Source organism: Lontra canadensis, unplaced genomic scaffold (genome assembly GCF_010015895.1).
Source record: "Lontra canadensis isolate GAN:19392208 unplaced genomic scaffold, GSC_riverotter_1.0 scaffold10, whole genome shotgun sequence".
Lineage (NCBI taxonomy): Eukaryota > Metazoa > Chordata > Mammalia > Carnivora > Mustelidae > Lontra > Lontra canadensis.
In genome coordinates this window covers 25,334,223-25,406,311 of record NW_022631004.1, presented here as the reverse complement: position 1 = coordinate 25,406,311, position 72,089 = coordinate 25,334,223, and positions in this window count along the sequence as shown.

Here is a 72,089-nt window from a genome sequence, read left to right as displayed (position 1 = left end):
GTATATGCTCAACCCAATAGATCTGAGTTTTCTTCCAAGAATTTCAACCGATGTGCTGCAGAGCTAAGTTCCTGCCTGCTTGCAATCAGTCCTATATCTCTCTGATCTAAATCAAGAATCTAGTTAAAGGAGATCCACTCCTTATTTCTTTCCTGACAGTTTCATGTGGTTTCCTTATTTACTTATTTGTGTTCCTTCATTTGTCTGTGTTTGAGAGAAAATAAGATAGGATGTCATTTATTCATTTATTATTTTTATATGGGTTAGCACCTCCTATAGGCAAGGTATTAACAAGAACTTAAAGAAAAATAAAATTGCAATCCTTTACTCAAGGAGTTTTTAGAAAGCTAGGGAATGGACAATTAGGCTGTGACCTGTAACTCTAATATTGTGTGTCTATTGAATATTGTATGTTGAAAGTAACCCTGGGAATGTATCATGTTGAAGTGATAAACTGTATGTTGTGAAGGATTTGAATGCCAAGTGTAAGGTACTTGAAATTGACCTGAGCACTGGGGAGTCATTTTAGAGTTTTTAGTATCCCTTAAATCTGTGTCCTTTCCAAATACAATTGTGAGATTATCAAAAATTCTAATATATATGTAGAATAAACACATTGAATTTAGAACTGGAATATATTTTGAAAATCACCTTGTTCCATTCTGTCATTTGTCAGGGAGGATGTTCAAGTTCAGGGAGGTGAAAATTACTTACTTGAGTCTGAGAGAGTCTGTGTAGGATGTAGGACTTCTTTCTAAATTTAAATATCTTAGTAGATATTGAATAGAAGGTCCACTTATTTAACTCACAAATCTGTATTTCACAGGATCTTTTGATCACTGATTCATTATCATATAGGCTGAGTAAATAGCTGAGTGCCCATGCTATGTTCCATGCATAATGAGAAAAGCAATAGCAGGGCCGGCCCCTGAAGAAACTCCATGAACGTGGAGGCAGCTGAAATGGGAAGGAAGGCATTTGCTGATACATTTGGATTCACAGGGCATTGGGAGAGCACAGAAATGTATTGCAGTATCTTAGTACCCAACCAGCTTTTCAAAATGCATAAAAACATTCCATGTGAAATGCCTATTAAATACAGGTGACTTTTTTGTAAAATCCTCAAGGTCTAGAATAACTCTATTAATGAAAGGGCCAGGCAACACGCCCAACTGGAAGAAGGTCATGGGTGCTTTACTCCTCAGGGACGGAGTCCCCTGCTCTGCTAACAGCCAGCGCTGCAGGGACTGCTGAAACTAAACTCACATTCAGGAAATGACTGAGATGGTTTCTTGCCTGCTCTGAAAGCTCAGAGCTCTTCCTTAGCAGCTGGCTTATTTGCTAACCTGCAGAAAATCCATCTTTAATGAAGGAATTTCATTTCCCAAATATAAAGACTGGCACAAGGCTATCAAGGTCATTGGGCCATTTCCCTCATGTTTTCAGGGGAAGAAAGTGACAGCCCCAAAGCCTCAGTGATCTGCTAGCTAGCAAGCAGATGCTACCAGATCCCTGGGCACTTGGGGCTTGTCCAGCATTGTGTCCACTGCACCATGTTTCTTTGATACCTTCTCCAATGTAATTGTCCCATTATGAATGAACTTATAATGACCCAATATGGAACAGGCTCAAGAAGCGTTCCATCTACTCACTCAACACGATTCTGGGGCCATGTAGATTTTTATTTCAAGAGAAACAGCTATGATGAGAAAGAATGACCTTCATAGGGTTTCCTCTTCCTTTGTGACAACTTTGCTGGGATGTTTCTCTTGTTAGCCTGTGCCTTCTACCGAGCACTGCCCATTCTAATGATTTAGCCTTTAAAACTTAAGGAAAACTAAGATGGAAATGCTGCTAGACACTTTGTCTATGTCATCTTACTCGGCTCTCTCCAATCTCTGAGGGGTGTGAGTGTGTGTCTATGTGTGTGTGTGTGTGTGTGTGTGTGTGATCATCTTTATTATGTAGATTAGAAAACTGAGCTCTGAAAGGTAATCTGTCCAGGCCCTATACTTAGTAAATAGAAAAACTGAAAATAAATTCTGATCCTTCTGAACCCAAATCCATGCTCTTTACACTGCACCAATGTACTCTCAAATGCATCAGCTCTGCTCCTAAATTAAACAGTAACAATTCCTTGCTTTCATGCCAGGTAATCATATGTGTATAGTTCTGGGTTTGGAATGAACAGATCTGTGCTTAAATTTATATAGCATTATGCATTTCCCAAATGTTTCACCTCCTATTTTATTGCTTGGTGGGTGAAGAAAAGCTTCATAAGCAATTTTTGCAAGTCATACTGGTTTAAAAAAAAAAGGCGGGGCAAGGCGCAGGGGCCCTGAGAGGTGATAGCTCTGGCATTGTATGGTCTCAGAAGCAGGGAAGGATTACAGTGTTTAAAGGTTCCTGGGTTTTATCAATATCCTAGGTTCATCAGCCTATCAGTCTCAAGTATAAAATTGACATAGAATTGCCAAGGCATTGAGAACTAGTCTCTAAAATACCAGGTCTCTCTGCTATTTGCAAAAGGAAAAATGTTACAAATATAGACCTGGGAGTCACGGGACCTAATATTTGTGATGTGGGGAATTCTCATTACCGCCACTGAAATCTCAGTGATTCTATACAACCTAATAGCCATCAGCCTTAAGCCACCTAACATTGTATAATGTACTAAAAAATCCACTGGGGTGGGAGAGCAGGAGACGGTGTCGTTGTGTTACAACCTTTCTATGCAATAGCCAACGCATGGACTGCTTTCACATCCTTTACCTTTGGCTGTCATGATTATGCTGGTGTGAATTTACTCACACACAGCATAGACACTACTAGTCTGGTTTATACAGCGGGGGCACCAGGTTGGCAACACCAATTCTCGGGATACTCTACTCTCTTCGTTCCCAGAACTGAATACTTGCAAAGGATATATTTAAGCAACACGGAGGTGCTGCAAGGTTGAACTAAGATGTGGGAGTTTTTCTTCTCAGCTCCCTCCAGCTATAGAAATAGACTGCAAAAGTCTACTTAGATCAGGAGCAGAAAACAAAATAAGAAATGGAATAGCAATGAAGGACTTCCACCAGCAGGCTGGAAAAAGTTGCAGGAACAAATTCTTCTATGAAACGCTGTGGCTGAAATCCACTGGATTACAACTAAATATAAGCCAGGGGCTTAGAAAAATCTGAATTAGCCCCTAGTTGAGCACTGACTTTTTTGAGCAGTCTTAGAATCAAAATCTGAACTTGGGTCCATTTCTGTAACTGTAACTTGGGAGGTATGTCTCTATATCCTACTAACAACTTGTCTTGCTTTTATTTATCACATCTAGAGCACAGTTCAGTGGCACAGAAGATAGTAAAGTTAGGTTTATTGAATAGATTAGAATTTGATCTACTCATTGTCTGTGGCATTCATACATCATTATGAGACAAAATATGTGGTGGTTAAATGTATAGATTGGGCTAGAAAGCCTATATCTGAACTTTAACTACACCACTTACACATGTTAACCAATATGATAATAGTACCCACCCCATAAGGTTATTGTAATACTTAATTGAGTTAATATTTATAAAGCAACCAGCAGCACCTGCACATAGAAAATATGAGTACATGTCAGCAAACACTGCGATGTTAAAAATAACTTAATGAACTCTATGATTCCAGATTTTTATTCTCTTCCACAATATTCTGTTAAATATTTTTATGAATACTGAAATACCCAGTGAAGGGCAGGGAGAACTGAAGGCAAAGATTAATAATCAAAGAGCAGGAATAAATATTTGACACATCCCCAGCTCCCCCAGGTTGCTCTCATGTCCCAGAGTACAAACAAATCAAAACATTTTAAGGAAGCTCTTTCATAAGATACAAGACATTATTTATTAACTCAGGAATTTGAAAATGAAAGACATCGTCTCATAACTGTGAAAGAGAACCAGAGGGCAGGTGTGCTACCTAATTCCCTTGTTTGAATCCATGTTGCAGTTTGCATTCTTTTTTGGCTAGAATACCCTCATCATTAGATGTTTATTATAAGCTCTGTTTTTGAGGCCATTAATTTGCTGGTACTTCCCCCCATGCATACCCACTGCAATTAATTTGCTTGCACTTTCTCCTCACGTACACTCATTAGAGTCCCATTGGGGAAGCGCTATTTCTGATTCCATATCTTACATATAACTTAGAGGTTTACCTGTCTTAATTTCACATTCCACTGAGAAAAGAAAATTGTTTCCAAAAGAATAAGGCAATACAATTCCTAATTTTGTCTCTAAAATGGGTAATCTCCTTAGAATTAGACCTTCCTGAACACATAGGCTTGGAACACTTTCTGATATCATAATTATGAGCCCATTCCTGCCTTAGCCATCAGGCTTTGCTATAGCTCCTGGCCTATCAAGTCAAGACTCAGCTCTGGACCGAATTAGATAAAACCAAAGAAGTCTAGAGGAAATGACTGCCTCCTTTAGATAGGATCAGGAATTGATCTTACTTGGACCCCTGGGTGGCTCAGTTGGTTGAGCCGCTGCCTTCAGCTCGGGTCATGATCCTAGGGTCCTGGGATCGAGTCCCGCATCGGGCTCCTTGCTCAGTGGGGAGCCTGCTTCTCTCTCTGCCTTTGCCTCTGCCTGCAGCCCTGCCTGCTTGTGTTCTCCCGCTGGAGCTCTCTCTTTCTCTCTCTCTCTGACAAATAAATAAATAAATAAAATCTTAAAAAAAAAAAAAAAAAAGAATTGGTCTTACTTCCCCAAGCCCATGAACTCTTCTATCTGTAATTATTCACATTCAATCATCAACTGAGCAGTCCTTTTGCACCAACCTCAACCATCAGTTTCCAGACATTGGTGTGGGCTTCTCTCTCTATTTGCTGATTGGCATTCCAGCTCCCGACAGCATTGGAAATTGCAGGTGAAGCCCATCCATGAGAGCAGACTCCCTTGTGTATAAATGGTGGCTCAGATCAAGAAATAATTAATGTTGCTTGTGGATAATCTCATTAAGGCTTATTTGTGTTCTCAGAGATTAGGGCTACATTTGGTTTTGTTAGTTCTGACCTAACCTATGTGTACTTACTCTGCAACTCCCTCACTGAGAAGCTAAAGATGCTTTATCATGCCCCATAGCAGGCCCTCTTATAGCCATGCTTCATTAAAAATTAGAATTTACACACACACACACACACACAACACAAACACATTAGAATCACACATGTACACATATATATGTAAATACAGGTATAGATATATGTATACACATATACAATCTAGGTTATTAGGAGATATTTTCTCATGTATTCATATACTCAATCCACTTATAAGTCATTTGTTCATTTACCCGTTCAGTAAAAATTACTTGAGCAACTACAATATGCCAAACATTGGAAAACAGGGGAAGAATCAAAGATTAAGGAGACATGGTCCAATACAAGAAGAAAAGGAAATTTTGAATAATTTTATGTCTTAAAATACCAAAGCTACAGTTTATAAAAATTTAGAAGTTCCCACCAAATAAGCCCTAGGGCCAACTGCCAAACCAATGAAGTCTCCCAAATGTTTAAGTGACTGTTTCAATTCTACACTAATTCTTCCAGTGAGTAGCAAGATGAAGACTTTCTCCCATTATGTTTTATGAAATGAGAATGACCCTGATGCCAAAACCAGAAAAAGAACATTTCCAAATGGAAAATTACAGGTCAATCAAGAATATGGTTGAAAAAGTCAAAAGCAAAATAGGTTCAAAGAAAATGAATTCAGGTATAAAGAGGATAATACATCACAATCAAATTGGGTTTATTCCAGAAAGAAAAGGTTGGTTTTACATTAAAATTTAATCAATACAAATCACAACACTAACAGACTAAAGAAGAAAAATTATACAACCATTTTGATATATTCAGAATGTCATTGGATAAAAGGTAACATCCATCTTTGACAAAAATTCTTAGTAATGTAGTAACATAAGGATGCTTACTTAACCTGGTTTAAAGCAGCTAAAACACCTATAGAAAAATTTATACTTAATGGTTGAGAATATGAAGTTTGCCTCTGCAATGAGAAATGAGACAAGGACCCATCCAACCGCTATTTCTATTCAACATTGTATCAGAAGTCTTAGCTGGTACATTAAGGCTTGTAAAAGGAAAAGAAACACGAAGAATTATACTGAATGTATACTGAATTTCTGAATGTATACTATATTTTATATATATGCATATGTATTATATATGTATACTATATATTTAGTTAGGCATTATTAAAAGATAAAAACATGGTCTCTGCAATTATGGTCCCTGCTACTTAATGTGGAGACTACAAAGTTATAAATACGACATGATCTTTCCCTGACCCACTTACCCACCTTCATCCTAGTAATACTTTTCCATGGGCAGATGAGGCCAGAATCTATCGTTGTAGCCCCAACATTACTACTCTTCTGTCAACCAGACTTCATATAATGTGATCACTTTAACACTTTCTCAGCGCATCCCACAATATGATTTTCTGTGCCTCTACAATCACTTGAGTCCATTCTCTCCTCTTGCCCTGACCATTCGCATTCTGCTTGACACCCTCATGCCTTTCCCTGGACAGTTGCAGCAGTCACCTTATTGGTCTTTACAAAGGCATTTTATACCATTGTAAATCTTCTTCAAGACCATACAAATAATGGTGCCACTCTTTTGCTTTAAGGAACTCTCTCTTAATTCCCTACTAAATGAAATCAAAGTTCCTGAGCTGTATGGTCTCACTATGCATATTTTGCTTTCTTTGCTTATAATATTCCCTCTGCCAAAAATGTCTTTCCTACCACTTTCAGAGACCTAAGTCTGTGCGTCCTACAGTGTCCAATCAAACACCACTTCTTCATGATTTTTTTTTGTATTTCCTTCCTGTTGCAACTCTTCACTCCTTTCAAAGACTATCACTTTACTTTTATATCTCTTGCATGCATCTATCAATTTTTACCTTACACCAAGGGCCTAACTTACGTCAAAATGTTAAATGTGTAATCAAATAATGAGTTTATTTTTAAAAGATTTTATTTATCTGACAGAGAGAGAGAAAGAGCACAAGCAGGGTGAGCGGCAGGTGGAGGGAGAGGGAGAAGCAGGCTCCTTGATGAGCAGGGAGTCTGACTGCTCAATCCAAAAACCCTGGGATCATGACCTGAGCGGAAGGCAGATGCTTAACTAAATGAGCCACCCCAGCACCCCCAAAGAATGAGTTTAAATTCCACCTTTGCCACTTACCAGCTCAGTGATTTGGGGCAAGTCCTTTAATTTGAGCCTCAATTTTCTCTTTTGTCAAAATATGGGAGAGGCATAAGACTTTCTAGGACTCATAGCAATATAAACCTCATCATAAAATAAAAAGCCTTCCAGGTCTCGAGGGAGCTTTGGAGCCAAACAAAAGTCTCTGTGAGGTGACCTCTAATATCACTTCAAGTTTCATGAACATCTCCATGTTTTAAAGATATTTATAGACAATTTGTCCACCCTCTGCAGGACAGCAACCTCGTGGAATATAGAGCTTGTGATTTACTGGTGTTAATTCCTTTAGCATAAGGACAGCGCCTTACATTGATATGCTTGCTCAGGAAATATTTGTTCTGTAAGCAAATCACACAAAAGAACTATATTGACAGAATGGTGTCTTAACATAGTGGCCGGTGAGTAAGGAATTTGATTGAGAATAACCAAAGATGCTCTAATCAATGATAAAATCAGGATCTAAACCCAAGTGGCATGTCTTAGAGGCTAAGACAATAATACCTTGATGGCTCATCCAATCACAGATAAAATGGCAAATAGAATTCCGCTTATCATCTAGTTCAAGCACATCATTTTATGGGGGAGCTCTCCCCAGTGCTGAAATGCTTTTCCCACTTAATATAGTGAGAAAGCTACAGCTAGAAGGAAGGTTTCCTCTCTTCTCTAGAGACCTCTTCAGTGTGTCACACTGTGTACTCCAGGGAGCTCTGTTGCTAGGCAACCATGAGCCCTTTCAACCACTTAAGTTTAAAAGCATCTTATAAAATTTCTCTGCTTGACATACTTGAATGATAGTGGGGTTTACCAGCGGGAAAGAACAAGCCTGAAAATGGCCAGTGGCGAGCTTGGGGCAGCTAACCCAATCCATTTCTCCAACTGGAAAATGGCACTGTCCCGCCTGCTGGGAATAATGAGCAGGATAATGGCGTTAGGACATCAAAGAAGCAGAGCCCACACAAGCCCCGGAAATGATGATTGAAACACTCACATGTCTTTTAAGGGCAGTGGATATTAATCTCCGTATGTCCTTTTACAGTACCGATTTTACACAAAATTACATTTTTGAATTGTTTGCTTTAGCAGGTTTTTCACTTGGGAACTTCTGCACTTAATCTGATTTTTATAGTAACTTGAAGTAGCATAGAGGCCTTTCTCTCTCACCTGATCTGTCACTTCTCCCTGGAAAAAAATGGTCCTGGGGGTTCTTTCTGGCCAACTGCTGAACTCTGCTTCTTTTGGTTTCTTCAGCTGCTTGACAGAAGTTGCAAATGGGAACCAAAGCTGACTTCTATAAATGGATCCAGCATTGCTGCTCATATTTCTCTGCAATGCACCACAAACCTTTTCCAAGCAGAGCTAGCCCTAATCCTGGTAATGCTTTCATGCCTGTATTTCTGAAGGTATGATATATTTCATTTGGAATATGTAGCATGTATTTAAGAGGGTGCAGTCTGTTCACTTCAAAGGCCTGATATCAGCAGATTGTATCCAATTGCTCTCCTGACAACTCTTTTGTCTCATAAGCAAATTTCAGATACAGTTTACCTCACTTCAAGTTTTTTAAAAAAAAACTGAAGTTTTTTTAAGATCTTAATCCAATCTTATGCATTATTCACCTGTTACATTATAGGCAATACATGAGCTATGAGTGTTGTTGTGCTTAAAAATATCTGAATGTTGCCAAGTGCCATACACATTTTACTGAGAGTAATTATTAAATCATTTGTAATAAAACATGTTAGAATTACAACTTACAATCATTCGTTTTAATGTAGTACTTTCAGAATCTAAAATGCTTGACTTTGATGTTTATAATGCCCCTGTGAGGTGGCCATCACTGTGTGATGTCAGCATTTCTCCAGTTTTTATGCAGATGAGGAACTGAGACTCAGAGAAGTAACCTGACTTCTCAAAAACATTCCACAGAGAAGCCAGCATCTGAACCCAAGACTTATAACATCAACTCCACTACTCCTTCACCAATAACTCTCTTTGTCAAGTGTCCAGAACTCATGCTTATTGAGCTATTTATCCCATCCTGTACTTGGTAGAAAAAAATAATAATTCTAATTATTTGATACTAATAACAGAAGTAGCTAATGCTTTTGGAAGCAATGCTCTATCCCGTGGGCACTATAATCATCCCCTTTTTACTGATGAGAAAACTCGGGCACAGACAAGTTAAGGAACTTGCCAGATATCACACTTGAGAGGGGAAGTGAAGATACAAACCTGGGCTGCTTGGTGATTCCTGAACACCCCTGCATTTGAGGTAATGGGTATAAGGCAGCTATCTCTAGGTATGGTGGTAACTCTGCAAACTCAAATGTTCATTTGGGGACCCATCCTGTGATTCCCAAATTCATCACCACAGGATTAACTCACTGCAAATTTCCAACAAAGCACTTCTGGGCCTATGCAAGAAGCAGCATTGGAAGCTATCAAGACCATGAAGCTAAATAATGAGACCCAAGACTAGAGGTCTGAGAACCGAGCTGCAAACAGTGGGAGAGCAGAGAGAGGGCTCTTCACCAAACTGTTGATTGGGACATTGTCTTCCATCCAGCTCTAACTTAATCCTCCATCCTTTTCTTTTCTAGTGACTATTTAAATAAAACATGGCAAGGGTGATCTAGGTTTGCCCAAGTCATTGATGTATTATGTCTGCGGTTTCAGCGTAATTATTGACAGTACTGCTTTCACTCTCAAACCCTCCCCATCTGGGTAGCAGATTATGTGGTAAGGAACTCCTAGTTTGTGAACTACCAAGATCTGTGACTTAGTGGAAAAATACTATATATGTTATAAAATTGACTTGAGTGTGGTTTGTGATCAGCTGTTTTAGTTTGCTTAAATGATGGAAGTTATCTCAGGGCCATACCTTTCATTTGCAAAACAGGGATACCAAAATAAATCTTGCACATTTATTAAGAGGATTAAGTGATACAAAAACATTGACTCTCAATAAAAATTTGTTCCCGTTCTGTGCTTCTAGTATCACTTATTTATTTCTTTTTTAAATTTGAGCACAGTGGACACGCAATTTTACATTAGTTTTATGTGTACAGCTTAGTGATTTGACAAGTTTATACCTTATGTTGTGCTCACCACAAGGGTAGCTTCCATCTGTCCATTACATCGTTATTACAATGTTGTTAACTATATTCTTTATGCTTGACGTTTAGTTCCGTGACTTAATTGTTCCCTAATGGGATGCCTATATCTTTGTCTCTAGTATTACTTGCATAATATTGAATTGTGTGCTGACAGTTATACCTTTTCATATATGCTACTTCTCTTCCAAATCAGAAAAGTACCTCAGGGGTCTAGATCAGATGTGAAATCACTGGTTGTCCCAAGCACTCAATGTGCTTCCTTGTATTTGCTCTTTGTGTAATAAATATTTATTGATAGTAGATTTGTCTATTATTTGATCTTACTGAAATACATAAGCACCCACAAAACACAATAGTATCATCCATGTTAATGCTCAAAAGGCATCCAGCTCAATCCCTTCACTTCATGGAAGAAAACATCAACAGTTAAGGAAGAACGGATTTTACTCTCTTGAACATAAGCATGCCCATCTTGATGGTCATATTTCTTTAATCTCAATAGGGCATCTCTTAGAAAGCAACTGTAAAAATATTTGACACATGTGCATGATGCATTGCAGTCAGAAGCATTTTCCCATTCATTATCTCTCACCAACACGTACCTCAAATCAACACTATTTTCATTTCGGTCATGAGAAAATAGTTCATACCCCATTCAGGAAGGTTGTCATAGAGCAGGGAGCTTCAGGCGAATCAGGTTTTTTAAAGAAACATTGCATTGTATCTTAGGAAGGCATCCACATGGTTTAGCCACAGAGAAAATCAGTTCCAAGTCAAAGTTTGCATGAAAATATATTTGCAGAGATCTTTGTAGCCTAATAAGCTGTTATGTGCAGGATCCTGGGGCTTTTGCCACATGGACTGAGGGAGACTAAAACACAGTGATAGCGTGAGGCACACAAGCCAGAGCCCTGCTCGAAGAACTGACTTTGCTACAGAGGTCAGCAAATGACATGGCCAGGCAGCTCCAAGCACAGCAAAATAGGGAAATGGGCCTCAATGATGAGTTTCAGAATGGTCAGTGCTGAGGAACAGATTCAGGAAGGGAGGACAAAGTGTGGGGAAATCAAAGAGGAAGGAAATCCTGGTTACACAGTTCTTGGCCATCAGGTAAACTATTGTTACTAATTCTAGGAAATTTCCTCTTTGGGGCAAATTCAAGATGGAGCCCCTAGAGGTGACAGGAGTTATCCTTCTAGTAATATTCATTACACTTGTAGTAATGTCGTATTAAAGATCTATCACCTCAATCAACTGTAAACTCCATGAAGGAAAGGGGATCTCACCCTGTTCCTTTTCTGATCCAGCACCTAGGGGCACATTGCAGTTGTTGAATAAATATTTGTTGCAAAAATAAATGAATGGACAACCTATACAGAACAATAGGATCTTAATCATGGAGATTTGGTAGGATATAAGAAAAAAGAAGTAAACGCTCCTGGGGGAGCTAATGAAGCAGGCAGAGAAATCTCTAAAATGGAAATTAAGTTGGGATCCTATGGGCCAGACTGAAATCTTGGCTGGGTGGGGACTCACTTCCACTTACAAGATCCAAGGTCAACCTAGTAGAAAAGGAGACTCCATGGGACCACTGAAATGTGGACTGGAGCATATGACTCAATCTCAAGTCAGACCAGAGGGGAGCAACTGCCATTTATGGCCCCAGTTCTTGTTAGAGCTGGCTGAAGGAACACAAGCTGGCAGCCAGTGGGTCTAGCACTGGAGAGTCACCAAGACTTTAGGGTAATTGTCCTTGCCTTAGGTCATTTTAAATAGACACCCCTGATAGTCTCAGGAAAGTCTACATATTGGCTTCATGCTATATTGTAATTTGATGGAAAGTGGGATATTGATTTTTAAAATAAAAACAAGAAGTACTTAGAAAGATTTTGATCACTTCCATTAACTTTATTAAGACTATAACAAATTAGCCATCTATTAAAGCTAGAACAATTGTGTAGAGAAGATAGAGTCCTACATTAACTTTGTTTTGGTCCCTGGTCTTCCTCTCACTAGGCAAGTGCAATATACTACTTGACTATACTTCTAAAAATTTCTCTGTTCTAGCTTAATATGTTTTTTAACTCTTTGGTTATAATGTAAGTGGATCTACTTAGAAAAGACCATTGGCCATGGCTTTGAGGTGAATTAGATTTCAGGAAATTTCCAAATTATTCAATATGCATTTGGATATGTTAACGACATTTTCTTCATTTCCCATTTGAATATCTTTTCCTATAAACAGAATAAGGTAGCATTTAAGGATAATTCAGACTTGGCTATGAGTCATGTTGGGGTAAGTGCAGCATGCAGTAAAGTTGAGACGTGGTCAGATCAAAACCAGTGGAACTAACACTAGTACATTAACTCTGCATCCTAGCACTTAGGCAAGGGTGAAATAGAGTTAATGTTCTCAGGAAATGGATCGAAGAATGGATGGAAGAATGAAAAGTGAATGAATTAACTGATCTTGAAGGATGTATTTGCTACTGGTTGTCCAGAAATCAAATGTAATGCCCAAGGAGATCATGACAAATAGTTCTAACTAGTGATAACACAGAATCTAGGTCAAGTGTGGGACTTATGACATAGTTCTCATAGTCTGAGAAGATAGCACAGCTCAGTCTGAAGGAAAGGCAGGTGTCAACAACAATGTCTAGATCCTTATAAAGTGACCTACACCTGAGGTCAAGACCCTCACCTCATCATGAAGCCGAGGAGTTGAGCAGGAAGACAAGACACAGCCATATGGAACAGAGAGGTCTACATTTCAGAGGTAAAGCTGAAGGCTCTACCCCTCATGACATTCAGATGCTCAAGGGTCATCAGAGTTGAAGCAAATCAGTGAAAACAAATGTCATTCAAAATGCATTACTTCTCAAGTCAGATGACACCAATGTACTTCTTTATGTCTTAATAAGGATTGGCTAGAGACTTAGAAGGAAATTAAGCCACAAGTTAAGACCTTCAATATCTCATAGCTAAGCAGGAATAAGTAAAGTAGGAAGTGATCCCAGAAAGCTCCTGTTAAGTACAAAATTTACTTTCTCACCATCCAGAAAGAATAAATCTCACCCAAAGTAAAGGAGAGATGGTAAAGAAGATGGCAAAGTGGGTGGCTCTATGTACCTTCCTTTAATCCCTACAACTATTTTGTGAACTAGGCTCCATTTCTCCCAGTTTTACAGATAAGGAAGCTGAAGCTCATGGCATTTAAACAGCTTATCCAAAATTACAATACAGAAAGTGACGGAGCTGGGTGTCAAATCTGGATCTTTTCTAAGCTCATTACACCTTTGGCAACCTTAAGACTGAGCAAATAGGTCTGTGAACAGAAGAAGAAGTAGGAGGAGGAGGAAGGGGAGACAGAGGAGGAGGGGGAGAGGGAGGAGGGGGAGAGGGAGGAAAATGGAAGGGGAAGGAGAAGAAGAAGATCCAGGTCTTCTTTTCTAGAGTGAAATGTCCTCATTCTGTTAACTATTAAGATGTGTAGTCCTTTTTGGATTCTTACTCTCGAGATCTAACTCAAATCACCACCATATTAACCAATCTTCAGATATATATTGTGCCAGGATCTGAGGGATTGACAAAACACAATAACTCCTAAATCTTGACTTCATAGAATTTACAATATAATAGACAACATAAATAAATATTAGATAACAATATATTAGGTCCTAGTACAGAACTGTCATGGAATAGGACAGAAGAACAAATGTGAGGGCTCAGACTTACTAGAACTGCTTTAAATAGAAGAAATGAGATTTTACTTTTGCCTAAAGGATCCATGAGATTAGGAAGAGAGGTGATGGGGAAGGTATTCCTGTAAGAAGAAGAGCATGTGCTCATGGAAAACTATACAAATCCTCTATCTCTCAATCCCTTTAATGCTGTGTTCCAGTCCCTTAGCTGTGCTCATCATTTTCTTCCACGTACTTATATTTTGACTCCCCTCTCCAGCACTTAAATTTTTTTTTAAGATTTTATTTATTTATTTATTTGACAGACAGAGATTACAAGTAGGCAGAGAGGCAGGCAGAGACAGAGGAGGAAGCAGGCTCCCTGCTGAGCAGAGAGCCCGATGTGGGGCTCGATTCCAGGACTCTGAGATCATGACCTGAGCCGAAGGCAGAGGCTTTAACCCACTGAGCCACCCAGGCGCACCCCCCTCCAGCACTTAATCCAACACTAACTCCCAAATTGACAAAGATGAATGGGTGAGGAGGTCCATGGAAAATATTGGCTATTTCAGAATCCACAGCACATACAGCAGAGTGTCGATTTATGGTTCTCTTTGCTCTTTTTTTTTTTTCAAGGACTGATATTTTCTAGCATGCAAATAGAGATATTATGATTCAGCAAAAACAAAATTACAATTTCTTTTTTAAATCAATTTGACCGTTAGTATAGTTATACATTTTTGAATGGAAATAAGAGGCATTTGTTTCTTCAATTTAACCATATTTTATAACCATAGAATATCTTTAGTATAAGAGTTAGCTGCAACACTGCACTATGTCAGATTTATAAACACAAGGGTTAAAGTATTGGAAACAATTCTAAAGCTACTTGGAAAGTGAAGAGCCAATGAAATACTCTTCTGATGAGGTAATGCCATTTGCTTGAACTTCATTGGTTGAATCTAAAATTCCTGTTTCCAGGAGTTGGAGGACAAGTTTCTCTGCAACCAGAAAGAACTGGATGGTCTCCAGTTGCTTATGTAAGATATTTTATGATCACTCAATAAAAGCAGGTCCCTCCTCAACTTGCCAATAGTCTCCTCTGACTTATTTCCCAACAACACTCATATACAAAGTAGACTGCAGGAGTTGCTGCTGGTTCCAAAAGAAAACCTACATAAAGAGATTAATAAATACAGAGTTAAATGATCAGTGGCTATGTCTGTGTGCTATGATGTAAAGAATATTGCACTTGAAGTTTGGAGAGTTCTTCATCCTGGCTCTGGCACAATCACCTTTGCAACTTTGTGATGCTACTTACTACTTCCAGAATTCAGTTTCTTCTTCTTCTTTCTATCTTTCTTTTTTTTTTTTTTTTTAACTTTGGATTTCTTAGCCAGCCATGGTAATTGTGGTAGTCCATCCTATTTCATAGAATTTTTGTGAGCAATGACATCTGATGAGATACTGCCCATGCAATGCCAATGTGTACCTCAAACTCCAAAGTTGCCTATTATTTTAAGAAAGACAACACTGACAAGTTTCCTCTTTTTGAGGCCATGTTACTCTTTATAAGCAAGCACAGGAAGCATGTTGGCTAGATGTGGTACTTCCGTATGCTGGAGAATCTCAGAGGCTAAGAAAGTAGTTTGTGCTTTAATGCTTGGGAGAAAGACACAGGCTTTCTTTGGGCACAAGTTCTATACAAGCCAAACTGCCATGAGGTTTAATTAATTAGAATATTGTTCTTATCTTTGTGAAATAGATAAGTCATCATGACATTGGGAAATGTAATTTCCCTCTCCAAAGCCACTAGGCTTTGATGAAAGCAGCCCACTTTATGTTACCAGGTCAACCATCTAGGCATACAAACCACTCCATAGACACACCTACAGCCTTCAGTCCTCCGCTAACTTGGAAAGAAAAAAGGTGCAATACATTCCTTTTCTAGGAGATAGTGCTAATTATAGGTAGCGTATTTAAAGGCACAACTCTTGGAAGACTTACAACCCAGTTCCCACCTTTCAGAATCAACTCTGCTGCCATCTTAGTTAATGGTAGTCTCATTCTTTGTGTTGCTCAGACAAAACACCAAGGAGTCGTCCTTGTTTCCTTTTTTCTCTTTCCACTGAGTCATGAATCTACCAACAAACCCTCTAGGCCTACCGTCAAAATATGTCAACACCTCAGCCCCCTTGTATTGCTTCTTTTGCTACAACTCCAGTTGAATTTGCTGTCATCTTCCCCCAAATCATAACAAGAAACTCTTAACTACTCTCCCTGCTCATACCTTTGCTCATACAGTATATTGTCCACACACAATCTGAAGGATTCTTTTAAAATAGTAAGTCAGCTATGTCATTCTGCTCCAAACCCTCCAGTGGTCCCATGAAAAGAAAAGCTAGAGACTTTACAATGAGCTGGACTCACCACCACCTGTCTACCTGCCTCTTCTCTTACTATTGCCTCCTTCTACTGTTTTAATTCATTCAACCTTCCCACCTCACCTTTGCACTGGGGGTTTCTTCTATATGGGATTCCCCTCCAACTAATCCTTTCTCTCTCTTTCTCTTCCTGTCTTTTTTTCTCTTTCTGTCTGTCCATCTCTCTCTCTCTTAGTGTGTGTGTCTTTCTTCAGATTTTCCCCCTATGATTACCTTTTGAGAAGCCTTCTCAGACTACTCCATATAAAATAGCATTTTCTATATAAACTGTGTATCTTTTAATTGCTGTATTTTTCTCTACATTTCTTATCATTATGTGGTAGACTTTATATTTTCTTATTTATTGTCTGTCATTCTCTTGCACTACAAAATAAACTTCATGAGGACAAGAACCTGGTCTGAATTTTTCTCCTGTATTCTCAGCATCTAGCCATAGGTATTAAAAAATATTTAACCAAATATCTATGAAAGGTGCTGTTTTAATATCTGATTTGATGTAGGCACGAAGTATTTTAATATTTAAAGAAAACCAAAGTATAATTATGAAAGGTTAAGATTGATTCTAAAAATATTGTAATTTATATGTTCCCAGAAGAGACTTCTGACATTCAGTCAGTGTCAAAATCATTACAGCGGTGCCTGGGTAGCTCAGTGGTTAAGCATTTGCCTTTGGTTCAGGTCATGATCCCAGGGTCCTGGATTGAACCCCGCATCAGGTTCACTGCTCTGCGGGAAGCCTCTTTCTCCCTCTTCCATTCCCCCTGCTTGTGTTCCCTTTCTCGCTATCTCTCTGTCAAATAAATAAATAAAATCTTAAAAAAAAATCATTACAATAAGTATGCAGCTGCTTAAGGACATCATGTTGGTTAGGAAAATAAGAGAAAGCAGCATACAATGAATGCTTACATTACTTGGATGTGGGTGATTTTCTTTCTTTAGCATTTGTATCTCAATTAGAGAATTTCAGTGGTCAAAAATCATTTAGACGTACTTACTCTTCAGCATTTTTTTTAAAGATTTTATTTATTTATTTGACAGACAGAGATCACAAGTAGGCAGAGAGGCAGGCAGAGAGAGAGGAAGGGAAGCAGGCTTCCTGCTGAGCGAAGGAGCTCAATCCCAGGACCCTGGGATCATGACCTGAGCCTAAGGCAGAGGCTTTAACCCACTGAGCTGCCCAGGTGCCCCCCTTCAGCATTCTTTATAAAACCAGTCCTTCACATGTTTAAGTGTGAATACATGTATGTGCTGATGAGATAATTAAAAATGTTATCTATGATCCTAAATATGGACAAATTTGGACATATGAGTTAGTTATTCTCTGGACATAAGTTAACCATCCTGTAGGCTGAGAAGAACGTATTTAGTTAAACTCAGTTATGTAGAAAAACGCGGTCTGGAAGGATCAGCATACCTCTCAGAAATCTTCATTTATGTGCAGATGGTAGAAGAGTCCACATGGCATATGTTAAAGAGAAAGAAGACTGTTGAGTAGGTGTCCAGACTATGGCCATAGGGGAGAGAGATCAGACTCAACTCTGAATACAAAAAAGACAGGGAGGGACTTCAGCCCAAGAGAAGAGAGAGCAGGTCAGGCAATGACAAAGTGCTAAGAGGAGACATAAAGGGTAAGGAAACTCTTGCTAAATGACTTAGCAGGATTCCTGTTGAAGGCAGGCCATGGGCTTATACATCAAACATGGGGGATAAGGAATTTGATCAGATATGGTGGGGGGATCAAATATCAAGAGTAGGGAGATTATTGCTAAACGGACTTAGCAGGATTCTTGCTAAAACTGAAGTAGGCAGGCCAAGGACAAGGCCAAGGATAAGTTCTACTGGGGGGGGGGGGGAGGAGAGAAGAGGACTTTCAGAGGAGCCTGGCTAAAGTATGGTCAAGGGGAGAGTTTTTGTCATATAAAGGATCACCTTAAGAACCCATCTGAATTCCTTTTGTCTACAAATATCAATAGTTCAGTAAGAATCACCCATTATTTAATGTGACAATATGCATCCACTGACCTTGCTGTAGGCACTGCGCTAAATACGGAGGAAATCAATTTGAATATGATTCCATCCTGATTTGGGAGTTTCTACTCTAATGGGAGACCAAGGTGTTAAGTTAATAATTACAATGTAAAACAACAAATGCTTTCATAAAGTGATAGAGAACGTACTGTGGAACAGAGGGGTAGAGATGGAATTCATGCTAAGTAAGAGAGAAAAAAGCAGGAGTCAAGTAGGGCTTCTCAGAGGAATTTTTTCATCTATTTATTTATTGTTGTTGTTGTTGTTGTTTGGTCTTGAAGGAAAAGTAAGGATTTACAAGTTTAAAAAAAAAGATATGGGAAGGTCTTTCAAGGCAAAAGCAACAACACTTAAATAGGTTACAGAAATAAAACATCAAATATTATGGTTTCCTGAGAAACATAGCACAACCCTGGCAGTCTGGAGGGGAATGGAAATACATGAGACCCTAGTCACCTAGAGCCAGACTGTGAAGGACATTGTGCTTTAATATTTAATCTTCCATGTACTTGGGCTTGACCTTTGAGTGAGGGGGTGGAATGAGCGTCAGATGTGTAGTTTAGAGAATTCTCTCTGGCACAGGTAGAAGAGTGTGGACTGGAATTGGGACAGACCAAATGCGAGTCGATTAATTTGGTTGTCTCCAGAGTTGAGAAAAAAAAAATGATGAAGGTTTCAGGGTGGGCTAATGAGTCTGGACAGGAAACAGCTTTTAGAGGCAGAGTTCCATTAGGAACACAATGTTCATTACAAGGAAAAGGTAGTACTTAATAATGGCTCCTAGATTCCTGGCTCTGGTGTTAGTGAAGACAGCGGTGGAATTAACAAATATAAGGAGCACAAAAAGAAATAGCAGGAGTTTTCTGGGATATAGTGAGATTTGCTTTGACTACGTTGAACTTCTGGTGCTTGAGAGCTCTCATATTTAGATATCCAGTATGCAGATCTGTGTGTGTGTCTGCAGCAGAGGAGGGAGAAGCTGAGACAAGAATTTGCAGACCACTGTGGCAGAAATGGGCATTAAACACTGGAGAAGGAAAGGGTATATAGGAAGAGCATTGTAGGGGGCAATCAAAAATGTAACCCTGGATGCACTAATATTTAAGAAAAAGTATTGTGTGTCCAATAAAAAAACAAGGTTTATATTATATATAAACCCAGCTATTCTGATGTGCATTATGTTAAATGAGAAAAGCCTTATGTTGAGAACACATTGATAGGTTTGGACAAGCAAATTTGGGATATGCAGATTTGCTGAATTACTTGGCAAATTGAAAGGAGAACTGAAATTCTTTAGAGAAAAAAATGGGGGGAGGGGCACCTGGGTGGTTCAGTGGGTTAAGCCTCTGCCTTCAGCTCAGGTCATGATCCCAGGGTCCTGAGATGGAGCCCCGCATCTCTGAGTGCCTTTCTGCCTACTTGTGATCTCTGTCTCTCTGTCAAATAAATAAATAAATAAATAAAATCTTTAAAAAAAAAGAAAAGAAAAGAAAAAAATGGGGAGAAAGAGAACAAAAAAGAAAGGCTAGATGCTTAGCAAGATCAGAGATACCCAGGCAGGAACATTAGAAGAGAAATTTGCCATAAAGAGATTTGAACTTCTATGCTCAGCTTCTATGAAAACTTCAGTAAGTCCACAGTTCACTGATATCTTTATGCCTGTGGATTCAGTGGCATAGGGGGCAGGAGTGGGGAGAGTGGGGGGAGAGGGGGTAGTCAGTTCTCAAAAATCTATTGATTTCCACTTTGCCTACTTAGTGCAATTAAAAGACAATGTACAAGATAGAGGAGGCCATAGGAGACTAGACAATTAGAACTGACAAAAAAAAGAAATGTGTGGAGGGCTCCCTGTTTCCCGCAGAGACAGGAAGTTTTCAGGTGACCTTTGTGTCACATAGTTTAGAAGTATATAAATGATGCATATGAATGAAATGTATTTTAATGGTTTAGCTAGCTGGCTATGTGATCTTAGGCAAGGTGCTAATATTTACCTATATAGTAACTCATTTATATATGTCCCCTATATTCATATTTCAAATTCAAATTCAAAATTATAACCTTATTGGGATGCTTAGCTTGAACCATTATATTTGTCTATATATTTAACTACCTTTCCACATTCATTATTATGTATATATGCAAAATGTTGCTTCATTGTACATCCCCAAATAATACAAGAATAGTATATGCACTCCTTTTAAAGCTACATATCAATCTCTGATTTTAGAAAATGACAAGTTTAATTTTTTGAAGGTTTTGTGATGAGGCAAAACCTGCAAGACGGATAAGAGAAGCTTAAAAACGCTTCCATGATACAAAAAGGTAAAGCAGAAAGGCTTTTCTATAAAATACAAAGTCACACCAGCCAAGCAGACCTTACGTGCATTCGATTCTGCAGGCAGCCTGGTGTCAAGTTTTCATGTGGCCGGATGAGAGCCCTTATCCATGCTGCAGATACTGCAGAGATGTGGGTGTGGTTTCTAATACAGAAGCAGACTCTCTATGAATATTCATAGACACACACTAGCTAAAACCTTCTAATGGTTTTCTCAGAACAGTTAAAATAGCAACAGTAAATTTTGAGCTTACCAGATACAATTAGTTAAAGAAGGATGCTGACTTCTTTGAAAATGAAAGCATACAGCCCCTCACTGCCAAGCCTTATTGACCATAGAACAAATCCTCTGATCAGCCTCCTCTGAATTATGGGGGCACGTGACTTGAAATGACTTGGTAAGAAACAAGCAGCACAATTCAGACAGCTACAAAATAACAGAATCACATTCTTTCTTAAAATAGTGTCTGTAATTGGATATTTCTAGAGACCTAGGGAGAGTTCCAAAACTCAGATGGCCTCAAACTTACTTTACATAGTAGTTATTTTGACCTAAAGTGTCATTCCCCCCGCCCCCCAATCATGAGCTGATCATTGTACAAATTGGGAAAAATTCAAAGCTGTGTAAAGGAAGACAAAATGCTTTAAATCCCCAATTCAAAATCAGAAATACTGTTAATACAATAGACTATTATTTGTCACAGATATATCCTCCACCCCACCCCGACAACACAGATCTTTTTATATCTACATAGTAGATTCAGAAGTCCTGAATGCCATAGAGTTAGCATCATACCTATGTAGCCTTTACAGACTGGCTTGTTTCACTTAGTAAGATGCATCTAAGGTTACTCCACATCTTTTCACCCTTGATGCCTAATTTTTTTTAGTACTGAATAATATTCCATTGTCTGGATTGTTCACTTATCCATTTACCTACTGAAGAACATCTTGGTTGCCACGAAGTTTTGGCAGTTGTGAATAAAGCTGCTATAAACATCTGTGGGTAGGTTTTGTGTGGACATAAGTTTCAAATCTTGGGTAAATACCAAGAAGTGTGATTGCTGGATCATATGGTGAGAGTATGTTTAGTTTTGCAAGCAACAACCAGACTGTTTTATAGAATGGCTGTACCATGTTGCCTTCCCACCAGCAATGAGTAAGAGTTCCTGTTGCTCCACATCTCACCGGCATTTGGTGTTATCAGCATTCCAGACTTTGGCTATTCTAATAGATGTGTAGTGGTATCCCATTGTGGTTTTAATCTGCATTTCCTTAATAAGATATGACATGGAACATCTTCTCATATGTTCATTTTCCATCCGTATATCTTCTTTTGTGAGGTGTCTTTAGAGATCTTGGGCCAATTTTTGAAATTGTTAAATTGCTTTCTTATTTAAAGAGTTCTCTATAAATTTTTGGTAAGAGTCCTCTATCAGATGTGTTTCTTGCACGCATTTCTTCCTAGACTGTGACTATTCTTACTGTTTGGGCTTTGTTTTTGCCATAGTGGGAGTGTTTAATTTTAACGAAGTCCAGTTTATTAATGATTTCTTATATGGGTTGATTCTTTTGTGTTGTACCTAAAAAAATCACCACATGCCCGAAGTCATCTAGGTTTTTGTCTCTGTTATATTCAAGAGTTTTGTAGTTTCTCATTTTACAGTTAGCTTTGTGCTCCATTTTAAGTTAATTGTTCTTGAACTTTTATAGCCATCTTTATTACATGCGTCTTTAAGCACTTCTCCATGTACCTTACAGAATGGCTATCACATCCCTTCCCTGACACTTATTTGGAGTAAATTTTTGTGAAGAGTATAAGTTCTGTGTCTAGATTCTTTCTTTTATAGATGAATGTACAGTTGCTCTGCTACCATTTGCAGAATATTCTTTGTCCTGTTATATTACCTATGCTCCTTTGTCAAAGATAGGTTGCGTATATTTATGTGTATCTATTTCTGGGCTCTCTATTTTGCTCTATTGATCTATTTGTTTATTCTTTTGCCAATATCACTCTGTCTTGATTAGTGCAGGTTTATCATAAGTCTTGAAGTCAGGTAGTATCGGTCGTCCAACTTTGTTCTTCTCTTTTAATATTGGGTGAGCTATCCTGGCACAATATTTTTAAATGTATATATTTAAAAACACTGATATCTTATTATATACTGTTATTTCTTTTCATGGTATACCAAGATCATTTTACCAAATCCTTAGGCAGGATCTCAAAATTCCACATTATCGATATACTATCATATATTTAAATGAACTTTAATCATTGGATATTAAATAGTTTCCAATTTTTTGCCATCATAAATAAAAATATAATGAACACTCCTGCACATAAGTCTTTGTGAACATCTCAGATGATTTCCTATGAATAAAATTCTTGATTAGAATTAGCCAAGAGAACTTTCATAAACTTTTGGAAAATTTACTAGAATTTTTGGTCATAAATGGATATTTATTTCTCCACATACTGCATTAGCAATAATGATGATTATGATCTTGGTCATGGTAGCAAAAAACTTTACTTTAAAAAAAATTTTTTTTAAAGATTTTATTTATTTATTTGACAGAAAAGATCACAAGCAAGCAAAAAAGAGGCAGGCAGAGAGAGAGAGAGGAGGAAGCAAGCTCCCCACAGAGTAAAGAGCCCAATATGGGGCCCAATACTAGAACCCTGAGACCATGACCTGAGCAGAAGGCAAAGATTCAACCCCTTGAACTACCCAGGCACCCCAACAGCTAAAAACCTTAATCTGCATTTTCTGATTACTAAGAAAAACAGACTTTTTTTTTTCATGATTATTTCTTCCCCTTTCCTTCCTTCCTTCCTTTCTTCTTTTTCTTTTTCTATATTTTGGTAATGGTCATATTATATCCTTGGCCTTTTAATAGTGCTAAAGCCAGTTTCTATAGCATTAATTTAGAATTTATGGATCTCTATTCTTAAATAAGTCTCTGTCTCTCTAGCTGTCCTTCCCACCCTCCTTATTATTAAAAGATATAGGTTCTATGAATATGTAAATTTAGTTAAATGAATTGGAAAACTTTTCATCTTTTTCTTATAACTGACATAATTTTTTTATGGATATTCAATCTTCTTGGGAGTACATTGTAAAAATGGACTTAGGAATTATTAGTTGGGACTATAGCACTTTTCAGATATATTTTTTAAATTCCATTTCTGCCATATCCATGGTCAATTCATATCTTTCATTTTTTCTTAAGCTAGTTGAAGTCATAAAATTATGAGACAATTGGACATTTCTTCTTTCAAGATTTCAAAGGAAATAAAATTTATTGTAAGAGAGTTCTACATATTAGACTATTAAAAATTCCTTTTGTTTCATTAGTTATATATACTTTTTATTCATAACTTTGTAGATATTTTTCAATCTCTTTTTAAAATAGATTATAAAAGTTTAATCTATTAAATTGGTCTTTCTGAAAGACCTGCACTTCATTTTCTGGGTGGTTGTCATTTCCTTATTTATAAATAGTTTTCTTTTTTCCCATTTAAAGTTTTTGGTCCAGACTCCTGCATCTATTAGCTGATGTTGTGTATACATCATTTGTATATTGTGTAAACGTGTTGTGTATACATAGCATTTTGTGTTAATATTTCATAAATTATTATAGGTCTAAAATATTCTATCATTTTACTGATTGTAATTTTATCTCACCTTATTTTAGAAGGTGTTTCACCTTATTCTAAAATAAGGTTTCACAGGGCACCTGGGTGGCTCTGTGGGTTCAACCTCTGCCTTCGGCTCAGGTCATGATCTCAGGTTCCTGGGATGGAGCTCCGTATCAGCCTCTCTGCTCTGCAGGGAGCCGACTTCCCCTCTCTCTCTGCCTACTTGTAATCTCTCTCTCTGTCATATAAATAAATAAAATCTTTAAAATAAATAAATAAAATAAAATAAAATAAGGTTTCACCTTATTTTAGAAGAGAACAGATTTGCTCTTTGATTTACTATCCAGTCTGTAAGGGGTAATCAGAGTATTGAGCTTGATTAAATGTTTTACCATCACTCCTGTTTGGTCCTTTCTTTTCCCAGTTGTTTTTACTCTGCTCTTTGAACTTGAGCTAAGGTTTCTTATTCAGCTTTGGTTTTCTCCAAGAACTTAAGTCCATTTTTACATTTTATATGTGGTTAGCTCTAAGTTTTAAAACTCTACTAGAAATTTATGTCTTTAATAAGTGGTGTGAGGACTAGGAGAATTTTAACTATCTTCCATGAAAAGGAGAATAATTTTTTTTTCTGTTTCCCATACTTATCTGCTTATGTTGCTGTTTTCTTGTTTTTTGGACCTATTGCATTTGCGGGTTGCTTGCTGGCCTTCTCTCTGCTACTAGATTAGAGTTTCCCAAGCTTACCTCATGGTAGTGATCACTTTAGGCTTGGGCTGCAAACCTGGGTTTCTTGGTTCCATCGTACTTACTGAATCATACTATGCAGGAATGGGCCTGGGAATTTTCAAAACGTACTTGAGTGGTGCTTTTGAGTTATTTTTTTTTTTTTTTAAGGAGATAGAAGCTTTCTTTCAATGTTTTCACTTAATGGATCCTTTTCTCTGCAAACTGCAATTTTATTCCATTCAAGAGTCTTTCCTACGTTATCTCTCTATTATTACCGCTACATTTGCTTTTCTTTTCATTCTTCAGTATGTATGCTAATTATCTGTGGGTCGAATCCTCAGTGCATCAGACTTTCACCTTTTAGCCATTTTGAATGTTTTCACTTTTAACTGTGAAAGTTTGCATTCACCATGGCCATATATAAGTGATTTGAATTTTTGCCTCATGATTTGTTCTCCTGAATCTGATGATTTTAATTCATAATTAACTTCATTTTTTCTTTTTGATTTGCCTACACTTTTTTTAGAATTCATTGAGATGTGTTTATTTTATTTTGCTTTATTTTATGTCCTGTTTTCAGTAATCAGTTGTTCTCAAAAATATATTCTTTTTTTTTAAAGATATATTCATTTTTGTGAGAGAGAGAGAGAGAGAGAGAGAGAGCACATGCACAAGCAGGGGAGGGGCAGAGGGAGAGGGAGAAGCAGTCTCCTGGCTGAGCAGAGAGCCCAATACAGGACTTGATCCCAGGACCCTGGGATCATGACCTGAGCCGAAGGCAGATCTTAACCAACAGAGCCACCCAGGTGCCTCTCAAAAATATATTCTTTCTTTAAAGACACAGAATTATTGCAGAATCATTCAACTTCGGGGCTGTGCTTGTTTTTATTTGTTTTGGTTTCGTTTGCCTAGTCCCAGATAAGTAAAGCTCCCTTCAAATGAGTTTGTCTATAAGAGGGTGGGTAAGAACTCCTTGGTTCTTCTCTCAGCTTACTGGGTACTACTTGACTCCTATTCTTTAATTTAGGGACTTCTCGTGCAGTGTTTCTCAAACTTTAACATAGGTATGAATCACTAGGGACCTTGAAAAGGCAGATTATAATTCATTATAGTAGGTGGAGCCTGAGATTCTGCATTTGTTTGTTTGTTTGTTTGTCTTTTAATATTTTATTTATTAGTCAGAGAGAGAGAGAGCACGTGCACAAGCAGGGGGAGTGTCGGGTGAAGGGGAGACAGGTTCCCCACTGAACAGGAAAGCCAATGGCAGACTTGATCCCAGGATCCCGGGATCATGACCTGAGCTGAAGGCAGACGCTTAACCACTTGAGCCACTCAGGCCTCCTGAGATTCTGCATTTCTAATGACCTCTCAGAATCCTGCTATTCCTTTCTTACGGCCTCCATTTTGAGTGGCAGGGTCCTAGTAACTTGCTTTTCAGTGCTTTGGAATTATAGATGTGAAATGAAGTCAACTGACATGCTTCCAGTCTTCTGCAAAATCTTCCATTAACCCTAACCTTTACTCCTCCAAATTGAGGGAGAGATATAAAAGATATCAAGGTCCTATCCATATTTTTTTGGTAGGTGACCAAAAAAACTTCTGTTATCCCATGTCTTTCCAATTATAGGCACTATACGAACAAAGTAACTTCATGGCGGCCAGCTTTCCAACAAAATGGATTTGTGTTAGTTAATAAGGGCAAGTAGTGTGTCCACTGTTAAACTTGTGATCCACCTTTGCCACCAGCTTTGATGACTCCAGGTAAGAGACTGACTGTGATTTTCTGCTGTGGACTCTATATATTGTCTGTAACAAAAACCCCCACATGGGGTTCAGACTCACAACCCTGAAATCATGACCTGAGCTGAAATCAACAGTTGGATGCTTAACCAACTGAGCCACCCAGGCATCCCCTCTGTTCTGTCTTTAAAAATCTTTCCCTTTCTGTAATCCTTTGGACCTGTCTCTCTGCTAGATGGGGTGCTGCCCAATTCATCAATTGTTCAATAAAGCCAGTTAGATCTTAAAAATTCACTGGGTTGAGTTTTTGTTATTTACCATGTGGCTTCTTTCCCCTCTAAAATTATTCCCATTGGCTATATTCCTGGGGATGACATTTCTGTTGTAAGGGATGTTAAGGTTTTTATGATTGCACTGTTTAGAGCCATATGGTTTTATAACAAGTCACACACCACTATTCAGTGCCAGCCAAGCAGAATACACAACAGTTAAGCTTTATGGTCCTGGAATCATTTGATTTGGGTTCACCAGCCACCCCTGCCACCCACAAGCTCAGTGACATGGCATTTGTCACCTAAGTTCCTGGGTGTCACTTACCTCCTCTTTCTATTCCAGTGATAAAAATATCAAGATCACTTGGATATTGGGAGGATTAAATGAGAAACTGCATAGAATCAACCCCAGCAGTAGCTACTCCAAAAGTCTATTAGTTTTGTTACTATTTGTTTTCATTTTACACTGGGCTAAGTGTAGTGATACAAGGATTTCACAAATATTTAGGTAGGGTTAAATGTAGGTACATGAGAATGAAAATAAAATAAATGTGTGTCAAAAAAATAAATAAATAAAGGGGTGCTTGTGTGGCTCAGCGGGTTAAGCCACTGCTGTCAGCTCAGGTCATGATCCCAGTGTCCTGGGATGGAGCCCCATGTCAGGCTCTCTGCTCAACAGGGAGCCTGCTTCCCCCACTCCTCTCTCTGCCTGCCTCTCTGCCTCCTTGTGATCTCTCTGTCAGATAAATAAATAAAATCTTTAAAAATAAATAAATAAATAAAATGTGTGTCAAATAGCTTAGAGTTCAGTAAAGAGACCACTACAGAGAATGGTATAATGCAGCAGAGACAGAAGGACCTTCTCCTGCCCAGTGGAGACTACAGAGGTGACAAGTACATTGGGGAAGGGCATTCCAGGAAGAGGGTAAAGTCAGTCCTATTTTCGGCAGTTTGTGTGAAGGTGTGATGAGCATGTTTAGGCCCAGGAAAAATTAATGTTTCCAGCAGCTGGAAACTGTGGAGGCCAAGAAAAACAAGGCTGTACCCACCCCAAGTCTAGCCCTGACATAAGTGCAGCCATCCTGATGTTCCAGATTATCACAAAATATTTCTTGGGTTCTGACCTACTCAGGTTAGCACTTTAAGCAGTCTCTCTCTCCTTGCTTCCTGAATTCCTTAGAGACTTACATCATCCATAACCCCCTTTGTCCTCACCCACCGCCGAGTCCACCCCTACTCTGCCTTTAAAAATCTGACTGTAATCTGGCTCGGGGTCCAAGTCCCTACTCTACTGTGTCGGGTTATACTTGGGCCCAAGCTTAAGCTTGTCAAATAAACCCTCATGTGATTGCATCGGTGTTTGGCTCCTTGGTGGTCTCTCAGACGTGAAAACTCGGGCACAACAGAAAATAAGCTGTGAGTGTACATGAGGCAGGTCAGAATGGACACCCAGCTACTAGAACGGAGTATGCTTCCCCGTGAGCTCATCAGCGCTTTCTCAGTTGCTTTCTTAAAAGTGGAGAGTGTACAGGCATTTGGCGTCTCTGTCCTTAGCTCTTGCTTCCCCTGAGACTATGCAGCATCTTTCTTCAGAAGCTAAAGCAAATAACCCTTATTGGCAGATGGCTGAGACTACTCGGCTAAGGCTGGCTGTCTGGCATGCCTGCATTCCCAATGAGATCCTTCTGATTTATTTCATCTGCAGTAATTAAAGTTGCCTTTCTTTGCAGCAATGACTTAAAAATGTCAGGCGCTCTGGGCCCCATGGAAGATATTGTCACTGTTGGGTTACCCAGGGACAACTTCAGGTGCATCTTAACCCCTGCTGTAGCCATTTCAAATTCCTACCCACCAGCTGTGGGAAAGAGCTCTTCAGCTACAACGAGGTGCAGCTCATATCCATCCATTAGAATCCAAACCGGATCCTACTCTCATCCCTGTGTTTGTATCAAGACAGAGTGATGACTCCATCTTAGGGTGTGCTTGTCGATGTCTGTTCCCCAGAGGAGTAGCGGGGGAGTAGAGCTCCGTCGGGCACTGGAGAAAAGAACCATCTTGGAATATTTTATGCACCTAAAAATTGCAAAACACAGACACTTCAAACCAAAAAAAAAAAAAAACAAAAAAACAAAAAAAAAAAAAAACAAAAAACAAAAAACTTCTTATGCACACACAAAAAGAAGGCTGTGATGCCAGAATTCCGTTTAAGAAATCCGCAGACTTTTAAAACTAAGATAATGCTTTGTCTCACTGATGACCGCAGACACACAGGAATGGTGCAGAAAGACAAAGGAAGCCAAATGAAAGACTCAGGCAGAACAGCCAGGCTTTGCACTATGGTGCTGAAGCAGATCATTCTTCAGATAAAACTCAAAGGAGTTAGCCAGGTGTGACACGGCAGTTTATAGTAGGAAATTTACATTTGGTCTTTGTCCTGCTGTCCCCGGAACAAAGCTTCTAGGAACCCTTGGAATTTCCTGTAAGGGAAGCTAGAGATAAAGCTGCATTTTGTTATGCTAAGTGAGGTTGCTTTTGAAAAGAACCTAAAGATGGGGGGTTGGTTGTGGGCCCCCAACCATGGGTAATTAGAGTATTGGAGCTGAAATTTCCAATCCTTGACCTCTAGAGAGAAGAGAGGGTCTTAATCACCAGTGACCAACGATTTAATGAGTCATGCCTGTGTAATGAAGGCTCCATAAAAACGCCCGAAAGGACAAGGTTTGGAGTGGGATGCCCTCCACAGAGACAGAAACTCTTTCCTGGGTACCCTCCCAGACCTAGGCCTCGGTAGCTTTTCATCTGGCTGTTGCCTTTTATATCCTCTGTAATAAACTGGTAATCTGTCTCATTTCCTGTGAGTTCTGTGAGTCATTCTAGCACATTAGTTAAACCCAAAGAGAAGATCATAGAAACCTCTGATTTATAGCAGTCCTTCAGAAGCAGTGGTAGCAAGTTGGACTTGGGATTTGCATCGGAAGTGGGGCGGTCTCCTGGGACTGGATCTCACCCTGAGATCATGACCCTTAACTGGTGGAACTTGATACTATCTCCAGGTAGATATGTCCAGACTGAGTTAAATTCGTGGGACACGTCGTCAGTGTCTTCAGGGAATCGAGTTAATTGCTTGGTGTGTTAAAGAAAAAACACACATTGGAATTAGTGTCAGAATCATCCTAGTAAATGGGCTATTGGAAGAGAGGTATGGGAGAAGGAAAGGCACCTTGACCTGGCAACAGTCAGGTTCAGTGAGATTGTAGGGACAATATGTGTTGGAGGTGGCAGGAGTTAAGAATAACAATCATAAAGCCAGTGTTCTATTCACTTATTCCAAGCTGGGCACTGAGTTAAGCCTTATGTCCTTTTATCCTCATCAGGGCTTCATGAGGTAGGAACTTCGTTATCCCAGTTTTGCAAAGGAGGGAACAGAGATGCAGAGATTACGATGGATTGGCCAGACTCATTCAGTTCAGTAACTGGGCAAATGCCAAGCAACGAAGGGTCTTATATTACAAGCCAGACTTTGAATTCCACCCCAGCCCCCTGAAATCAGTGAGGAAATGTGGATGGATTTTTAACTAAAAGAGTGGCATGATCCCATCTATATTTGTAAAGATAGACTTGCAGCTGGGGGTGGAGGAGGAAAGGGGGACCGTAGGAAGACGAAAGACATCTAGGCCCAATTAAAAAGATTTAGCCAATATCAGGAGTAAATATTGAGGCATTTGTGGGCGGCTGGTGAGAAACTCCCTTCTTACAGGTGCAAACAAAGCACAGTGGACCATCATAGGCAATTCAAGAGTTAAAGCAATGAACTAAAGCAGATATTAACAATGTCTTATTATTTTATATTCCCCAAGGGATGATGGGGATCTGCACAATTATACAGGATTTATACCATGGTAAATATTTACTTGGCAATCTAGAAGATTAGTGATTAATAGTGATTAATAGACCAAGTTATTTTTAACTCATGGGCCACGTCATTAAGAAAAAGAAAACTGCCTCTCGGTGCATTATATTTTAATTCGAAGCAGGAAGATTTATATAGCAGCCTTTGTTACAAAGCTTGTAAACAACAGTTTGAAAAATCGGACAATATAAACAGAATATCATTCTGACACAGCATGAGTCAGCCTCTACAAAATAGGACACATTTCTACAGCCCTGGACTGACAGCTTCTACAGATGAAGGCCTAGTCTCTGTCTTCACCTCTTGGTTCTTGCTTTTACGAGAAAATGAAAGTGACAAACACATTGCTATGGGAAGTTCAGTTTTAAAAAATATTTGGTTAGCAGCCTCAGATACAGTTTCCCTCTCTCTCTCTCTCTCATATGTTCATGAAAACTGGTTAAGGACAATTTACTCTAGTCATGGCTTTCCCTCTGAAAGGAAAATGAAAGCAGTAGCTTCTTCCAATTTTCCAGAGAGAGGAAGACCAGAGAAGTGTCAGAACTTGAACTCAGATCACCTGACTCCAGAGTACCTTTCCCCATAACAATGTAAGCAACACTATCAGGATTCCCGACATGAAATAGAATGATGCAGTATTTTGCAGAAAGGCTACTAGAAAGTTCCTACGTAGTCCTTTTTTGTTTGTTATTTTTTTTCTTGTAATCTGTAAATAGATTTACTGCTTGTGTTGAATTTTCATAAATCATGTTCAGATGAAAACTTCCTATTTGAAAGGCTGAATAACTTTTTGAGAAATGCAAAACAAACCTTAGAATGGGAAGTGATCAAAGCTCACGTAGATTATCTTGGCATATTTCCTAAATCTGTAAAGAAGCAAGAAGTAATGAAGTTATAACACATATAAGAAGGACATCATTCAGAGTTTTCGGAGAAATTTGTGGGTTATTTTTAAATGTAACATATACACCAAAATGTGCACAAATTTTAAGTATATAAACTGATGTATTTTTACATTGTTTCCTTCCAGGTAACTAGTGACCAGTTCAAGAATCAGAACTTGGCCAACATTCCAGAAGCTCTCTTGTACCCACTTTTTGTTACTACTTCTGAGCAATGATGTTATTGGACTGAAAGTTTGGGACCTCCCAAAACTCATGTATTGAAGCCTTAACCTCCAATGTGATTGTATTTGGAGAAGGCCCTTGGGATGTAATTAGGGTTCATGAGATGGTAAGTGTGGGGCCTTCATGATTAGTGTCCTTAGAAGAAGAGACACCAGATTCCTTGCTCTCTCTCCCCATACGTGCATAAAGAATAGGTCGCGTGAGTGCACTGTGAGATGGTAGCCATCTACAAACCATGAGAAGAACATTTGAATGAGACACATTTTGATGATACCTTGATCTTGGACCTCTCAGTCTCCAGAACAAAATACATTGCTGTGGTTTAAGCCACGCAGTTGACAGTATTTGTTGCGACAGCCTGAGCAGACTAAGAGAGATAGTAAGCATTGTTCTGACTTCGAACGGCACAGATTATTTTCCCTTGGTTCTGAATTTTATATAACTAGAACTACACTGTGTGCCTTCTTTGTTTGGCTTCTTTACCTCAATATAATGAGAAATTCATCCATATTTACTAAAATAAAGAAATGTTTTTTTCCATTTCTATTTCTATATGAGTTTATATTTTTTTCTTTTACTGTGAATGGTGTTGAATTTTCTCAAATGTTTTTCTGCATCTAGGAAAGAGATAATACAATTTGTCCCCACTGTCCTCACTCCCTACTTCTTTTTCCTATGAGAATTATATTGATTGATTTTCAAATATTAGTTTACTCTTACATTTCTGGAGTAATATTAGTTTAGCCAAGATGTATTATCTTTTATATATATATTGCTGGACTTACTGAGCTAAAATTTTCTTCAAAATTCCCTTTGCTTAGCAAGTTTTGGGATCAAAGTTATATTGGCCTCATAAAAAGAGCAGGGTAGTTTTCCCTTTGTTTCTATTCCTTGGAAGAAATTTCGTAAGGTTTGTGTTACTTTTTCCCTCAGATATATGGAAACAATTTATTGGTGATGCTATACAAGTACGTTTTTGGATTTTTCTTTTTGTGGTTATTTTTGGTTTTTTGTGTATGCAAGTTACTTAGGAACAGATTTAATTTCTTTATTAAATACTATGCTAGAGATTTTTTTTTTTTTTTGGTCTGTCTCTGTTTGAGTAAGTTTTTCTTTTTTTTTTTAAGATTTTGTTTATATTGTTGGTTGATTGATTTCAGAGAGAGAGAGAGAACAAGCTGGGAGAGGGGCAGAGGGAGAAGAAGAGAGGAATCTGAAGCAGACTCCACCTTGAGTGCAGAGCCCAACTTGTTGCCAGATCTCACAACCCTGAGATCATGACCTGAGTGAGACGAAATCAAGAGTCAGACGCTCAACTGACTAAGCCACCCAGATACCCCGAGTAAGTTTTTTCACAAGGAACTGATTTTGTCCAAACTGTCAAAATTTTTCAGCAAAAAATTATTCCTAATATTTTCTTGTCACTTTTATGTGTGTAGGATATGTGGCGATGTTCATTCTTTCTGTGGGTAATTTTCCTTTCCTCTCCCTGGCTTCCCTTTCTTCTTTTCTCCTTTGCTTTGTTCTTCCTTCCTTTTTGTCGATCAGCCTTCCTAGGTTTTTATCAATGATAATCTTTTTAAAATATTTATTTATTTATTTATTTATTTGAAAGAGAGAGAGAGAGAGAGATAGCATGTATGGGGGGGAAGGGTGGTGGGGGGAGAATCTTCAAGCAGACTCCCTGCCAAGCGTGGAGTCTGAGGTGGGCGTCCATCTCACAGCCCTGTCATCATGACCTGAGCTGAAACCATGAGTTGGGGACTTAACCAATTGAACCACCCGGGTGCCCCATCAATAATAATTTTTTTAAAGAACCAACTGTCCTCTTTGTTGTTTCTGTCTGTTGAACTCTTAAATATATTTTATTACTATGCACTGTTTACTATTTTATTCCATTTTATTTAATTTAGTTTTGCTGGTGTTTTTGTCTGGCTTCTTTCTTTGTCAGTATCTGCCCATAAAACTGAACATTTGCCTCTGAGTTCTACTTTACCTGAGGCCCACGAAAGGGAGGAAAACCACAAGAGAATCTTCAGGGTAGAGAAGAAACTGAGGGTTGATAGAGGGGAGGTTGGTGTGGGATGGGCTGAATGGGTGATGGGTATTAAGGAGGACACTTGTTATGAGGAGCACTGAGGATTGAATGTGAGTGATGAATCTCTGAATTCTACTCCTGAAACCAGCCAATATTGCACTGTGTGTTAACTAACTAGAATCTAAATAAAAACTTTAAGAAAAGAAAAAAGAAATCAAGAAAAAGGAAAAAATATAGCTTTGCTCTAATTCAGTTCAAAATATTTTCCAATTTTAGTTGTAATTTCTTCTTTGACTCACACATTCCTTGGGAGTGCACTCCTGAATTTCCAAAAATTGAAGATTTTTTAAATTATATTTTTTATTTATTTCTGGCTTAATTCTACTGGAGATCAGACATCACATTGTCAATACTATTAGTCCTTTGAGATCTATTCAAGCTTTCTTCATGGCCCAGCATTTGATCATTTTAGTAAATTCTTTGTGTGCACTGGAAAGTAATGTGAAGTCTGCTGTTATTGGGTGGGATAATTCTATATAGGTCAGTCAGAACAGTGTATTCATTGTGCTGTTCAGACCATCTATATCCTGATGGGGTTCTAATTGTTCCATAAGCTATAAAGAGGTTTGTTACCGTCTCCACTTAGCACTTTGGATTTGTCTATTTTGCCTTTAAATTATGTTAATTTTTGTTTTGCTTTATATTTTAGAAAGATATGTGATTGGAGCATACAGATTAAACATTTTTATATCTTTCTCACAGAATTTTCCCTGTTATCATTATAAAATGTAAATATTTTTAGCAATATTTACCTTACAGTCTATTTTTTTCATAGTAACAAAACTATGACAGCTTTTTTACTAAATATTTTCACCGAATATGGTTGTTTAATTTATTCATTACCATTTTGTTTTATGTATTTAACTATGTGTTTTCTTTTAATGTTTAATTATTATTTAGTTGTACTTACATTGACGATTTGTTTCCTATTTGACAAACGTTTTCTTTTTTTATTTTTATACCTTTTGTTTTTTAAATATGATTTTTATTATTCACTTTCACGCTATTTACTTATTCATTTTTCACTGTTTTTATTACTTTTAGTGGTTACTCCATACACTATAGCTGGCATTCCTGAATTAGTACAGCGTAAATATTACTTTTATCATCTCCCAGTAATGCTCGAGCTTACAACAATTTAACTCCATTTATCCCTCATGCCTTTCAGGTTATTTTTGTCACACATTTCAATTCTACATATATTTTGGGAAATCCATAAGACATTACAGATAGACTTTCCTGCAGTCCATATGCCTTCACATTTATCCACATATTTACTCCTCCCAGTGATTTTTATTCTTTCACGTGCTTCCATGATTTCACTGGAATGAGTAATTCTTTCTAGAGATCTCTTTTGTATTTCTAAAAAATATAGGCCTACTGGTAAAGAATCCACTCAGTTTTATTGTGAATGTGCTTTTATTTTTACCTTCATCTATCTGCTGGATATAGAATGCCATGTTAGTGGTTACTTTTGTGTCGGCGCTTTGACGGTATCATTAGGACTTCTTCAGACCTCCGAAGTTCTGTAGAAAAGTGAGCTGCCAGTTGATCCTGTAAAAGTATTATGCTTCTTTTTCTCTAACATCTTTTAAGATTTCCTTTTTCTCTTTGAAGTTCTCTTGCAATTTGACTATGATGTGCCTAGATATTTCTAAAATTATGTTATTCATCTGGATTTGCTTGAGCTATCTGAAACCATGGGCTGTTGTCTTTCATCTCTTTAGGAAAATGTTCAGCTGTCATCTCTTAAAAATGCTTAATTGCTATTTTCTTTCCTCTCCCTCTTGATCTCCAGTTACATATATGTTACATTGTTTGAGCATGACTAGTACGTCTCCTATACTCTAATCCGTTTTTATAAACTCATTTTTCTCTCTGTGCTTTCTTTTGAATATTTTTATTGACTGTTCTTCTTGCTCACTGTTCCGTCTGTGAACAATTTGCTGTTAAAATCACTAATTCAGAGAGTATATATTCTAGCCCAATATTTGATTTCCTTGGAATATAAATTCCAGTTCCATGTTGAAATTCTGCATGCTTTCTATTTTTCCTCTTTTCCTCTATTTTCTTGAACATCTAATCCAATTCATTCTTAAGAACTTGCCTGACAACTCTGATACCCATATGATTTGCTGGTGAGCTTCTAGCATCTATGTTGTGTTTTAGGGTGTGGTCCCATGATTCTCTCTCTTTACATGCCTAGTCATTTTTTATTGAATGACACCTATTGGGGAAAAAGAATTATAGGTGTTTTGAATTGTTTTAAATTCAGGTTAGGAGGGCTCCCCCTTTTTTATTGCCAAATAATGGGGAGACTGATACTTTAATCCAGTCAAAACTTCTCTGTGCTCACACTGTGTGGCAGTTCTATTAAGGCTCTGTCAACTTTTTTGTACTGGTTCCTCGGGTGGAGGTATGGCCCTTCAGGGCTTCCAGGTGAGATCATCGTGAGTCTCTGCATTCTCAGAAATGAAAGACTGCAGGAATTTCTGCTCTGATTTTGAGTTTTCAGCCTAGGTCTTTAACTCCCCATCCCACAAAACATCACAGTTTGACAATAGTCTTGAGGAGGAGACCAGCTGTGTTTAAAGTCCCTCAAGTTTCCAATTTTATCACTCCAGTTCTGAGAAAGTGACAAAAGCTCTGCTTGTCTCTCTGTTTACAGCAATGGCTCTCTTGGATTACAGCTGTTTCCAGGTCTGCAAGGGCCTCCAGGAAAAAAGAGACTGGAACTCTGCAGCCCTGTCAGTTCACCATTGCTTGAGGGAATTTTCATTTCTCATCTTGCTTTCAGGTTTCCTGTCTCTGGTAAGTTTTTATTTTCTATGCAGCAGGAGGCTGTGGAAAATTCCACTCAGCTTTCCTGAGATTGGGCTTTAGTTCTTCAGTCTCCTATCCTATGCCGAATTAGAGATCAGGAAATGTATTAAAGGGGGAATTGGCTATCATTTGAGGACATTCCCATCTCTAAGTCTGTCACTCAAACCCTTCATGACTGCTGCAATCACTGCTGCTTATTCTGCACCCCAGAAGCAGGGCAAGTCTGGGCTGAGCCCAGTCTCTCAGCCTGTGCCCAGAATCAGCTAATGTCCACAGGGAGAGCTGAAAGCCCGATTTCACCTTTTTATCTATCATCTATCTATCTATCATCGCTCTATCACCTATCATTGATTTATTTATTTAAAGATTTATTTATTTGAGAGAGGGAGAGAAAGAGTCGGCGGTAAGGCAAAGGGAGAGAATCTCAAACAGACTCCCTGATGAGCCCAGAGCCCAATGCACTAGGCTCAGTCTCAGGACCCTGAGATCATGAGTTGAACTGGAATCAAGAGTGGGACATTCAACCAAATGAAACATCCAGGTACTCCACACCTTTTTATTTAAAAGCTTTCTTCTCTTTACTATGTAGTCCTCATAGTTTTATGGTTCTCTGACACTTGTTATTAAACTTTTAAATTATATTTTATCTGACTTCTGTAGGTGGTTTCAGTAATAATGTTGGTCTACTATGAAATTCTCTGGCCCACCCCAAAGCAGAAGTCCTGACTTGTTTTTTTATATAAAAAAATAAATGTCGGGGCACCTGGGTGGCTCAGTGGTTAATCCTCTGCCTTTGGCTCAGGTCATGATCTCAGGGTCCTGGGATTGAGCCCCGCATCAGGCTCTCTGCTCAGCACGGAGCTTGCTTCCCCCTCTCTGCCTGTCTCTCTGCCTTCTTGTGATCTCTCTCTCTGTCAAATAAATAAATAAAATCTTAAAAAAAAAAAAAATGTCATTTTTCATCTTTTTCCTTCTACATGGAAGTTGCTTTCAGACCATCTGAATATGTATCCAGTGGCTTTTACTCACAGTTTCTAGGCACATAAATGAAGGCTGACAAAATAATTTTATTTCAAAGGAAAGGAAAATCCATACACATAATTTATTTCATCTCTTCCAAAAGTTGCTACCTGGTTTTAATCTACAACCTAAAATAAGAGAAACCACCAAAACTAGTTTTTCTATAAATACCAACTTTTTGATAACATGATATCTATATTTATGATTTCTGAATAGGAATTTCTTTACTCAAAACTTTTATAGGAGAGCATTTTCTAATTACACATCCACAGATTGGTAAAATCAGGCCCCACACTCATGTCTTTTACTCCTGTCCTCCCTTCAGTGACATGGGTCCCAGATTAACTGCTCTTGTGCCACACTTCTACTCCAAACATCTAAACATGTCCTTGTCCTTCAGTGTTGTTCATAAGGAATCTTGATACTTTTGTGTTTTGTAATGTAATTTTAGTTGGGAAACATCTTTGTGGAGGATTTGCATCTTTGAAAATATACAAGCAGGGCACCTGGGTGGCTCAGTTGGTTAAAAGACTGCCTTTGGCTCAGGTCATGATCCCAGAGTCCTGGGATCAATTCCCACATTAGGCTCCCATCTCCATGGGGAGTCTGCTTCTCCCTCTGACCTTCTTTCCCTCATGTTCTCTCTCTCTCTCTCAAATAAATCAATAAAATCTCTAAAAAAATTTAAAAATAACAAGAACAGACATTTTGTATCAGCATTTGCCCAGTATGGTGCCATCAAGAAGTTCTGATACCTCTTTGCTTCTGTAAAACAATAACAATGGCAACGTTAGTACAGCATTTTCTGCTTGCAAGGTAGCGTTCCACAATATCCATTTACATCTCAATAAGCATGTAACAAAGCCATTATTTTCTCCATCTGAAAACTGCGAAAACTAAAAATCTGAGACTTTGATTCCCCAAAGTAAGATTGCTGGAAGTGAGCTGAACAGGGGCTTAAATCCAGGTGTTTCAATTATAAAATCCATGCTCCATCCCTTTACTTTATTGTTTTAGCTAGCATTGTCTTAACAAGTATTGTGCTAGGAACTAGGAAAACATGATCGTATCAGGTCCTGCCCAGATGTCTACACAGTCCATGGGAAAATGTAAACTAATGACCCTCAACTGTTAGATAGTAAATAATATCATACTATGCAGATGATGGCATGAGGGCATACAGGCTTGCATTGAAATGCAGATTACTAAAGGCTTATCTGAGAAATGACACTTGTGCTGGGTTTTCAAGGTGCCAAGACTGGGTGAAAAATAAAGAACATGTTTCAGAGGCAACAGTAAGTGGAAAGGCATAGAGGTGTAAATCAGAAATGCTCTAATATTCTAAATATAATATTTCACTTGGGGAATGGTTCAGAAGGTAATGATTAACCTATCGTCTATTAAAGATTCTTAGAGCTCGAATTGTTCCCTAGAGTCTGCCTAGCCAATCTACTTGTTAAGCAGTCACATAGCATCTTTTTGATAGCAGCCAAGTGGGCATCAGTCCATATAAGAAACCTTTACAACCGCTCTAATATATCCTCCATTTACTCACAACTCTTCTATTCTTTCTGAATTATTTCAAGAAATGAGCTTCAGAGCTCATATACTACCTTGGGTAACATTATCCCTAAATCATCAGAGACAAGGAGAGCACAAAGAATAACATACCAATGTTACAGTTTGTTAAACTCATCATGTATTTTACCAACTATTTCTGAAAAAGTCACTGCATTCTTTGAGGACACCAATTTCTCTCCACTTAGAACAGGTCATCATAAATTTTCAGCTAAATGTATGCTATAGTCAATGGAACAATATGTACAAGCTTTTATTTTATCTTCTTGTACTTTCATTTGGTGACAGTTTCCTAATCTGAAAGAAAAGTAGAGTAGTATAATTGTCATTTTTTATCTTAGAGATCCAAGTATAAACTGAAATAGTTTTTCAGTCATAAGAATTGTTAAGCTTTTGTAAAAACATGTAATTCTCAAAGATGTCACATAGTTTGTTTTATTCTTACATTTTATGACAGATCCTGAACCACAGGCAGACACTGTGTCTGCCTGGCACTTGGTCTCAAGTGTTGAAACAGAATTAAAATCAGTTTCTAATCCAGTGATTTTCCCATTATGCCATGCTGCCTGACTCACTAGTATTCCCCTCTTCTTCTCTCTCTCTCTCTCTTTGCCTTTTACTGAATATACTCCAAAATCTTATTATACTTTGTAAATTCCACAGTGAAAGAAGTGTTACCTTCCCTGGAGTTTATGCTGTTGATTAGGGTTTCTGAATTCCATAACGAAATGACAAACGACTTTGACTTTAGGGAGCTCCCTCTTTGTGTCAATTACTGAATATTCCCTTTCTGAATCTTAGCTTCATTTCTTATCCCTGACACAGAAGTAGGACCTGACCTACTTTCTAAATTTATATTACATTGCACTTTACCCTCACATCCAACAACCCAATTTATCTCACTGCTTTGAAGAAAAGAAAAATGATGTGAACATATTTCTTGGTGAATTTTTAAGTTAAACTCTTAGCAAGCCCATAAGTTCGAGATGAGACATGTGAAACCATTAAAAAGATAACAAGAGAAAAAAATTTACAACTTATCATAGTTTGTCACTTAACTGTAAGGTTAAGTATATCGACATAGACCATAATCCTCATAAGCAAGTTTGGGGAGTCACGTTCTAATGAATTATTTCTATCTTCTAGTGAAGATATTGCAAGATAGAAATCAGGATTAAACAAACAAACAAAAAAAAACCCTAGAGGCTCAAGCTGGAAGAATTTAAGAACAAAGAAAAGGAAAAGAATCTTATAAAAACAATACAATTTCCAGATCTGAAGTAATGAGCTTCCAGATTTAAAAGAACCACTGAGTCACTACACAACACATGAAGAAAATTTGGAAAGTTTCCAAGAGAAAGAAAATCACATGCAAATTATGTGGGATAGAATGTTTTCAGACTTCTAACCAACTATAGTTTCACATAGAGAAATGGCATAATCTTATTTATGATTTTATAAAATGACTCTGGATGCTGATAAAGAATGTATTGGAAGGAGTGAAAGCAGGGAGGTCAGTTAGGAGGCTCTCACAACCATCCAACCAATATGATGAGAAGGAGGATGGAGAGCTGTCAAAGTCTGAGATAGACTCAAAAGGAATGTGAAAGTAAGGAATTTTAGGGAAGGAAGACCTACAAGCTGCCAAAATCCATAGATCCTCCTTCTATAGTGTTATTGCAACAAAAACTGGTCCACAGACTGTATCTGCAGGTACACATAGTCTGAAGATTTGGAATTCTCATGACACCAAGTAACCTTTACCTTCCTATCCCTATATCACATACATATACTCTTTTGACTACGTGTATCTTTATTGCAGGGTGACTTCTACCCAACTCCCTTTCTCTTTCCATAATGCCCAACACAATAAGGAAAGAGAAATTACAAAAGCTGGTGATCTAAACAATAGTTCACCGTCTTGCCCTCAACCTAAATTCTAAATGACACGACAATCTAACTCATATTATAAGAGTATAAATCCATTCAATGGCAGACAAATTAAATTCCTTAGGTGTTTGGAGGGAGAGTTTGCTGTTAGAGTGGCCATGGAGGTGGGGACTTGGACAGGACCTTGAAATATGGGTGTTTTGTTGGTGGTGAGTACATGAAAGACATTGCAGAGAGCACAGCATCAATAGTAAGGAAGACCTGATTTTCATGTTTGGTATGCAGAGAGTAGAAGACCCTGGCTGGAGAGGTATTCAGTACCATTTTCATACCAAATAAGAACACTCTTTGTTTTTGAGTAGTGCCATTCATTCACAATTTGGGCATCTAACCCCAGGGTCCTAGTGCCGTTGATCTTCCCACAGCTAGCCCTGGCTCTGATTATTTTAACATGACTGACCCAGAAACCATTTGGCACCCCCAATTTTTGAACATTCATTCTATTTTATATTCCCTTTTTATGGTTTAAAGCCTTTTTTTTTTCAAAGATTTTATTTATTTACTTGACAGAGAGAGAGATCATAAGTAGGCAGAGAGGCAGGCAGAGAGAGAGAGGAGGAAGCAGGCTTCCCGCTGAGCAGAGAGCCCAATGCGGGGCTCGATCCCAGGACCCTGGGATCATGACCTGAGCCGAAGGCAGAGGCTTAACTCACTGAGCCACCCAGGTGCCCCACCCTTTTGGTAAGATGGAGTTGATCCACTCAGATCTCTCCTCAAAGGAACCTGATGTCTAGAACATAGGTGACTGACAACCTCTAGCTGCCACACTTCGAGATACATCTTCTTGTTCACACCAGGGACACACTTTGCTCCCAAAGTGGATGCTTTTAGGATGCTTCCAGTCACTAACTGAGCACAGCAAAGATACTGAACTTGATACTTATTTTTGCATATTGGAATGGCCAAAACTTCTCAGAACTAAACTGAGGTCTGAGTCTCTTCCTTCCCAACTCCTCCTTCCCACTTCATTTGCTCAGGTATATAATCAACGTCATGGTTGGAAAGCTGCTCCTGCCTTCCGAGGCATTTCCTGTGAGTCTCTTGTAAACCCAATTCCACCTCACTGTCTCCTTCTCAGAGGACCAAACTGATATACCTAGTCACGTTTTTCTGAAGAATTAAGATCAACAATTTTCCCTATCAGAGTCAATGGAGGATAAAAATCTTTCAGGGGAACACTATTCTGAGCCAAAGAATCAAGGATTCAAGATTAATTTTCTGTTCCCAGGTTGAAGGGGATTTTAAAAGTCATCAACCCCATATCCTGATGTGTGATTACTTAAGTAGACCGGTCACCAAAAAAGGTCTCATTCTCCACCCTTCCCCATATCCACACCTTTTGCAGTGTAACTTTGCAGCTCCTCTAATCAGGAGGTGAAGACTTTTCATTCCCTACCCTGTGTACCTAGACTGGCCGCACGACTTGCTTTGGACAGTAGAATGTGGTGGATGAACACTGAGCCAGTTCCAAGCTTAGACTTCAAGGAACCTTGTATGCTTCTAATTTTTCTCTTGGTCTTCTGCCTCCACAAGACAATGGGATTAAGGTCATCTGCTAGGGAATGAGAGACCACATGAGACAGAGCTATGTCAGTCTAGTTGCCCAGCAACAGTCTCAGAACTATGAGAAAGCCCAACCAGAGTGGGTATGGCTGCCTAGCTGATCTGTAGCTGACTGCAGTGAGGGAGAGCCTCCCTGACCCTAGACAAACTATCAACCTGACCTGTACATGCAGGAGCAATGATAAACATTTTTTAAGCCAATGAGTTCTGGGATGGTTTATTATGCAACATCAGAGTGACAAAGATAATTGATACATGCATCTTCTACAATCACCTTTTTAAGTGAGACTCCATCCACTTTCTGCTTGGATTATATCAGTGACAGGGACTTAAATAATTTATCAAATTTGATAAGATTTAACTTTCTTCTTTTTTTTTTTTTAAGATTTTATTTATTTACTTAGAGAGAAAGAGAGAGTGAGCCAAAGGGAAAGAGAGAAAGCGAGGGAGGCAGGGGAGGGGCGGAGAAGTAGGTTCCCTGCTAAGCAGGGAGCCCTATGCAGGACTGGATCCCAGGATTCGGGGATCCTGACCTGAGCCAAAGGCAGACGCTTAACCGTCCGAGTCACCCAGGCACCCTTTCTTCTTGTTTCTTAAAGTAAAAATAAAATCAAATGACCCGACTATTGTTTATCAGTCTATGTCAATAAATACTCAGTGATATTTATACTATACCTCCCCTCTCCTACAGTTGTTTTCCTGTTTATTCTATTTCAGGACATTTCCAGTTAAGATATTAGGACTGATTTTTCCTAATTCCATTATATTATTAGTCCACTTATATTTTTAGTGCAATTAGAGAATTCGATCAATGCATTTGGAACATATTGTATTGCATATGTTCTTCAGCATCAAGGACTATTTTTGAAGCATGGGGATTTCTTATTGGTGACTTTGGTTACTTTTAGGAGATCTATATCTCAATTGTAGAAATGATTATATGTTGTATTTAAGGCTTTGCATGGGGCTGTGTATCAGTTAGGAAATCATGTGGCTATAATCAACAGAAAACCTAATTACCATGACTTCAACAAATAAGAACTTTTATCCCCACTCATACAATGAAAATTCTGGAGTCACTGGAACTGGCTTCCTGATTCAACAGTATCAGTCCCACAATGTCTGGGATTCTTATGAACCCAAGATAATGGTCTCAGCTCCAAGTATTTTATCAGGGAAGGAAGGAGAGGTGGAAAGATAATACCAGAGGTTTGATTTTTTTTTTTTAATTAAAAGTAAGCTCCCAGAAGATTTTGTTTTGTGCAGTTGAGTAGGATTATACCACATAGTCGCCATTGTCCAGGAACACAATAAATACACTCCAAAAAAGCAGTTAGCTTTTTCATCCTCTGTGGAGGCAGCAAGGGAGATGGAGATAGGGAACAGTGACTGGATTAGCCAACAACAGTGTTTGCTGTAGTATATGCAATAAAACAAAAAGTAAAATTAGGGAAATAGATAAGGCATGTCAACTAATACAAGATGTGTGCATTCAACATGTACTAGGAAATTTTTGAAAGATGATAAATATTCTAAGACTTTCCCAGGACCCCTATAATTGCTTGAAATAATGGTGGAGGTTATGTGTATTGTGGATGAGGAACTTTACCCAGAGAATACTGAATCAGACCAGAGCTCCAGAATACTCACTGGAAATAAAAGTGTATGATTTGCATTTCAGTATGTTCAAAGTGAGCTTCCATCCCCAAGCCCCACTCCTCTCTCCCACTCCTCCTCTCCTTTACCCCTCCATCTACTAATCCTCAAGTGCAAGCAAGTCTATCTCCCAAATACAACTCAAACCACTTTTCCTCTCCATTCTCACTGTTTTCACTATGGGGCCCTGATTACCCTCTTGCATTACTACAAGAGGGGCCTTACTACTCCTTATCTCTGTCATTTTAGGTGAAGAATCAATACACAACAATTCTGTTGGGGTCATATTCTTATATTCAAATTGAATATTCATACTAGTTTTCCCAAAAATCCTTTCCCTTGAAGATAAAAATCAAGTACCCATTTGGCAAAACTTAAAAGCATACCCCCCCCTTTTTAAGCCCTCTTGATCAAGTCTTCCTGATGGTCCTCTCCTAACTCATTCACCTTACCTAGCATACCTTTGGCCACCTAGTCGCTGGAGTCCCCTAGATGCCACAAACATTGCTCACTTCTCCGTGTTTTCTTGCCTGTTCCTTCACTAGGAATAGCGTTAGGGTCCATTACTCAGAAGGCCGACCCCTTTTGCATCCTTTAACTCTCATCTCAATGGTACCCTCACCTTCGATGTCTTTTATGTGCCTCTCTAGTAGGCTCCCAGAGCAACTGTGTTCTTCGCAGCTACTTATCACTATTTCACACTTATAATTGTTTATGTCTATCTCTTTGGCCTCTTAAAATTCATGCCCATCTAAGTTTGTCAGGCCACTAAATGAAATACCGCAGTGTCACCTACATACTAACATTGCTCTGTCCTTTATTCCAACACCAAAATCGGGAGCCGCCTAGGAACTATGACCTAACAAAGGCTGTGAGTCCCAGACTACATCCTTGTGTTTTTACTTGCTTCCCTGTCCAACGTTTAATACCATTCCCAATACTCTGTGGGTATATTTGTTACATCCCTGAAAGGAGAGAGAGGGGTTGATTTGTAGCAAAATCCCTCCTTCTCCATGAGCAGAAACTCCACTCTCTGAGACTCCCTTCCAAATTCATAGTCCTGGTTCGCCCTCAAAGTGTTAATTTCCATGGCATCACCTGACATCCCATAGATGTAGTAAATCATTTACCTTAATATGGGTGCTGAATCTCTGAGGGTAATGCGACAGGCCCCCGAGTGAGAAAGCAGGGTTCATTAGGTCATGAACTGACAAATGGAACAGCCAAAATAGCTGCTTCACTTGTTTCATTTTTCCACAGATTTTTCCTGATCCCAGTTTTCTCAATTCTTTCAAATTATTCCCTACCCCCTTCTTTCTATATTGTTTAATCTTTACTCTCTTTAGATTATATAAATACATAACAAACACTTTCATCTCCAGTAGTGTAGAAGTAAACTTCAGCCTAATACACCCATATTTGCAGACAGAGCTAATTGAAAAAAAAAAAAATGGCAATTTGGCTTTCTACCCTCCTGTATTACGTTTCCTGAACTCTAAATATAGATTCCTAGGAACTCCTGCAGTCTGGGAGACCCGCCATGACAGCTCAGGTGTAGAATTCTCCTGTCAGTAACTTCTGAGGGTCTGAGGGAACTCAGCGCTATTTCAAGGACAACCAGCATCCCTTAAAGACCAAAGCAACAACACTTCAGATTCAGATATCGACCAAGCACTTGTGATCCAGAAAGGTCTTGATAAAAGGAAATGTAAGGTAGTTTTCTTGCTGAATCAGATCACCTGAGAGTACATTACATAAATTGCAAAAGCAATAAGCGAACAAAATTATAGATATATTTGATACCTGTCTTATTTAATGGATTTTATATTTTATTTTTGGAAGACAGGATAAGTTGTAATTTGCCTTTTAAGCAAAAATCATCACTGTGTGAATAGTGTTGTTCATCATGCAAGTACTGGAATAACCCAAGTGCCTTACAAGTCCCCTGGGCCCAATTTTTGAAGAGCCATTCCTCGGGGCCTCCTTGGATTCTCCCACACAGCCTCTCTTCCAACTCCCCTAGGTGGGTTCCAAGTAAGACCACACTCTTAATTTCAGACACCCAAACTGGAGCCCAGGCTTCTTGGGGGTTAAAAATTAGTGCTTGATTCAAGGGCTGAGGAAATAGAAGATAGGCACCCATTCAGACACCACGGACAGATTTTATAGCCTTAGATAAATCACTTAACTTATTAGAGCTGCAAATTCTTCATCTGTAAAAGAAGGCCAGACGAGAAAATATCACATCATGTGTGTATGCCATTAAACAATCTGCAAATCCCTTCAAGTGTTTTCTAACTTGTTTTTTAACAAAAACTTTATGTGAAAGGCTGGGCTGGGTTGCAATTACTATCTTACGTTAATGATAAGGCTAGCGGGGAAACTGTGTTTCTCCAATTACAGGGATTTACTAGCTGGCAAATAGCAGCACTCACGAACAGGTCTTTTGGCTTTACTCTCTGCTCTTTTTTCAGCATGATCGGCTTCTTTACAAAGTTCTCTGCAGTCCTCACAGTTTTTAATTTTAATTCTTAATGCACTATGGCTGACGCCCAACAATGCTATTATATGAGATTAAATGTATTGTATCTCTTCAGTTCCACCAAGTGGTCGAGCTCCTATGTACTAGGCTCTGTGTTAGGTGCCAAGGAAGACAGAGCTGAATAATGCTTGTTTCATTTTCACTGCATAATGCCATTGTATACAACTACCAAATTATATGAATATAACTTTTTTCTCAGAACAATGCTGCTTATCCTGGGTATTTTCATCCTTGTTTAACAATAAAAAAACAAAAACAAAAAGCCAGCCAGACAAACAAAAAAACAGAACAGGCTCAGGGGAGAGGCATAAAGAAAGAGTTAGGGCCAAAAATATTTAGAAGGGAAGTGTACTTGCAAAGGGTATAAAGGAAATGAGATTTTTGAAGGACTAGCTGCCTAAATAAATAAATACATTCAATAAATATTTAAAGGAAAGAACACACACACATGGACACACACTCAATAACCAAGGTTACCATGTTTGCTTTAGTCTGTTCATGGTAGACAAATTTTCATCATATTCAAAATTCAAACTTTGAATATCACCATGGTCAAACTCAAGGATAAAATTGCTTTTGTTAGATAATCCGGAATTTTGCCATGTAAACTTCCAATTAATTGTTGTAGTCCAAAATGGCTAGCTGTTGTTGAACTTGGATTAAGTAATTGACATCTAAAAAGTCATCTTCTGAACAGAAATAGCTTTGGAGATTCTCACTTTCTTTCTTAGTTTAGTCTAAAAATGTATGTCCATGATGTTGATGTAAACTCTACCCATGTATTAATAGTCAGGACAATGTAATATGTTCTTTATTGAATTTTATTAAAATTCCCCCTCATCAAATTACATTTGAATCTTTAGATCATATTAAAATCCTTTAGGTAAGTGTAACTTAAAAGTAACCTAAAACCAGAAACAATCTGTGGAAGATAAGACTAAATGGCTCTAACTGATTAATTAAAAGATAATATATTTGTGTCATTTTCAGCAGCTAAGTTTGTGATACTTTTTACAGTAGTGACAGAAAACTATTGCATAGCACAAACACTTTCGAAACACTTTGGTATTTTCTTTAAAATTACATAAACCTACCATATGATTCTTCCATTCCACTCATAGGTATTTACCCAAAAGAAATGAAAGCACACATCTATACAAAGACTTTATTTGAAATAAAAAAATAAAAAAAGAAACAAAGAACCAAAATGTGTATCAACAAAGAATATATAAACAAATCTGGTATACCCATATGCTGAAATGTTACCTAACAATTTGAGAGAATAAAAAATTTATCTATGTAACAGTATGGATAAAATTCATAACAATTGTGCTAAGTCAAAGAAAGCCAGAAGAAAAAGAACTATATACTGTATGATTTCATTCAGATGAATTCTAGAAAATACAAACCAATCTCAACAGCAGATCAGTGGTGGTGATGGGAGAGGTGGCATGGGTAGAGGTGGGTGAGGAAATTCAAACAAGTATGAAGAAACTTTTGTAGGTGATGGATATGTTCACTGTATTGATTGTGGCAGTAGTTTAACAGGTGTATAAATATGTCAAAATTTATTAAATTGTATTTTTTAATCTGTGTCAATTATATCTCAACAGAGCTCTTAGAAAATAAGTACAGAATGTCATGGTTACCAGATTTATACTAATATGTTCATAAATAGACAAATAAAAATCATTTTTCACATGTTTATCATATTCCTAAAGGTTACAACACAGCTTAAGAGATCAAGAGCAAAAATCCAGGATAACATTGTGCCTATTAGAAAGTTCAAGATTCTGGGAATTAGTCAAAGTTTTATATTAGGGTACTGGAATCATATATCAGACAGGATGATCCTGTTAATTTTGATTTATTTTAAGGCACAGTATTCATTTTGTTTGGCTGTGCAATAAGAAATGCTTTTGAAGAGGGGTTTCTTGAGGTCCAAATAACTTGCCAAAAGTCACACATGACCCTAGCGAAAGTTGGAAGTTGAACCTTAACCTAATTCCAATGCCTTCTCCCTTCCTTCCTACTGCCCCAATGTCCCCTGCCTGGTTTGTCTGTGACTCTAAAATTGAAGGGCAAGGTTAAGCCATAATTTTAACTAAGACCTTAAAGAAACAGCAACTTGAGAAAACTTGATAAATTGCTTTATTCAAATTGTTCTATACTCCCTTTCCACCTTCCACTCTGTTTTCATTATGATAAATCTTGCTTTTTCTTTCCCAATACCAGGATATTTCTAAAGAAGAATCCAGAAAAACTACCATCCCATGACTTTTGAGAGTTTTACATTCCTCCTGGAAAATTCTAGAGCCTTCCCAGGCTGAGCATTGCTGTAGTTCTCTGACTTCTCTGCTCTTTCTGTCATTCCCCAGCTTTTCTTTTCTTTTTTTTTTAACTTTTCTTTTCTTTTTTTTTCTTTAATATGGAAATGGACTTCTCTTGTTCCTATCCTTTGTGCATTTCCCATGCAAAGGTTGAGGGCCCATTTTCAATACATTCAAAGAGATTAATACTTATTTTGTTTAATCTGGAGACCAAAGAGATGCTCCCTTTGTTATCCACTAGCACTAGCTTATTAAAATGAAGCTCAAACACATTAATATAATAATTTTGACATTAAGATAACTATTATTAATTGAGAATGTTCTATATCCTTGTCTTAAATGTTTATTCTACATCTGTGTGTTATCTGATATAATCTTCAAAACTCTTTGAATAGATATCATTATCCTCATTTTACAGGAGAGGAAAATATGGTCCAGAGAGGTAATTTACAAAATTGCCTGCAAAGAAATTTGCCAAATGGCTCAGCTATTAAGTATTAGGACCAAAATTCAACCTCTTTAATGTCTGGCTCCAAGGACAGGATCTCCTTTATGCTGTACGACCTCTGAACAAAGACATCCTTATGACCTGTTATGCAACCAGACTCAGAAGTTGATTCAAATGTGAATATTATATCAGTCTCTAACTCAAAAGTGTCAGTGGCATGTTTGTTTTTTATCCCTACCTTACTTCTACATTATTCCATCTGTTTTCAAGGTCTTTTTGTATCTGGGCCCATCTCTCCTCCCAGTTATAAGAATGACCCAAAGAAGCGCTTTCCTGTGTTACCAGGATCAACAGAGCTGTTAGTGAAATAGCACTTTTAAACTCCCAATCACTCTCTACTACAACCATATCACTATAGGTTTTGAGCAGAAATTAGGGTATGCAGTAGGAAATTGATTGACAATGAAAGATTTCATTTTGGCATTTTTCCCCACATATCACTAATATTAGTTGTCATAGAAAGAATATTGATCCAGAACCTCCTTCCTTTTGGATGAGATTCTTAAAACATCCTTTGAAGAAATTTCTGAGCAAGGGGTAGAATATGGCTATGTTCTATTGCATCTGCTACAGCACAAATGCATGTGTCAGGTTAGAAAGTATCATGACTTCAGTAGGTCTTAGTCATGCCTAGCCTCAGACCCCTATTCAACTTCCTTCTATTTAAAGTAGAAGTCCACAAACTTCTTGTTTCATCTGGCACACATAGCTCAGAGTTTTTAATGCTATCCTTATAACAGAAAAAGCTAGACAACCTAAAAAGCAATGCCTTTTTCTGAGGGTGGGGGCGCTATATTAGAGAACTGAAGACATTGGGCAAACCACTAATCCCCAATGAGGGAAGAAAAGAGTATTCAGACCCAGGTGCAGCAGCTGAGATTTTATTACTAGTAGAGAAGAAACTGGAGCCATTAATAGGCAGGAAATTCACAATTTTGATGAATTGTTGGAAGCTATGTTTAAACAACCATGAAAATAAGCAACTCCTGGGGCCACAATCTTAGTCAGAACACACTTTCCTGGACTTCTCCTCCAAGAACCCCACAAGGAACAGGGATCTTAGAAAGGACTGTTTTAAGTGTAAATGAATTAAATTCTCCAAAGACATAGTAACTAAATGAATTAAAAAGTAAGACCTAGCTACATACTACCTACAAGAGATCCACCATAGATTTAAGAGTACACATAGGATAAAGGTGCTGGGATAGAAAAAAATAGTCCATGCAAATGGAAATCAGAAGAAAGAAAGAATAGGTATACTTACATCAAAAAAAGTAGACTTTAAGTCAGACACTGTAACAAAGGACAAAGAAGGTCATTATGTAATGACAAAAAGGTCATTTCATAAAAGGATAAAAAATTATAAATATAAATGCACCTAACATTAGAGCACTTAAACATACAAAGCAAATATTAACTGACCTGAAGGGAGAAAGAGACAGCAATACAATAACAGCAGAGGACTGTACACCTCACTTTCAACAATAAATAGGTCACCCAAACAGAAGATAAAAACAAAAACAAAAACAATACAAAACATTGGACTGGAACCCACTTTAGACCAAATGGAACTAACAGACATATACAGGGCATTCCTTCCAACAGCAGCAGGATAGATATTCTTCTCAAGCTCACTTGAACATTCTCTAGGACAAATCATATATGAGGCTACAAAACATGTCTTAGCAAATTTAAGAAAATTGAGATCATATCAAGCATCCTTTCGAACTATAGTGGTATGAAACTGGAAATCAATAACAAGAGGCAAAATATATAGAAATTAAACAACATACTCCCAAATAACTAATAAGTGAAAGAAGAAATAAAAAAAAAAAAGAAGATAAAAAAATATCCCCTTGAACCACCCCAATACCAACCAATGTAGAATTATTGTTTTAGAGACCCTCTTATGCAAATTATTTTCTCTGAATATATTTTATCACAGAGCTCAGGTGGGAGTATTCATGCAGGGTATTCCATTCCAGACTACAGCTGACCCTTGAGCAACAACCTTTGAAGAAATTTGAACCCCCATGCAGGTGGAAAGCCATTTATAACTTTCGACTCCCCAAAAACTTCATTACTGATAGGCTACTGTTGAATGGAAGGAACACTTACCAATAACATACAAGGCCAATTAAGGCATATTTTATATATGCATTAAGTACTGTATTCTTATAATAAAGTAAACTAGTGGGGCACTTGGGTGGCTCAGTGGGTTGAAGCCTCTGCCTTCAGCTCAGGTCATGATCTCAGGGTCCTGGGATCGAGCCCCACATCGGGCTCTCTGCTCAGTGGGGAGCCTGCTTCCTCCTCTCTCTCTGCCTGCCTCTCAGCCTACTTGTGGTCTCTGTCTGTCAAATAAATAAATAAAATCTTTTTTTAAAAAAAGTAAATTAGAGGAAGGAAAACATTATTAAGAAAATCATATGGAAGAGAAAATACATTTATGGTACTATTCTGTATTTACCAAAAAATATTTGCATATAAATTCAAGGGTCAACTGTAATCTCAGCTAGTTAGTTGACTTCCCTGGGTCTTAAGTTCTCTTACTTATATAAAGAGATGATAAGAGTGATTATGAGCATTATTGTGGAAAAAATACATACTTACATATTTTATAAATATAAACTAGATATCTACTTACGGCAGACACATATTAAGGGCTCAATAGATATTGACAATTATTAGAAGTATAGAGCATATTTCTCTATGGAGGTTTTTGGTTGAAATGTGTAAGAAGTACTACCAATAGGGGAAAGGATAAATTCAAAATTTTAAAAATTTAAAAATTTAAAAATTTAAAAGCTTAACCATTTTTCAACTTTACTAGCCAGTCAAGACTTAAAATTGGCTAACAGCAAATAAAAAATATGCTGGCTTTTCAAGATTTTCTTCATTCAGAAGGACTCAGGACAATTACATTTTAGCAGTGTGGTGCCCAAGGCAAATGGAATTTCTGCCATAGATAATGTCAATATCAATATCAATATCAATACCAATGCATAATTGGGTAAATTAATCATTTCTTCACCTCTGGATTCAAGCATTAGTGAAAGCTTTCAAAATACCACTTATTCCTGATTACTTTAGTAGATCTCCCATGGCACTGAAGCATGAAAACAGATTTTGTAGTGATCTGTATTCTTTTTATTTTCCAAATTGTTGTTTTCCTTCTCACATTCAAGATAAGTTTACCTAATTAGCTCATTGATTTGTGCCTCTTCTGTATCACCACGTGCCTGCTTTTAAGGGGAAAGGAGATTTGCAAAGGCAATTAATTAAGTGATGATCTACCAAATTTGTTGGCACCAGGTGAGGCAGGGACCCAGAGCAGACATACTGCAAAACTCCAGCACAAATCACATTGTACTATCTATATGTATGTAAATGTATGTAAATGCCTGAAGCCCTCCCTCAGTAAAGGACACACATTGAACACCACCATAACAATTCAATGATGGGGGAAAAAAAAATGTGTGTGTGGGTTTTTTTTTCCCATTCTGCAAAGGAAAAGCTGAAATAAAAGATGTTCAAAATATAGATCAGAAAGATCAGTGAATTCTTTTGATTGAATTCCTGGATTGCAAAGTTCCCAAATGCCCCCATGATTGAAATACATCATGTCAACTTTGTAAAAGTTAAGAAGTACTCTGTAATTTCCAACTATTCTGAGAAAGATATTTTATTTGGCTTAAGAAAGGTGGTACTGTGAAATTCTCAATAATTCTGGATTGGAAAAATCTCCCTTCTTCTCTAGTGTTCTAATTCCATGTCATTCACTCCTCCACAATTTCTCAATAAAGCTTTCTCTGGTCTTTCTAGGCCAACCCTTTGTAAACTTATAGAACCTTGCTGATATTATTATTTAACTTTCGAAGTGCTACATTAAACTTTCATTCCCTTATAGAGACTACAGCAGACCGAGATTCTTGGTCAATTCTTGGCCAAAAAAAGAATTATGATGCAACTGCTGCCTTCAAGGACTTCATAGAATATTGATGGACAGATGGTATAGATTGCATATGCTATAACTGAGGAATGACAAGATACTGAAGAAATCCAGAAAGCTCAGCTGTCAGGTCTGCCTGAGGTAGCTGAAGCCCTCCCCCAGAGAGAAGAGAGAAGAAGGGCAGAGAGAAGAAGGAGAATTCATAAAGTAGAGAGCATTTTAGGAGTTGGGTCTTAATAGACAAAATAGACAAATATAAATAGACAAAATAAAACAGCATGGTACACAGTAAAAAGTGAGAAGGATATGCCAAGTAAGAAGTAATTTGACTCAATTTGCAATTTGAGTCACTAATAATTTCTACTTTTACTTGTGCAAAAATATAAATTTTTGCTTGTTGTTAATTTCAAATTTAGAGAACTAATAATATTTTAGTTGTACTTTTATACAGAAATGTTCCCAAGACACTTTGGCTTTCAAGATTACTCTGAAGTACCTTGTCTCTAGACAGATACAGAGCAAGCTATGAGACATAAATTAAATTTAAGAAGCCTCCGGCTCGGAATATAATGTTGAAGTAAATAAAGATGTTATCATCCATATTGGTGGATAGAAAAACTGAGGCCCCAAATGACCTGGTTAGACATGATTATCTTCCTAATAAAATTTAGTTCAAATATCTATTTCTGTAATCACCCAATCATGGAAACACTTCCATTATAAGACATTTCTCTGTGGAAGAAAAGGTGCTGAGTGAGTACTGGGTATACATACCACCTACTTTCCTGTCTGCTGTGTTGGTAACTTTTAAAATCAGACAAAAGGGCCATGGCAGAACATAATTACTTCCGTTTTTCAGCCATTAGATGACAAAGCTCAACTTCACCCTTTGGCAAAAAAAATAAGTTTCACAGATTTATGCTAGGAAAGAAAGTAGTTTAAAAAATAAAATTCATGTAATGTCTGGAGCTGTCCTGTTCATAGAATGTCAAGAGACATAAAATTTCCTGCACCCCCTGATAGCATTGATTTAAAGAAGAGCCAGTTTCCAAGTGAACCATGGATTTATTTTCTCCAGATTTTCCTTTTGAAAATATGCTAAAAGAAAATGGTGGAATGCCAAAGTGATGATTTACACGTTTTGCATTAGCAATTACATATTTGACATTAACTCTATCAGAAAAAAAAATACCTTTAGGTTTGCTTTAATGCCTTTGATATTGATGGCCTATGAAATTACATTGAAAAATCAATGTGTTGAAAGTACGTTGGTGACTGTCAGGGAAATTGAGAAGCCATTATCATTTACAATCGCTTTTACATTCTAAATTTGAAATCCATTGCTGCAGTATGTCTACGGTTATAAAAGACTTTTTTCCTATGAATCTCTGAATAAGAACCCCTCCCCCACTATTGTTTCTCGTTTTTTATGGAGAGCTAATGTTGACAGAGAAAAGCTGTGCAATGTGGATCCATAAGAAAATTATTTTCTAGAATTGCACTGCATTGGAGAAATGACAAATATTCAAGACATGTAAATATCCTTGCTAAAATTTGCAGAAATGGTCCCTGACCTAAAGCAAACTGTGTAATATTGTTTGACCTTTTTATGACCTCTCTCTTGGAATAGAGCTTGAATCATAAGATTCTGGTTGCCTAATGAGGAGAAGTTCACTGAATACTGTTTCTAGAATAGTGCTTCCCTGACTGACCTGTCCATCCACAATAGCGATGACTTTCCTAAAAGACAGAGGGATCATAGAACAAGTTGGAAGATTGTTTTGTGGTATTTTCTCATGAGTTCTTGAACTATAAGAGAATTTGGTCTGAGGTTTACTTTCCTTATAACTTAGTAGGGAGGATGCGATAGAGAAGCCCTAAAAGTCTTCACCTAGCTCAACTGTCCCAAATATCTTCCCCAAATACTATGTATGACCATATTGACAAAGGCCAGTTAGCCGTCTACCCTTGTTTCAGGTCAGGCCATTTGTTTTATTGCCATTGCAAAGTACACAGACTAACTGCCTTAAAAAAACAAAATTTTATTTTCTCTCAGTTCTGGAGACTGGATTAAGGTATTGGCAGTATCAGTTTCTTCTGAAGCCTCTCTCCATAGCTTGTAGATAGTCATGCTCTCCTATGTTCACATGGTCTTCCTTCTGGACATATCTGTGTCCAAATTAGGGCACCATTCTTCCTGAATTAGGGTCCATCCAAATGACTGCATTTTAACTAATTATTTCTTTAAAGACCTTGTTTCTAAAAAAGCCAAATTCTGATACACTGGCAGTTTAGAACTTTAAAACATAATTTGGGGGGGAAGGAGGACATAATTTATTCCATAACACTACCCTTACCGGAAGCGTGTAGGAAACAGTTTGCAGTTAAGAGATGTGAGAACTATTCTCTCTCTCTCTCTCTCTGTCTCTTTCTCTCCCCCTCTTGCTTCCCTCACTGTCCCTGTCCTGTGCTTTCACTGAAGGCTCGAAGTGTTTCTGTTTACCTCAATAATACCTCAGTAGTAAAAGATTTTCTTTCTCTTCATCCATACCAGCACCCATGAAGAGTAGCAGCTTCTTGTTCACACCGAGTGCCTAGGATCTAAATGGTGACTCTCTTACCATCATGGTGCTATAGGGTTCTCCATCAGCCCTTGAGTTCAGGTTTTCTATAGAGACAGGGCTCTTTCCTTCCCTGTACTCTTTGTCACCAGGAGACACTCTCCAGCCCTCCCACTGATCTGTTCCTCTCCTCCAGTGATTAGTCCCTTGATGGGGTAAGGAAGTGGCCAGTGACCACTGCCTCCAGCCTAGAAATATCCACCATTCCAATTAACCTTGTGTCCTGGGTAAATAGGAGATACAGACCTGTGTCCTTTTACTAGTGACTATCTCCTCAAGTTTCTTAAGATATGTTTTGGTAGCAGCAGGGTCAGTCTATAGGTACCAGGCCTCAGAAGAGAGTTGAGAAAAGAGATGCCAGATTTTCTCACATTATTCCCCAAAGTTTATGTGAACTCTGTGCAGGGTGGAAGAGATGGGGAGGGGGGGAATGCCTTTTTTTTTTTTTCCCAAATGAGGGGAAGAGCAGAAAAATTTAATCCTAATGTTTAACAAATATTTTCTCTCTTCGAAGATGTTCTTTCTCCCTTCTCATTTCAAACTGCGAAAATCTAGTAGGAGAAATTAGAAATTCAAGCCTTAAAATAAGGCAGCCCAAAGATAAAGAGTAATCATGGAAGCTCAGAGAACATAAAGGCTTCACCAGAGACTTAATATGTAAATGTTAATGTAAGAGACTTAATATGCAAATGTTTTCCAGGCCACCTGCCTCAGTTTACCTTATTTATACAAGTAATATGTGGGTAGAAAGAGAGATATTATTTACTTATTTATTTATTTTAAAGATTTTATTTTTTTATTTGACAGAGACGGGGCCGGGGGAGAGCCAGAGAACACAAATGGTGGGGAGGGGCAGGGAGAGAAGAAAGAGCAGGAGAAGCAGGCTCCCCTCTGAGCAAGGAGCCCAAAGCAGGGCTGGATCCCAGGACCCTGGGGTTGTGACCTGAGCTGAAGGCAAACACTTAACTGGCTAAGCCACTCAGGTACCCCAAATAATAAATATTTTTAAACAAAACTTGTGAGTCATTTAGCACTTTGAGTTCCTTAGAGAAAAACAGATGACAAATGAGAATGGAAATATTTCCCTTTATGTGTTCCCTTTCTGCTCACTGGCAATTCAGTTAACTCACACATTTTAATAACACAAGGAGAAGCAATATCACCTGATGTAAACATAGTGCAGCAAGATATTCCAGCAAAAGACTGGGATTCTAGAACTGTCCTTGATACCAACAATCTATAACTTGGGGCAAGTCATTTAACCTTTAGTGTTTGTATTTCAACATCTGGGGAGCAGGAGAGGGAGAAGTAGGCTTCCTGCTGAGCACAGAGCCCAAAGCTGGACTTGATCCTAGCACCCTGGGATCATTACCTGAGCCGAAGGCAGAAGCTTAACCGACTGAGCCACCCAGGTTCCCCCAAAAGTGTGATTTTTTTTAAATGTAAGCTAGTCCTCTTTATTGCAAAAGCAACACAGTGCTTTAGAAATAAAACCCTCCTTTACCATGTAATCCTTGTGAATTGAGTACAAATAACCTAGAAATAGTAAAATAATTTCCTCGTATTGGCTCTCCGTTTTACACACAAGGATGGAAAATGTGCTTATCAAGATGATGCTGAAAATAAGGGCAGTCATGATTTCTACAGTTAGCATTGACCAAACGATGCAAATTAAACCTTGCCATTTGTTGGTTAACCAAACTCTAAGTAATGATTTTCACTATGCTGGTCTCAATGCATTGGTGAGTTGTGGGTCTCAGTAATTATGTTTTAAATAGAAGGGACTCAAGTGGAAAGGAAAATATGTGTATGCTACAAACAATAAGAATAAGTAGTATTCTGTGAAACTCCACTTTTATATATGCATATATATGTATACAGCATGTACCTATATATGTATATACAACATATATATCATGTGTGTATGCATATACAAGAATACTGGCTAATATTCTTTTTTACTCTTTATCAAGATAAAAAAAAAAAGATGAAAGCCACTGTTCTAGGGCAACTCAAGTCTTACTTAATCCCACCCCCACCCTGCTCCTGGGGGGCAAGAAGGGTTCGGACATTGTGAGGCTTCCTGGGTAGAATAGGAACATGCAACAGGGGTGACGCATTCATGTTCCAAAATATTCTAACGTCTTTAATATCACATTTCTTGATTCTTGCATTTATGCTCTTTCTTAGAAGCTCTGTTAGAATCTTTCTTTCTATCTGAATAACTTCGTTTCTGACTATGCAGTTGATAGAAAGAGAGTGGCCACGACATCTCTTGCCTTGTTGGGGGAAAAGTACTGTCCAGTGTCTCTTAGAGAGTCAGGAATGGAGGGTAAAGAGCAGAGAACCTACTCAGACTAATTACTGGTCACTTTTCCTGGGCATGGGAGCGGGTGGGGCATGGAGCAGTGTAAGATGGAGACACCTAGAGAAGTAAACTAGAGACAGAGAAAGATGTCATGCTAAGGATTTTGGACACGATGCTATGGGAATTGCGGACAAGCAGGTGGGGGTCACAAGAGAGGCCACTGGAAGTTTTAAGTCAGGAAATGTGGGAAATGCATTTAAGAAAGTACTCTGGAGTCAGTGTAAAGACCCAGAGATCGGGCGCCTGGGTGGCTCAGTGGGTTAAAGCCTCTGCCTTCGGCTCAGGTCATGATCTTAGGGTCCTGGGATCGAGGCCCGCATCAGGCTCTCTGCTCAGCGGGGAGCCTGCTTTCTCCTCTCTCTCTCTATGCCTGCCTCTCTGCATACTTGTGATCCCTCTCTCTCTGTTTCAAATAAATAAATAAAATTAAAAAAAAAAAAAAAGACCCAGAGATCATTCTTTAACCCAGGTAAGAGAATGAAAGTAATGGAAGTGTGGGCTATCCTGATACCGGCATGGAAGATGGAGAGGAGGTTGGGGTATATTCTAGTTCTTTTTAAGAGATAGAGGATTTGATTCCGTATCTTTAATGTACTTTTTTTTTACTTTTACATTTTACTGTATACTCAAAACATCTAAAATTAAAATACTTTTTTCCAGAAAAATGTATTTTCCCTTCCTGACTTGATTCATCATGAGTAGGATCATCATCTGATCACTCAGAGGTAAAAAAAAAAAAAATTAAAATCTTCTTGAGTACACAGTGTCCTTTGTCCTTTGTGTCCTTTCTTCCTTATTAGTTGCCTAGAAACTCAAAGCCCTATTTTACTTATTCTTTCCAAGCAGGCTTCTTTTCTGTTCAAACCATCATTAACCAGTGGAGACTACTGAAATAATTTCTCATCTGGTTTTCTTGCCTCTTCTTCTTCTTCTTCCTCTCTCTCTCACTCTCTCTTTATTCTCTGCTTTCAAACTAATCTTCTTATGACACTACTTTTTTTTTTCTTTACCTCCCTAGTTATAGACTTGTAAAAGATTCCAGTGATCAAAGAATAAAGTTCAAAAACTATTGCAGTTGCTTCCCACCTTATCACTCCTACTTCGTTTTCCAAACTCTATTTAACAAATAATCTTACTTTTCACTCACCGTACAAAAAATATAAATGCTCATGTCCCAAGGACTATTTAAATTGTAGGTTGGAGCCATGGTAAAACAAAACAAAACAAAACAAAACAAAACAAAAAACCATACCTATGTTAAAAATAATTGGATTTTTTTTCAGAGCATGGCAAGAAGCCATGCTTCAGAGGTTTTAGTTTGTTTTCAGTTTTATTTCATTGTATTTTTAAATAGGGACTGACATGATCTAATTCTGCTTTGAGTCTTTAAAGGGTCACTCTGGACACTGTGGAGAGTGGATTCTCAGAAAGCCGCATAGAAGTAGGGTAGCTACTATATTATTTGGGAGAAATTATTGTACTTGGCCTAAGGTGACCATGGTGGAAATTGAGAGACATCAGTAGATTCTGGATATCTTATGAGTAGAGCTTACAGGACCTGGCTCAGGGACTACACATAAGAAACATGGAAGGATGTGATTCAATAGGGACTTTGGAGTCAGATGCAATTATCTGACCCTGAGAAAACTTTACATTTTCTGGACTAAATTTTTCTATTTAATAACTATAACAAGGTTTACTTAGAGCATATGAAATTGCTCATAATTATATGGTTCGATCTAATAACAAACTCACAGAATTATTATAAGAAGTGGTAGATAAAGTATATGAAGAAGTCAAGTTAATATTGTACTTGGTAGATGTTAGTTTCCTTCTCTCTTTCTTTACCCTTCCTTCCACTTCAGGATCCCAATAAAAATCTTTTTGTTGCAGTCATCTTGGATTAACTAGTACACATTGATCTCTTTATCCTTAGAGCCCTAATTAAAGAAACAGATTGCTTTAGTTTAACAAGCCTCCGTTTCTGCCTTGTTTGCAAGAGAGTCCAGACAGGCTGAAGACTCTCACAGTGTTACATGGTAAATTAATCACAAACTTTCGGCCAAAATATGATTTTCTGAACTCTGGATTTTACCATATTGATACTACCTTGCTATATCTTTAGTCACATGTTTATTTTCTCTCTCCAACCAGATTATAAATTCTTTGAGGGCAAAGCAGGTATCCAGTTGTTTGGAATCCAATATTATCATGCATTTAGTGAACATTCAGTAAATATTTTGTGATTCACTTCAAGCTGGATGTCATATACAATGTGTACTAATGAAAGAGAGAGAATAACACCTAGAAAAGAACACAAAGTTGCTTGTCAAATTCATTCATGATGTAACTCTAGAGCAGTAGAAGAAATCAAGAAATTGTCAGAGTAAAATTGGGTCAATTAGGGAAAGTATCCTACGGAGAAAAGTCTTACTAAGATGACTAATTGTAGTAGCTTTCTGGAGGTCTCAGGGCAATGTGTTACTTATTAAAAATATTTCAAAAGCAGAGAGTTGCACATATTGAATCAGAAGCAATTGTAAGCAGTCATTCCAGTTTGTAACAGGCATCTGTTAGAGCAGCTGGAATCTGAAATTACCTGCCCAGTTATTTATGGCAAGTCTTAATCCACATGATGACATTGAGGAAATCTCATATTTTAGTCATGTTTAATTTGTTTGCACATAACAAAAAATTTTATCAAAGTTGCCTCTATTTTTATACACAACCAATTCAACTATCTTGACCAAAATGTCTAATCAAATCATCTTTTTAATAATGAACAAAGAATATTTGTTTGTAGCAATTTTATTCACCACGAAGGCACTAATACAACATTAATCCACTTAGAGAAAAATGAAGATTAGCATGAATATGGAGCTAGATGTAAATTAGTCACATCACTATGATCATATCATATTTCTTCCTGACTCACAAAAACAAGCAGCAAATATCTCATTACTTCACTGATAGAAGTGATATCCATCACATATTTGGCATAATTAACCAGGCTAAACAACTAAAAATATCTTGATTGAGGGAAACACCAAGGAGTCATCCATAGGAAGCCCATTTTCTGGATTATGTAACATCTTACCAAATTTTACTGAATTGTTTTATGATAAATGACAGTAGTCAACTGCAATGATAAAATAATCAGTCTAGTTTTATTAAGATTTGATCATTCATTTCCACATGCACATATGAAATAAATATATGGAACATGGATTTTTCAAGATTTTAAAAATGTAGGATGTTCCAAGGTAGGCAGACCAACTCTACAGTTTACCTAAGACCGAGTGGGTTCCTGGAGTGTGGGATTTTTAGTGTTAAAACCAGGAAAGGGGGATGCCTGGGTGACTCAGTCAGTTAAGCATCTGCCTTGGGCTCAGGTCATGATCTCAGAGTCCTGGGATCAGGCCCTGCATCAGGTTCCTTGCTCAGTGGGGAGCCTGCTTCTTGCTCTGCCTACTGCTCCTCCTGCTTGTATACTCTCTCTCTCTCTCTCTCTCTCAATCTCTCTCTCTGACAAAATAAATAAAATCTTTAAAACCAGGAAAATCCTGGATAAACCAAGATGGGTTGGTCACCCTATCCAAAATATTTGAAGGTATGCTCTGAAAATTCTTGAATATTCAATTACTTTAAAGGTTTAAATGAAGATATTCCTCACTAATCTTTGTTGGGCAAGAAGAGTTTAGATGGAAGTGGGTAGTATGAAAAGAGCCTGAAAGCTATGTGAGTAGTAATTCCCAAATCAGTGGGAATTGGGTATTGAACAATTTAATTGAATTTGATGTATACATGAAGACTGTCTACTTAGTTCTGTGCTCTGGGTCAGAGGCTGCAGATTTAAAGATGATCAAAGATCAACCCCTGAACAAGAATAATCAATAAAATGTAGCCTGTCTTTAAGAAGCAGGTATGTGTTTTATAATAACTCCAAGAATTCTCAATGTGCCAAAATGTAATAATAGAAGAAAGTACAGAATTGTAGATGCTGAAGGAGGCTCTGACCAGCAATCATTGTTGCTGTGCAGAGATCAAACATAAAGGTGGTTCCATATACAATGAAAACATGTACAGTGTTTAAAGAAACACTACAAAAGCATTTTTAGTAAAACTAATTGGTTGAGGAGAGCCTAGATAGCTCAGTTGTTTAAGTGTCTGCCTTCGGCTCAGGATATGATCTTGAGGTCCTTGGATGGAGTGTCCCATCATGCTCCTTGCTCAGCCGGAGTCTGCTTCTCCCTCTCCTGATACCCTTCTCCCCAACTTGTGTACTCTCACTCTCTTTCTCAAATAAAGAAATAAGCAAAATAAAACTAATTGGTTGAGAGCATCCCTTTTTGATTATAGACATGTTTTTGCTCTCCCAAATAAACTCACCAATTACCTTTGAGGTAGCTTTTACTAATTTATTTTTCTTAATGAGAAGTGGTTTTCCAGTTTTTGTAAAATTGTTGACTCTCTGAGAATCAACTGCTATGTCATAAATTATTGGAAAATACCACATTTACAATTAAACAGATTCCATCTAGGGTCACACTCTCTTTTCTTATTCCAGGTACTCCCTTTCTCTCCCTTTCTGTCACTCACTTTTTTTTTTAATGCTTTGGTTATTTTTTCCCAACAGGGAAAAAAATAAAAAATGCTGTCAATGCCATGTTATAGTTAAAGCTTTTAATAGTAGTATGAATTGGGTAATAATAAATATTTTATAAGTAGGAACTTGAGTTAGGTCTTTTTTTGATGATTTATGTTTGAGGAAGAATAAGATGGAATGAGGTCCCTGTTGAGCTTCTTCCCATAGTAGACCACAGTAAGACCTGTGGGGGGTTGACTTGTTATAGGGAGACTCACAGTGGACAAAAAGTCACTGAGCTCTATTGTCTCACAGACAATAATTAGCATCAAGTCTTCCAAAGCAGCTAGCAGAGCAAACTGTTGGGAACCCAGAAGTAAATAAACTCTACTTACTCCTTTTAGAGATTCTCGGAGAAATACATTTCCTGATTAAGATATTTATTTAGTAAAAGTTAAGATTATTTATACATATATTTTTAAAAAGAGGGCTGTAAATGAGAGAAGGAAACAATGTTTGGAGAAGAAAATGGGATAAGGAGAGATTTGTTCTTTTTTTTTTTTTCTTTAATCACTGAATAGACTTGATCAGACCAAGGTTCTAGAATAAAAGTAGATGCTGAAAATACTTTTTCAGAGAGAGAAATTATTAAATTGATGTCCCCTGAGTCCGTTGAAAAAGAAAGAATCTGGAGTTCAGCAATGTTTCAAACAAGAAAGAATGAGAAGATAAGTAAGTATGAAGATAGATGTTAAAAAAGTAAAGAAACTTCCCATCTAGTGACTTTTATATCTTCTTCTAAAAAGAAACCAAAGGTACACAATAAAGTGGTGTGGGAGGTTTGAGAATAGGAAAGAATGCTTGAAATAGCTTCTGAGAAAATTGGAAATGAAGGCAGACTTGGAAAGCATGAGTAATTGCTAAGCAATGGGGAGGCATTTGAAGTTGTAGACTATGATTTCCTAAAGGCACTAATTAACATCTTTCAGTACTGAACAATCCCAAACCTATGGACCTGTATACAGAATAATTCTCAGTTTGGGCTTCGTTAAATGAATACAACGGAAAAAGAATAAGACAAATGAGTTGGGGATTTTTGTTATAAATATATTTTCAGTGATGGGTCATGAGTTCTAAGTTGAATAGAGTGTAAGATAAAGACAAAATGGACTAATAGGTAAAGAAGATAAAGTCTAGGAACCAGAGAAATAAATATCACAGAAAAAAGAATACTTAGCAAACATTCCTTAAAAATAACTTAATTAGATGTTGTAATGTTTAAGCCAAATGTTGAATTTAAGATTTTAAGTTGAATCAGTAAGGGATATCAGGATACTGGATAACTAAGTGGAGTGGTCAATGTAGAAGGAACTAAGAATCTCTAATAGCATATTCTAATAGAATAGAATTTTGGTACCTGTAACAAATTTTTCAGCCAATAAGAGGTATTCAGGAGGGGCACCTGGGTGGCTCAGTGGGTTAAAGCCTCTGCCTTCAGCTAAGGTCATGATCCCAGGGTCCTGGGATCGAGCCCCGCATCGGGCTCTCTGCTCAGCAGGGAGCCTGCTTCCTCCTCTCTTTCTGCCTGCCTCTCTGCCTACTTGTGATCTCTGTCTGTCAAATAAATAAATAAACAAAATCTTAAAAAAAAAAAAGAGGTATTCAGGAAGTGAGCTATAGTTAAGAGTATGAATACAAATTAGAAGAACCAACATGAATAAGGCTCAAAGTTCAAATTAGCAGGAGTAGATAAAATTATAATAAAATTCAATTACAATGGAATGGGGTAAAGTTTAAATGCAGGAGGCAGAATGGATGATTTAGAGAGAAAGGAGAAAAATGAGACTTGGGCAAGAAAAGAGAACACAGAGCAATATGTGAAATCAAAGACAGGATGGATAATAGAGGACTTTTGTTTTCATAATGAGCAAAAACTACTAAAACACTAGGTCTCCAAAGCAAGTATTCTCAGAGTCTTACTTGAATAGACTATGCTCTTGGAGGAAAATTGTCCTAAGGTTATGATATTATTACTGCCTTTGACATCCATTCTCATCTGCTTCTGTGTTTGTGCTTGTTTCAAGGGAAGCTCAAACACTATCTCTCTGATTCCCTAGGAGCTTGGACTCTGAATGGGAACTAGGTCCAATAATGAGATGCACTTCAGGAAGTATGGAAGGCAGAGGGGAGCCAGAGACCACATACCTGCATTTGTGGTGGGGGACAGCAATTTCCCATAGACATCAACATTTCTAAGTGTTGGGTCATACATTCTATTGCCCAGTCACACTCTGCTGGTAGGGGCAGTGGCAGGAATGGTAGTATCATCAACAGTTTTTCTAATACTTGGATCTACACATTTAGTAATATCCCCTTATTTCTGCTTCTTCTGTCCTTCAAATGATTTTGCATGTACCCAGTTCCCTACATTAAATCCAATCCTAGTTTTTGAAAAAACTGAAGTGATTTCTCTATCCTATAACCATGACTAAAGGTCAGCAAGAATAGACATCTCCAACGGTCCTCATTAGATATCCAAAACTGAACACATCTTCTTGAAAGAGAAGTCTACCCCTTCTTCATAAAGAGTCTAATTAATTGCGGTCTAAATGGTCTTTTGGCTCAATTAAATAAATGACATAATTCCCAAGAATCTTATACAAGCTAGGAATAGCAGCCACTTCAGGTGGATGGGGACATGAAGGCAGTAGAGAGAACCCGAGGTGTAGTGAGGAACCAGAGCCTTCTTTATACACAATCCTGGACCTAAGATAGGACATTAATTGGTTCCCAGGACAGACATGGTATTTGTTTTCCTTTTATCAGCTCAACATTTTTGATTTTGAAAATTTGTAGATCCATAAGAGGTTGCACAAAAAATGTATAAGGAGACCCTATGTATTTCCCCAAGCAAAATCAACTTCAAACACAACTGTGTATAATATCAAAATCCGGACATTGGTAGAATCCAGAGTTCATTCATATGTCACCAGTTACACACGTGTTCATTTGTGTGTTTGTATGTATGTATGTGTGTGTATCTTCACAATTTTTTCAACTATATCTTCTTAACAACCACCAAAATCAAAATACTCTGCTGTACTCTCACTGCAAGATTTCTGTGTGTTACCCCTTTAAAACCCATCCTATCTCCTCTCTTGTCCCTAGCTCTGGGCAACCATTAATTTGTTCACCATCTTTATAATTATGTTATCTCACAAATGTTATACACATAAAACATGTAAGATGTATCTTTTTGAAACAGTCTTTTATTAATGAAAAAAAGCAGTCTTCCTGAAAATTTAAAAAAAAAAGCAATAATGTTTTGCATGTTTCAGAGTGATGTATATGGCATTGTGTAAAGGGGATAATATGTAGAAAAACAATTCCTGGGTAAAAACATCTTTATTATAAAGTGTTTGTCATTTTAAAATATGGTTTTAAGTCCAGAAATGACTTTCAAGTAACTCAGCAGTGTTTAAAACAAAAGACTATTGAAATTATTTTCAAAAGAAGGTAATTCCTGCAGTATGTGACCTCATTTCCCATAGGAAACAACTGCACAGATCCAACTACAGAGACTTCACTTTTTTTTTTTTTAATATTCGTACTTTCAGGCAAATGAGCTTAACATTTATGAACCTTAACAGTGTTTATTTTGGAAAACAATATATTCCACCCACCTTGCTTTTAAAAATCAGAGGAAATGCAACAGAATTCAGCAACTTTTTTTCCCTGTGGGAAAAGTTGAAATTAAAATAGAAACCCTGAGGAGAACACCTATAACACTGTCTGATTACAGGAGTACCAGAGTGAATTAAATTATTAGCAGGAACATATAAAGACCAGAGGCTCATTTTAAAAACTCTTTCTCTCCTGCTGGAATCCTGTATCTTGGAACAGATCACAAACTCCACAGCTACTCCAACCCAGGAACTGAGGAACCATCTGAGCCACTAAATAAACATTTGAACACTTTTTACCCCCAAACAAGTGAGCTCGTGTACACAGATGAATTTTGTACCACTTTCAGCTAGGTGGGACAACTTGGAATATGTAAGTTCAATAATGAAATATTGTGACTCTTTGAATATTTTTATGGTATGTAATAAAAAGAAGGAATTTAGGCTTATTACATAAAATCTAGGATAAATATCCAACACAAATGTAACAAGGTCGAAGAACGCTTTCCTTCTGTGCTAAGAGTTTCTATTAGCTTTTTAGGGTTGCCAAAACAAAGCACCACGAATTGAGTGCCTTAAATAGCAGATATTTATTTTCTCATAGTTCTGGAGTCTGGAAGTCTAAGATCGAGCTCCCAATACCATTGGTTCCTTCTGATAGCTTTGAGGGGAGATTCTGTTCCAGACTTCTCTCCTTGGCTTCTGGATCACCATTTTCCAGCTTATGTGGCATTCTGCCTGTGGGCATGCTCTGCCCAAATTTTCCCTTTCATAAGGACACCAATTGTACTGGCTTACTCTACTCCAGTATAGGCTCATCTTAACTAATCTAAAAAATATATTATTTCCAAATAAGCTCACATTCTGAACTGCTGGGCATTAGGAGTTGGACACATGGACGGAGGATGGGAATAAAATGCAACCCATAACAGGTTTCATATTATTTGATGAAAATAATCTTCCCCTGTACTTTACCCAAACTTTTTTTCCAGCAGGAATTGGTACCTGCAGAGAAAATCGTGATTGAGCAGAACTGTAAAAGCTTCTGGTCATCTTCCTCTGTGAGTGGAGACAAGTCACCTTGAACCACATTTTGATTTTCAGGAAAGAGTCACTTGTTAAGCTCTTTCTAGTTTTATTACTGTGCAGTAAGCTGACAGTTATTACCTTGTGACAGGGCCTTCACTGATTAGTCTGACAAAGACAACTTCTTTCAATAACCTTGTAAGTGGACCTTGCTTGCAGAGAGATATTGGCAAAATTATGGCAGAGCATCTTATAAGGAGAGTGATTGAGAAACCTGTTCCTTTGTTTTGTGGAGTCTCTAATGGACTAAGACAGTCCCCGCTGAGACTCATCAACACTGAAAATACCAGTAGTCCTCAAAAGAACTTTCAGTAAAGGTAGGAGTTATTTGAACCAGGGAACTGGTTTAACAATATAGGAAGTTACTGGGAAAAAGGTTAGTTCAGGTATATTGTAAGTACATGTCAAACCTCTGTGTCTTGTCACAGAGACATCGCAGGGCCTGTGAGTATACATCCAAAGAGCAGAATTCTCAGGAGACCAAAGTAGAGTGATTGTTGTCATGCAAAACATGGAAGACATTGTCCTTGCTAAAAGGTCCCTGAGAGCTGCCCAGGGAGCTGGGCTAGCAAGACAATTGTCACAGTATTGGGTAGGAATTCCCTGAATAGGCAACTGAGATCAAAACAATGGCAGATGAAATCCAAGGCCGGCCATTCACTTTTCACCCAGTGTTTCAAGTAGGAGTGGTCCCTTTGGCAATAATCAGACTGCTACATTTCTAGGAAAATCTGAGAAAAAGCTGCCCAGGGCTGCACAGAGTGGTGGGTCTCCTGGAACAGATCCTGAATATCACACTAATTCTCATAAGTCATGTGAATAATGTAGCAATTTTGAAACATGTAATTTTATATATTTAGCATATGAGCACTAACTGATTTTATTATTGTTCCTGTTTTTCCCTTCTTATAGGAGGAATACACTTTCCTACTATTTTGATATCAGGTTTGACCACATCACTCGCTTTGGCCAATGAACTATGAGTAATGCACACTACCTTCCGGTAGAACCTTCAAGAGTTATCTTCTGGCTCTGCCATTTTTTTCCTTGTCTTTTGCCACAGGACAAGAATTGTTCCAGAGAGAAGCTTTTTTTTTTCAAGCTGGTCCCAGAATAAAGAGAGAGCAAAGCTACATCAGAACCAATTCCTAATGAACAGGAATGTGTATGAGAATTACAATTTTGTTGACAAAGCCTTTAAGATTTTAGGGGCTATTTGTTACACAGCTTAATTTACCTGGACCAAAATAGGAGATCTTATCAGTTATAATCCCTTTCCTCATTTGATAAAAGGAATTTGAACAAACTCTAGGGTTATTACTAATTTTCTAGAAGATAGAATTTCGGTACTAATATTCTAAGAATTAGAATATTACTGAATGCTTCTGGTGGCAAATAGCAGAAACCCAAATCAAAGTGACTTCAAGTGTTTTTTTAAAGGAACTGTTGGTTTACCTACTAAAAAGTCCAGAATTGGTGGTGTTCCGGATGTCCCCAGATATCTTCGGGACTTTGTAGTTTACTCCCTATTCCCTGGTTCTGCTTTTTGTTTTCATTGGCCCCTTCTCCACTCATTTTTATCTCATACCAGCAAGATGACTTATATCATAAGTTCTCAGCAAGAATATCATCTTTAGCTCTGACTAGTCAGGGTTCAAACTCCCATTGAATATTTAATTTTAACTTCTCTATTTCATATATTCTCTCTTCTGAGACCAGAGGGAGTTGACTGGTTCCAGGCTATTTAATTTATGGGCTGGGGTAAGGGGGGGCTGCTTTACGTGATTAAATATGAACTAGGAACACAGTCTAAGTGTGGCACAGACCAAAGATGCTTATTTCTTGCAGAAACCTCATTTTTTCCAACCACAACAATCTTCCTTACCATTTCTGTAGGCCAGGGGCAGAAATTCGTCGAGTTCCCATTTATCTTATGATAGGGTAGAAGTAAGTGTTCTAAACTTTACACAGAAGACTCAATACCAGCTCCCCAAGTACACAGAGCATGAAGCCTGGATACCATGCTCTGCATGGAGGCCCAAACTTCATGCCCTAAACATTAAAGTACAGGTCAAGTTCATATATGCACATGCATCCTTCAGCCATGATTCTTGGTTATTGCTGTTAGAGATTATTCATCATAGCTGACTTTTTTTTTTTTTTTTTTTTAAGATTTTATTTGTTTGGGGCACCTGGGTGGTTCAGTCAGTTAAGGTCTGCCTTCGGCTCAGGTCATGATCCCAAGGTCCTCGGATGGAGCCCCATGTCAGGCTCCCTGCTCTCAAGCAGACCATGCTGAGCACGGAGCCTGACACCAGGCTCGATCTCATGACTCTGAGGTCATGACCTGAGCCACCTAGGCGCCCCCATCATGGCTGAGTTTTAGAGTTTTCTTTCGCTTTCTTAATGGCTATGGATCAAAAATTATTATATTTTATCTAGTGATCATATATGCTTGATTTAGAAAAGATGCTTTGACATTAGCTCAGTATACCATGCTTTTGGTGGCTCCTTTATTCACTTGCAACTTCCAGTAACCTTTAGTCCTTGTAAAATTAGATTCACTATTTTGTTCACTTCAGAATTTAACACTGAGTTGAGCATCTAGTAAGCACTCAATACATATTTCTCAAATGAAGAGAGGCAGTAGAACATAGGTTTAAAATTTTGCTTGAACCCAGGTTGCCTGAGTTCAAATCCTACTCTATCACTTACTAATACAAGCTGTTGAAATTCGGCATAACTTTTAACCTCTCTGTGCTGCAGTTTCCTGATGGGTAAGTAGAGTAATAATGACATACCTGCCTCATGAGGTTTTGGTAGAGATTAAATAGTTAATATCTATGAAGCAGTTAGACAGATGCCTGGCATGTAATAAGTGCTAATGGAGTGTTAACTCTTATTCTTTGTATCTGCACTATTAATAATAAATTCACTTAGGAGTAGGTAAAACTTTTAATACTACAGAGTACAAACAGTTGTCTCCTCTCCCTAGGTGTAGAGCTGGCAGTGGGATCAAACCTTGAAAAATAAGTGCTAGAAAAAATAGCTCCGAACTGAGATCTGGTGCTTGTGAATCAAGTGTGATAAATTACAGTGAAATCAGCAAGTTCTTAGAAGCTCAGAGCTGTTCTCTCACTCAGCAATCAAGTGGCCAACTGGGGCCAGGTGGGTGGGGACTGGAACCCACAAAAGCAAAAAGAATGTCCCAGTGTCTTAAAAATACCCCAGAAAAAATGTTTAAAGAAACTCCTATTTCCTACTAAGTACTGAATTCCCTCTTAAGGAGTAATCTATTTGTATCAGAATCAAGAATTCCAAAATGTCTCCAGGGAGTACATTGGTAGAAACATCTTTCTAGGTTGGGGAGAAAAAAAAAAAAAAAAAAAAAAAGACATACAACTAGAAACACTGATTTGGGAAAAGTGCTTCGGT